The sequence below is a fragment of the Amphibalanus amphitrite genome, unplaced genomic scaffold (assembly GCF_019059575.1).
Source record: "Amphibalanus amphitrite isolate SeventyFive unplaced genomic scaffold, NRLGWU_Aamphi_draft 001530F_arrow, whole genome shotgun sequence".
In the NCBI taxonomy this organism is placed as follows: Eukaryota; Metazoa; Arthropoda; class Thecostraca; order Balanomorpha; family Balanidae; genus Amphibalanus; species Amphibalanus amphitrite.
Window position 1 is genome coordinate 76483 of NW_024883023.1, and position 72089 is coordinate 148571.

Here is a 72089-nt window from a genome sequence, read left to right on the forward strand (position 1 = left end):
AGCGACGAACAGGGCTGCTAGTTGCTCAGGTTCACGGCGCTGTATGACCTTGTGTGCGATGACAAGGGTGTGGAAATCGGACATACCGCGCGGGGACAACCACCCGAGTTTTGTTCGCAGGTCGGAGACATGGTCAAATTTACGGCGGCCGAAAATAACTCTAGCGGCGAAGTTAAGAATTTTTTGGAGTCGATCGAAATTTTTTTGGGACCCATTACCATAAACTGAAAGGCAGTACTGGATACGCGATACAACGAGTGCCGTCACGAGCGTTCGAATGATGCCATCTGGGAGACAGTGGCGCGCATGTGAAAGACCAATCAACAGTCCCGTACACCGGCGGCAGAGTTCAGAGACGTGTGCGTCCCATGACATAGTGCTGTCAAAAGTGACGCCAAGGTTCCCGACTTGTGCGCACGGTTGCAACGCTGCGTTGCGGAATGGTACTCTAAAGTCTGGTAATTTACGAAGATTTTGACGAGTGCCAAATACAATAAGCTGTGTTTTACTTGCGTTCACTTTGAGGGCGTTAGCGCAAAACCAGTCGTTGAGAGACGCGAGCGAGTCCTCCATGCGCGAGATGAGAACTTCGAGGTCCCGAGCTGGACCGCTAACCAATACTTGAGTGTCATCGGCATACTGAAACACTTTTGCGTCGCCCGCGTATAGCGATAAGTTGTTAGAGAAAATGGTGAAAAGAAGCGGCCCTAACGCAGAGCCCTGGAAGACACCCATGGCATTAGAAAGAGGCCTAGACAGCACTCTACGTCCGGATACATCTTTCAAAGACACGCTCTGAGTGTGTCCATGTAGATAGGTGGCGAACCAGGAAATTTCAATGCCGTGTAACATCAGTTTTTGCATCAGAAGATCGTGGTCAATCACGTCGAAACATTTACTGAGATCGAGAAGGCATAGCATTGACAAATCCCCCCTATCAGTGGCGGCCAGGATGTGTTCAGTGACAGACAGCAACGCGGTTTCCGTGGAGTGCCGGGGGCGGAAGCCGTGCTGGGAGGATGCCAGAAGGTGATTATGGGAGAGGTAGGCGTAGAGCTGCTGATGGACAATGCGTTCAACTACTTTCATGATTACAGGAACTAGGGAAATGGGTCGGAAGTTTGCGGGGTCTGAAGGGTTACCAGACTTGAACAGAGGGTGAACTATGGAATGTTTCCATGAATCGGGGATGTCAGATTGGATTAAGCAGGTATTAATAATATGCAGGATGACACCACCAATAGCGGGGAATCCGAATTTCAGCATGCGGACACACACGTTATCGGAGCCGCAGGCACTCGAGTTACGCATGCTGAAAATAATCCGCTCGAGCTCCCCCAGTGTTATCTCACGAAGTTGAAAACTGCATGCGCCGACACGGGTGAGACGCACATCCAAATCGGTGGGAGTGTTTTGGGCTCGGATCTCGTCAGCGACACGAGGACCGACAGATACAAAAAATGAATTTAAATCATCGGCAGATAGATCGGGCTGGACGTCTGGGCCGTCCTTCTTCGCGGCTACCACTGACCTGATGCACTGCCAAACTTTGTTGGGGCCCCGCTCCCCAATTTCTCTCCGTATCTCTATTCGCCTGTCTCGACGCACTGCCGCCCGGACTGAGCGGTTTAGGTCTCTGTATTCGCTCGAGTTGCGGCCTAGATGGCGAAGCGCAGCGCGACGTTGAGACATGAGGTTACGGGTGGCGGCGGAGACGGGAGGAGCGGTCGGGTTACGGATAGACACACGCTTGATTGGGGCATGGGCATCAAAAACAGGTACGAAGAACGACAAGAAAGCATGCCACTTGTCACTGACAGTTTCGGCAGAGAAGACATAATCCCAGTCGACATCGAGTAAGTCGTGATACAGTGCAGGGTGATCTAGGCGCTTAAAAGAGCGAGATGAGATAACGGCGGGCTTTTGACGCACTTTCGGCACATTGACAATCACGTCGATGATTTTATGGGGACTGAAGTGACAATAATTAACGCTGGTGTCACACACAAGTTCGCGTTTGTTAACAATACATACATCCAATAGAGAGCCGGAGGTAAAAGTTGGATTTGTTACTAGTTGATCTAAAGAATAATTCGATAAGAAGCTGATCAGATGTTGAGACGCGCGGAAATTCGGCCCCTTCAATAGGTCACAGTTGAGGTCCCCGCAGAGAACGAACGGAACTCTGGGGTAATCGATGAGGACCCGCTGCAGCTGGGCCTCGAGGTCCGTGAAGTCGGCGAGCAGGGCAGCCTCAGAGTGTCGGGGTGGCCGATAAAGGGAGCAGATGATTATCTGTTGGCCCTTGTCCAGCTTCAGCAGCGCCCACTGCGACTCCAGCTTGCTTTCGGAGCTCCCGCTGCCGGGGATCTTCAGTGTCATTGACGTCAAACTGTTTTTAGTGATGATGGCTACGCCGCCATAACCGCTGCCATCTGGGCGGTCCACACGACTGAGCGAGTAGCCCGGAATGACCAGGAGGCGTTTCGGGGTAGACGGACGTAGCCAGGTCTCGGAAAGCACCATTACGTCGTAGTTGCGGCGAGCGAGTTCGCAGGTCAGCTCTTGAAGTTTGGGTTTGATACTTTGAATATTTAGGGCGCCGATCAGCAATTTGGGCGGGTCGGTCGGCCGGCTGGACTGGAGAGTCCTCGATGCGGGGCGGGGTCCACATGCCGCTTCCGCAGGGCTGAGGGGGCGTGATCGATTAAGACAGCGGATGAGAAACGCGGGAAGACTGCGCCGGATAGTCTCGGCTACTTCACGAGTGGTGTCGTTGCTTAGTCGGTCACGCACCGCCATCAGATGTGCCCGGTCGTATGCACGTCTGGCAGATTCAGCAGTGTGATCGTCCCGTCGGTGGTCGCTGGCCGGTGTTTGGCACTCTACACGGCGAGACCCGTTCGGGGCCCCAGTGCCGGAAGCAGTCCCAGACAGTCATAAGTATTGACATAAGTATATATCATAAGTATAGTATTGACCCAGACAGTCATAAGCACATTGCACATCTTTCTCAAGCAATACAAAAGAGGAAAGACGATGGTGTTTGTCCTCTAGAATAACTATCGTTCGTTAATTAATAGGTGATTGATGCGGTTGAAGTTAATGTCAAGGTTTGACTGTCCAGACATTCGGCAATCAAAATTCAAACAAGGAGTACCTACCTAACTTCTCAGATGAAATTCCTACATGACTTGAACAATATTTGTATGTTCCATCAAGTTGCTATTTAGTTGAATTTGCTAACGTATAAAGGAAGAAAACGTTTTTGCGCCTTCTCTGCCCGTAACCGAAACTGTGTATCAACAAAGTGAGTGTAACGTTTTAATTATGACGTGCAACATTGTTTTATACGAGCTATATAAACTTGAAAATGGTTTGTGCTTAGATGATTGGATCATTTTAAACTATATATCACATTATGGATTTGTAGACGTGTGCTTCTAACAGACCATCGAAATCGAAAGTGTGGCGCAGATTCCCCCCCCCCCCCACAAAAAAATAATGTCCAAATTGCTATTGCTTCTGGTTACAATTAGCAAAGCAGAATCGATGACTGTGTCCGAAACACGATAGCTATGCATCGAACATGTGGACTGAGTGCTTGCGCCTTTGTTTGTGTCATGTGCACTTCTTTTCTTATGTCTGCCAAAGCGCATTCGAATTTAAACGGTGACCGTTCGGCATGAAATAAATATAATATAGCACAAAACATTTACTTTTGCTACTACCTTCCTTTTTGCGTCGTCCCGGTGGTTCTTATTTGAGGCGTAAGTATATGAACACTATACACTGAACATAATGTTATCTACGTATATCAGTGGTCGGCAGGTCCTCCGGGGTCGTGCCCCCTTTTTTGGCGCCAGGCAGGGCCATTACCCCCACCTACCAGACCCCATTGGTGATACAACCAAGGTTACTGAAATTCCATACTTTTCCGTGACTCTTTGGGTACCATATCTGCGAGAAACCGCAGGCCCCCTCCCCTGCGGTTTCTCGCAAATATCTCAAAAACGTTGGCACGGAGCGCCACCATTTTGGAACATTTTATCATACATCGTTTCTGCACATGTTGTGAATATTTCAGACCACAGTCACTCAAGGTCAGGTCACCAGATCACGTCAAGTGACCTCACCTCAGTAAAGACTGCAACGCCTGCTTTAGCTTCATTGAGTGACAGATCTCTTTCAAACTTTCAGGAATTGATAAAGGCAACAACATCTACAAAATTTGTATCTCGGAGATTTGATGTCGGTGACCAAAGTTCAGGTCAATTTCACGCCCTCTCCCATTATCAATGGGAGTGGGCGCAAAGTCAATGGTAGAAAATTGAAAGGCGCCTCTTTTGGACCAGTGTCATTCCTAACACTGCAGTGACACTCTTATTTACAAGTAAACATGACCGCTGAACCGGAAAATTGCACCCGTAACCCTACTGTATGTCCCTGAGGTCATTTCAGGTCATGAATGGTATCTAACAGCTATTCGCTAATAACTTTTGATAAAGGCATCCCAGAGCGATGGAAATGCCGTAGATGTGTTCAGCTCGACGATACGGATCGACTGATGTGCAACAAAACCTTCGATGCTTCTCGACGGGAGGATCACGATGCTGATAAAAGTGAGCTCTTGCAAGTTTTGAGTGAAAAGTTATTTAAGAAAAACTATCAGCAAGCAACGTACATTTTGGCAGTTTTTGTCTCCTGCAGGCTAAACTATCTTCGGTTGAATCTGAGGGCAGGCATCAGAAAAAAACGTTAAGAGAGCTATCGAATGCGTTTTTCCGCAGCGCTGTAGCTCTATCCTTTCCTGAGCTATAGGCCAGTTTGTCGAAAATTGTCAAAGGTTGACCTGGAAATTGGCGAAATTTTACGTTCAATGACCTCTGGCGACCTGACCTTTGATTTGACCTAAAAGGTGACCATAGTTTTTTCTTCATCATTTCTTACGCTCTTTCGATCGCCGACTACGGCGTTTCGCTAGTGACCCAGGACCCAAGTTAATAGGGGGTGTTCAACCTCCATCTCCAGCAGGGCGTGGAAATCCAGGAGCCCCAGCGGGGCGCGGGTTAACCCCCATACGTATAGGGGTAGCGGGTATTTTTCGAGAATAGATCACGTTAAAAGGGTCGGATCACGGAAAAAAACTGTACCATCGAGCCGATCATTTTTATCTGTCCTGAAAATGGCATGACCTTAACCCGAATAACCGTTGATTTGTGAGATCTTTCTTGAGATCATGGCAGGCCACAAAATCTCACCTCAAGAAGTTACAGCAGGACCCGATTAACTCGGCAGTTGTTATTGACCTATGGAAGGTCACCCAATGATCAACGACCTTTAAATTGGGTAGCAGCGGCTGCTTATCTTCACGGGCAACACGCTCAATTTTTCTGCAAAGCTCCAGCTCAGAGACCGAGATGCTCAGGTCAGGGTGCAATGGACGACTCCTCTCCCTTGCGTTAGTGACTGTGAAAACGCCAATAGACGAGCGCCGGCTAGTACATACATGACACTGACAGTTACTTTCCACGACTGTACGGCATGGTGAGCAGCTACATGAAAATTGGCATGCGCCAGCTAATCAGTTCATGCTTTGTGCGTTTGACCTCGACTAATCTTTGAATCCTTTGGCACAACAGTTGCGATGCTTGTCCCATCAAGGGAGCCATTAATTCTAAAAAAGATGAGGCTTTCTCAGAGGCCCTCATTACCCCCCGCCGAAGGGCGTCATTACCCCCAAAGGGGGCATGCCCCACCATTTGCCGACCCCTGACGTATATGATGCAACGTTTCGCGTGCATTTGAGGCACTTCTCAAAATCACTATTCGCCCCATCGAGGAAGCAGAGCCTTGAGCTTGGCGCCAAACGCCGAGGCACGAGGTATTTTGTATAACCTGTCACGTGCACAACTCTTTGTGAGACAAATAAATAAAGAGTTACTTATTGACAATTTGGCAAGCTAGAAAATGCAGAAAATGGGTCTGGTGGAAGCGGACTGCTGCAAATATTTAGGGACCACTCGACTAGCAGTAGTTATTCGTCGATAGTCTTGAAGTGCAAACGATTGTCTTTACAAAAATGTAGACAGACCCGCAGTTTGAATTATACAGTAGTTGAATACCAGCAGTTCAAGATGAAGCGAAGTGATGTTTGTTTAACACTTTGCGCGCTATGGATACAGGCGCTAATTCCACTGCCAGTAACAGAAGGTAAGTTCACAAAGGGAAAAATGCCATGGCTCGTACGCTCCAACAACTCAATTTTGTCTAGCTACTTTCATTACACAACGTTATTAGGAGCCAAAAGCAAGCATAAGTTACAAGTAGCACAAATCGTTTGCATACACTGCATTTTCAATCAATTAAAACCATTTTGTGACAATGATAGTAAAAATATACGTTAAAAGTTTTGCTTCGGCTTATCTTGTAGCGGGATGTTCCTTTGCAAATTACGTGACCTTCGTTATGCTCGTATTGTCGGGGAATATGCCCTTTGTCACGGTAGGTTTGTCATTGTAAGGGGGCTGAACAGTGAACTTGAAAAGATAATTAATTCTGTTACTTGTTTAGCATCAGGATTTAGTACCTACTAATAAAATATTAATATTTTATTGCAGGCTTGTCATGCTTTACCTGTAGCAGCAAGACCAACGAAGGCTGCAAGAACGAAGACCTGAAAAGTGGACACCGGAACAATCTTTTCTCCGAAACATGCCCCGGAACTGATGCTGTTTGCATCAAACAATCTATTGAAGGTGAGTTAGATCGTGACTAAAGACAAGGAAAGATTAAGCCTTTTATCGTGTTTTATTTTAAAAGTTAGGGAACTCTGAGGATGGGTGCTTCACTTCATAAACGATTAAACGAACCGTGCTAGTTTGGTTTATTAAATTGAACATTTTTCGGTCTGTTGAGGAAGTTTGTCACGGCCTTTGAACGGCCTTTGGGTAAGAGGTTTGGAAAGAAACATCGGACTAGGTTGTGAGTAGTCTGTAGACAATCAAGTCGTGCATCGTCGGCAGTTGAGCCCATCCTGTCTGGAACGGAGTGTCCTGCGGGTGGAACAGGCCTCTCAGTCACTCAAATAGTCAAGGCAGATGGGCCCCTGCGCCCTGCGACCTCCATTGCCTGTTTGGTTGGATGCTGGTCATCCCGGAACATAAGCCTTTTGTACGGGGAATAAGGGATGCATACGTGATGATACATAGTACCACCATAACACACCGACTAATGTCTTTCAGTCAAACACTACTACGAGGAGCACTACAACCGGGCCGAGCTCAAGAAATACTACACAGCGATGGACGAGGCTGCCGAGTGTCATGGAATCGGACATAAGCCTCACACCGCCGTAACCGGCGCCCCTGGCGACAACGAGACAAGCACTAGTTCAGACGACACCCACCAGGATGTCACTGCTGCTCCGGACTCGGCGCCCGACTCCGGAGCTCCCGCCGCTGACGCTGGTGATTCAGCTGGAGAGGACGGTGGCGAGGCGGCCCCGGCAGCAGGAGATGCTGCGGCCGACCCAGCTGGAGATGCTGCAGCTGCCCCTGCCGGACGACGGCGACGTGCTGTGGCTACCAACTGTCCGGTGAGGAGGCTGAAACTTCATAAACCTTCTCGATAAGTAAATAATCCCGACAGGCGTCAAGCTCATGACTATAATTGTCTCATGCATGACACGTCCCTTGTTTCGTATTAAAGTATTCAAGGTCTTGAAGTTCCAGCTGTACTGTGTGCGTTTTTAGGCGACTGCTAGCTTCACTTGTGGACTGTGTCCCACAGCGTAAGGCTATTTTCCGTTTTGCTTGTGTGAATTGAGAGAGGCAGGTCTAACGTCCCTTCCTCATCAGAGCTCGTTCTTTCTAGAAATACCCGAAGGCGTTTCCGGAGCCGGAGGCTCTGGTGGAGCGGTCCGACCAGCGCTGGATCTACTCGTGCGGCAACCGCTCCGAGTGGCACCACGTCAAGGTCGGTCACTGCCACCGGCACACCGATGGCATCCTGGAGGAATCCATCTGCATCTGTGCTGAGGATTTGTGCAACGGGGCCACGGCTCGGCAGGCCGTGCCGTTCCTGGTGCTGGCAGTGGCCCTGGTTCATCTGCAGCGAATGATCGGCTGAGGGAACCAAGTGCCACTTCAGTGGAGATAGGAAACGTCGTTGTGATGCTTGGGACGGCGGCAGCATTGCCTGAGGGTTGGGTAGGAGATGGAGGGTCGGGTTGGCCAAGTTGGGTTAATGGGGGAATTATAGGATGAGGATTGGTCTGTGTTGATTTCCTTGGGATTGATAAAGATGGACGTAGGCTGTGAACAAAAGCAATGCTCGTCAACTTGATGTTAGAGACAAAATGTAGGTAGAGAGACGTCAGCAATTTGATGTCTATAGGAATCGGAATGTGTTTTTAAACTGTGCATGCTTTGACATGGCAGGGAAATAAAATTGAAACACAATATATGTTCAGCATCCTGTCAAAGTTTGTGAGGCTAGGACCGAAACTGCCATTTTACATTCACTAAGGTACTGGATTCATGAGATGTCATACCCACTCTTGAGCTGGCCTGACCAGACATACAATGTACCGTTGTCAAGTATACGATAATCAGTACTTTATCATTTCTTTATTAATGTGCACACTTCATGCCATTTCTACAGTAACCATGACAATCGTATTCATTTTACCGTAACCGTGTTCCATACACATGCATTCTCAAGGCAAACTCGTTTGCAAAAAGCAGCAATTATTCCTGTCAGCTCAGCTTCCACTTCTTACGTCATTTCACAAACGGGTAGTCATTCGAAGATAAAGCAATGTACATATACATACTGCGCTTGACACGCATTAATATGCCATTACACACAATGCATCATTCGCAGTAGTAACAATATGGATTGTTTTCATAACATAAACGGCACAACTGAAATGATTAGACTGAGAGATAAATTGTATGTGGATATTCACTATTCGCCTAAAGTGTTTTTATAAGCAAAAATTTCTTTCAACGAAACCAATAGTCTTTTATGATTACAGCCGATATCATATACAGCCGATATCAAGTTGGAATTGGTCGACACACAAAAAGCAAGTAAAACAAACATTTAGAAGACCATTCTAATTATTTTCACTTCCGTTAAAAAAAAAATGAACACTGGTTTGTTTCCGTCCTGCTCGTGGGAAGTGATCTCCCCCAGTTATTTTGTTAAGCATTATATAGGGCGCCAACAACACAGATCGGCAACGAGAAACAAATATTTTTTGAACATATTACGCAATACAATGCACAGTGTACATGTACATAGCCCAAAGTATCCAATAATTACGAAGGTTGGTATAACAATCAAATTGCAATCAAAATGCCACATTTACAGACCACTTGTTCTAAACTCGCACATACTTTCCACATTTATTCCACACTATTCCACGTCAATCTTGAAATGCAATGCAAATCACTGAAGGAACTTAGCTCTACCTTAATGACAAACCATCCAGTTCAGTAATTTGCCTCTCATTCCGATAGGCATTGCATTGCTTTATAGGTAATATACGTCTACGGTTGACTATCATCTCTATAAATACAGATGTTGAGCAGAAGCATAGCAATACTCTCACAATCCTCACCAGAAGTTACGCGTGAGATGGCGACCGCAACCACACTGATGTGCAATGATTTTGGAACGATGAAACTATTTGCAATGCAAGTTACACTGATGAGTGATACGTAATGTGTTCAATGTTGATATAAAAAATGGTAAATGAGACAAAGCATATGTGGTAGCTAAGAAGTTCTGGAAAAACAGTATGCGAAGATAAGCAAAACTAAAAATGCTCGAGGGTACAGGGAAACTTATAAAACGTTACGTTCGATATTTTTTGCAGAATCAACGGTTTTACAGAACAAAAAGCAGTTAGAAATAAAAATTAATTCTGAAGTGCTTACGAGTGAAAACCTATCATTAAGGGTAGCAGGAGCATTTGTTTTTTAGCCGTCAAATCATGAAACTCAATCGACTGACACTATATTTTCTATACTCAAAAGTCGACACATTTGTAGGATACGTTTACCTCATGTTTTGATTTTACAATCGAGGCTAACTGTTAAATTGACCACATAATGCCTCCGTTAGTATCTCGAGGAATATAAACAAGTAAAATCACGATGATTGCGATGCAGAACCGGACGAGTTTTAAAATGTCTTGAAAGTTTGCTTATCAAATTAAGAAGTACTTTTAGGTACTAAAGCATGCTTCAAGATATCTAATGGAAGAAGAACAAGAATTTATATATAAAAAAATCGGAACAAAAGGGCAGGTGTACCGTATTCTTATAAATGAGATCACCTCCACTTCGATCAGCAAACAAGTGAGCAGGCTGCAGCATCAAAGAACATTAACCCGCGCACCGACGGGGGGGGGCGGATATCCGCCCCCCTGAGGTTTTTCGCGAATAGCGGGAAAACCGCGGCGCGTAGCGCCGCGAAATTTGGTATGACTATTCCCTTATCAATTTTACACATGGTGTGCAAGTTTGAACCTCCTACCTTTCAAGGTCAGGTCACCAGGTCACTTTGAATGACCCAACCTCAAGTCACTTTTTTGCAACTTTGTCACCGTGCCAGAGCTACAGTAGATGTCGGAGGCCTTTGAAAGTCGCAGGATGTTATTAGGTCATTAGTAGCTACAATTTGTATATCTCGGAATTTTGATATCGGTGACCTAAGGTCAGGTCAATTTCGCGACCTCCCCATTATAAGTCAATGGGGGAAAAATCAACTCCCTGTTTTTACCACTAAAACGGGTCGGAATGGCCCCATATACCATACATGACTTCATATACGATCAACCTTCACTACCTTGAGGTCTGTTTTGCTGTTGGGCAGCTGTGAGGTCATGTGACGTCATCAAAGGTCACCAAAGGTTTTTGGCCAATAACTCCGTACAGGAACAAGATACAGACGCGTGGATGGTCTCATTGTGTTCAGCTCGTCAAGACGCATCGAATGATATACATGATGACCTCGAGGTCACGTGACCTGAGGTCAACCTTTGACCTTGACCTTTCGAGGTCAACATATGTATCATTCGATGCGGATTGACGAGAGGATCACGATGATGCCCTTAGTTTGTTCCTATCTTGACTAATTCGAAAGTTATTCGAGAAAAACTCTCTCCATATTTAGCGCCGCCATTTTGGCTTTTTCGACCCCTGTGACGTCATCTTTGACCTGACCTGAAAATGACCTTAGTAAAAATTGTAGATCTTGACCGTGCGTATCCGATGCCGTTTACCGCTTGTCGCTATCTTGCTTCGTTCTCGAGATCTCAGGGGGGGGCGGTCATCCGCCCCCCCCCCCCCCGTCGGTACTAAGTTGGCGCAGACCCCCGTCGGTGCGCGGGTTAAAGTCACCACCATTCCACGAGACAGCATAAGCAGTAGCATGACTAGCTACAAATAGAGGTAGATGTTAGAGATGTTGCTACTAAAAAGAACTACATGTCAGTGCTTGCATGTCAACAATATTTTAAAGCGGAGGAGGAATGTGTTTCTTCTCATTACCATATTCAACATTCCATATAAGGATGTGTTTTACGCACTCATCCTATAATCGGGCATGTGAGATAACGAACTTTGCACTTCACTAAAAATAGTAACACTTCGCGAAATGAGCGCACCATTTCAAGCATGTCTTCAAAGCCCAGGATGCCGCTGCACCCAGGCTTCCCAGCTCCCCACTGTCGTATAATTCATTGCACTGCACGTCGCCAACCTATGCCGTTCGACACAGACAACGCAGCGCTCCTTGTCTATATCTCACTCAATTATGTAGGTCCACCGGCGGTGTCCTTTTCCAACATTTCACGACACATCACGAGCATATCGTTTCTCTCGACCGTCCTGTCGGCTCCTCACGTCACCCCTTCGCCTGTTCTGTTCCGCACTGTATCAGACCTGCTGCGGTCCATTGAAATAGAACACCACCCAGTACACGGTGTTCAGTACCACAAACGACAAAGGGAAGAACACGCGCGAGAACCGGTCCACCAGGATGGCCCGGTGCCGCTGCTCCTGTGACGTGTCGCGCAGAAACGCCGACGGCTGCGGCAGCGCCGCCGAAAAGATGGCCCCGTTGTGCAGGGAGGCGGCGTCGCGTGGCCCGTCGCTCATCGGCAGGCCCTCGCCATCCGTCTGCGGCAGCGCCCAACGGTCAGACCGAAATCGACGCGCGATTGTCGGGAACGACGGGCGTGGTGTACGGAACGGGCGGGGTGGGGGCGGCCGAATGACTGTCTTAGAGTTTAGCAAGAGCCCGTCCGTGATGAGTAACATTGGTAAGGGGGATAGGCAATGAATATGACCCAAATTTGTCCACGAAATTAAACATAAGTGAGCATACGTCCAAAATGACTGATTTTTTTTTTCGCTTGGAACGTCCATAACATTGTTCGACGCCCGCCACAAAAATAAGAAGTAAAAATAATACCTTATGATAATAAGAAATAAGTAAAAATAAATAAAAATAACAAAATACTAAGACACCCGTTACCCAAGGCACAACATCCGTCAACATTCGCCCACAAGTCATTCCTCATTCATTCCGCACTGTTACCCCACCCAACAACCCTTAGAATGTCCAGTTATTATGGCTATCCGCGGCGCGCTTCCACTTTGATTTCCCCAGGCGATGGGTGACCGCCGGCGGGTCAGCCGTCCCCTGGGGATATACTGTGCCGCCGCACCCACCTTGATGCCGCCGGGCGCGCGGCGCCGGCGCACTGTCAGTCTCCGTCGCACCGAACGGATGCTGCGCCGCACCAGGGACTCGTCAGCGTCCACCAGGTCACCCATGATGACGTTCACCATGGCGTACTCCATCAGCGAGAGGAACACGAACACAGTGCACGCGTTCATGAACACGTCCACCGCCTGAGGGAGACGGAGGAAAGTGCTCAGATGTGGGTAAGTACAGGCAACATATTATAATTTTCTGTAATCTGTACCTTCTTTGTCGCTTGCTTGCCGTAATGGTTATGTTTATATTTTCATTTTTGACTCTCATATTCATAATTTTTATTGTTATTCAGCAAATAGGGATAAATTAGGAAAGCTCTTTAACTAAACATGCAATTATCAACATAGAAAGAACGTTATACACCTAAAATCTTGGGAATGTTTCGATTGTATTCTTTTTTGATAGTTACGGAGCGAGCGAAGCGAGCGTAGTCTTTCCTTAACCCGCGCCGTGCTGGTGGCCTGAACTTTCCGCCGAGTGCTGGGGGGGGGGGGGCGTTTTCACGCCCCCCGTCTAACTCGGCTCCTGGGCCACGTAGCGACACGCGGTAAGCGGCAATCGAAAGAGCGTCGAAAATAAGGACGAAAACACTTCGGTCATTTTTTGGGTCAGGTCAAAGGTCAGGTCACCAGAGGTCACCAAAGGTAAAATGTTGACTATTTCAACATTTTGGAAACTGCCAACGGCTATCTCGGGAACCGATAGAGCTACAGCGCCGCGGAAAAGCGCATTCGATAGCCCTTTTACAGACCTTTCTGAGTAATGTTCTCAGATTTGACCTCAGGTCAACGGTTTAGCCTCCAGAGGGCAAAAACTCCAAAAATAGCCGTTTTTACGAAAAACGTTTTTTCGTCAATAACTTTTGACTCATAAGCGCCATGATATTACTTTTGCCAGCATCGTGTTCCTCTCGTCGAGACGCGTCGAATGAACTATTCGTTGACCTTGAAAGGTCATTTTGAAAATTTGACCTCAGGTCAAGGTCATGACCTGACCGAAAAGGGTCATGTTGCATATCAGTCGATCCGTATCGTCGAGCTGAACACATCTGACGTGTTTTCACCGCTCTAGCACGTCTCTATCAAAAGTTATAGCCAAAAAACTGCTGGCGACCGTTCATGACCTGAGATGACCTTAGGGGCACACAGAGGGGTCACAGGTGCATTTTTCCTATTCAGTGTGTCATGTTTACCTATGAACCGATGTTTGAGAGCGTTTTGAACGATATTCGTCCAAAAGAGGCGCATTTCAATTTTCTCCCATTGACTTATAATGGAGAGGTCGCAAAATTGACCTGACCTTAGGTCACAGATATCAAAAATCCGAGATATACATTTTATACATACTGTTACTCATATCAATCGCTGAAAGTTTCAAAGTGATCGTTCAGTCGGTGTAGCTATAGCGAGCCTTTGAACTTTTTCTGAGGTAAGGTCACTTGACGTGACCTGGTGACCTGACCTTGAACGGCCTAGGTCTGAAATTTTCACAACATGTGCGGAAATGATGTAGGAACACGTGTACCAAAAACGGCGGCGCTGCGCGCCGCCGTTTTTGAGATATTCGCGAAAAACCTGAGGGGGGGGCGTAAAAACGCCCCCCCAGCATGGCGCGGTAGATTAACGGAAATTTCCGAGTATGAGCGGCCGGCCGGCCGTGCGGACGCTTTTGCGAGGCTTATATCTCAGCAACCACTTGACCGATTTACATGCGGTAATTTTTGTAGGGTAGCTTCATTCCTTCTACCAAGTATTGGACTATTCCCGATGCATGTGGGTCACCCCTTATGCACGTGCCACGTGCAAAACAAGGAGGTGTCAGTTTTGTAATTGTTGCAATATCTCGGTAACTACTTGGCCGATTGCGCTGAAAGTTGGCATGTAGGTAGGCACCCACTAGGCACTGCATATCCATGTGCCAGAGTTGGGGTGCTGCTGCACGTGCGCACGTGCAGGGGTCGTTTCCAGATCTCGAGAACGGCTGGACCGATGGCGCTCAAATTTGGTACACGGTTAGGGACCAGTTCGTAGGGTGCTGTGCACAAGTCAGTTGTGACCCATTTTGCACGTGCGCACGTGCAGGGTGCCGCTCCCAGATCACGAGAACGGCTGGGCCGATTGTGCTCAAATTTGGCACATCGCTAGAAACCGGTCAGTAGGGTGCCGTACACAAGTCAGTTGGAGGTACCCCCTCGAAATTTCGCACGTGCAAGACTCACCCCCTCGCTCGCTCCGTTAGTCGCCCCAAAAGGCGCTATACTGGTATTAATGTCTCATCTAGCAAGCTGCAGCCGAGGATCCGCGTGGCGTGTGCCATCACTCAAACTTTGCTATCTAACGAGAAAAGCCGCCTGAAAACATCGCCCGAGCCCTGTTCACCGGTATGCATTTAGATCGAATGTTTAGCGCGTCACTGCCTGGCTCCTCCTCGGGTCTAGAGGGTCCCTCCCCTCTGCAGGTGTTAACCGGCTGCATGTAAATAAGCGAGTAAAGGCAGTCTGTATTTTCCGTACTCGAAGATGCGAAAGTCATCAAGTCCTTAAATGAACTGTCCCACACAAAGGACACTTAGTTAATTTGGTAGGTATTTAAATAACAAAGTAGAAGTAAACATTGACGGGCTTTAGATATGCAACTAAAAATGGCTAGCACATCATTTTACTATTCAAAGAAATGCACAAGCCAGCTTTGGATAAATTACTCATTAATTTTACATTGCGTATTATTTATTGATCCTTGCAATGCATTGCCATTCAAAAAGAAATGAATATTGTCCGTAATGGAGCGCTTCGTTTTTAAAAGCCCACTAAGAAGCTTTTGTTTATGTATAGGGCAATAAAGTGGGGCATGCCATCACAGTCAAGTTTTATTATCGGACACCAAAAATGCAACAACGCCATAAATGCACGCAGCTCGCCTTAGCAGCACCGCATCGACACTGTAAAATACCAGCAGACTTTAAGAAACCCTTTGAAATCGTAGTGTGTCTCCGGCAGCCTTGCTAACAATGGCAATTGTCACCACCTTTTGACTGCGACGGCTAAATCCACCGTCGTCCCCGCTTTGTGCCCAGGCAGCAAAGTTCAAAGGCTTACCTTGATGTAAGACACGGGCGGCAGAGACTTCTGTGAATTGGCGTGCTGCGTTGAGAGCGTGAGCAGAGAGGTCACTCCCAAGGTGACACGGGCCGGCACAGCCTCCGGCCGGATCCAGAACGAGATCCAAGACATGATGACGATCAGACACGTCGGGATGTACGTGTGGAAGAGGTAGTAGCCCAGGCGGCGGCGGAAGGTGAAGACGACCTCCACGCAGGTAAAACTTCCTGGAAGATGCAAAGATACTGTGCGTGAGCACTGATGCCTTCATTACATTTGTAGTGATTAACAACGAGTACATACTACGTAGTTTGCGTGTTGTTTGTTCACATGTTTTCTGGTTTCGTGTAACTTTTCTCGTGAAATACGACAAAGAGAAGCATTAAGACTGCACAATATACCTTAAAGAAACTCAGTCTAGACTAACCGAACTTCATTTTCAGAAAGAATAAACGCATTATCCACATCACCTGCCTCCAAACTAGCCCTGGATTGCATTAGACCGAACCACCTGACGCATCATTTCGTTAGACATGTCGAGCGTGATCCCGTCTGCATCCCTAATTGCTGCGGCAGAGTCAGGTCTAAATAAAGCCGGTCTCGGCTGTCTGCGGCCACGGCGCACTTCCTTCACCCTCTCCAGGCAGCCAGCCGCGCTGAGCCCCTATTGAGGGCCAGGCAGGCGTAAAGAGCACCGGAGCCGCACTCACTCGGCCCGGCCCGGCGCGGCGTGGGGCGGACCAGGGCGGTAGGCTGGGGGCATTCCACGTCAAATCGAACAAAAATCGGCTGTTTTGCCCCTTACCATCAGCGATTTCATTATAAATTTGTGAGCGAGTTCCTGTGTCGCCCCGGACATTACATTGATGTTTTTTGCACATTCTGACCACAGGTCTTCTAAATATAGGGCATCAAATTTTTACAAAATGTTGCATCTTTATATTTTTGAACGACCATAACTTTGGTTGTACTTGTTTGATTTGAATGAAATAAACTTTACTGTTTAGGTAATTTCTTAAGCATTTGTTTAGAATTGCATCGACTTAAATATATGACCTTGAAATTTGCTTAACTCTGTTCTTAAGCACAAAAATTGAAATAGCAAAAAACACGCCACCTTTGATTTGGCTCATTTTCATATATTTTATTGCCTACCATATTCTTAACAACCTGTGAAAAAATTAGAGTGGGCCATTCATAAGTTTTGAAGAAAATGGCACTTATGCAAACGTATGTTAGCAAGCGCAGTGGAGGGGGAAGAGTGAATTTCGCCCCACCCCTCCTGTTTTTCGCCAATATCTCATAATATTGATGCGAAATTACTTATGGCTACCTGGCCAGAATTGAATTGCACATCTCATCGTGCAAGCAATAAGAAAATCGGTTCACAACTGTTCTAGTAATAGCGGTGTAAAGTGAACATCCTGTCGCCGCGGCGACGCGGCGACTCGGCAGCCGGCGCCGACCGCTACGCGCCGCCTGAATTGTAGACTGTGCCGGGACGGAACGGAACGGTTCCGTCTTTACATCGCGCTCCTTACCGCTGATTACGTTCGATTCGCGTCAAATTTTGTGAGAAGACTAAGAAATGTACAGGCAATCTTATGGTGAAAGAATTCTGAAAATAGGTTGGTAAACAATTGAAATATGAACGTGTAAACACAAAATTGTGACTGCTGCGTTTCCCGCTTCGGCCGATCCCGCCTCAGCCGGCGACATGTTACTCTTAGCAGGACTCTAACTGCCATATTTATTATCGGATTAACTAGAAATTCATACATAGAAATCCATACATACTCAAAAATGTATGTTCTTTCGTATAGTGAAGATCAAAAGACGTGAAGATATCGTTGCGTGATAATGTTTTCGTTGAATTTATTTCATGATGCATTTCCACACGGCTCAAAATTCACCGCAAAATACCGTTTGCCTGAGACACTTTTACAATGGAACGTGAATGCTTGACTACGATGACTATGCATTTCCATTCTCGCAGAGTTTGGGATATCACTAATCAGCAATCATTCATTTCAGAAAGTGTACACAAGCAAGCATGTCTTGACTCTGTCTTTCAAGGTCACGCGCGGTTGCGTGATGTTGATGCATGAAAACGGCGTTTGCCGCGAAAGTTATGAATGGCCCACTCCAATTTTTTCACAGATGGTTAGGAACATTGTGACGGACATAATATGTAAAAATTACTCAAATCGAAGGTGGCGTGTTTTTTCCTATTTAAATTTTTCTGTTTTAATTCAAGGTCAAATGCATTTCAAGGTCACTTCAATTTTATTTTATAATTAAAAATCAAAGCCTTATCAATTGCCTACAAGACCCTGTTAATATCATTTTGATACCAGAAAAGGAACCAGAGTTATAAGCATTTAAAAAAATGATGTGTGGCATTTTTGGCTATATTCGATGACCTATATCTCGGCGATATGTTATCAAATTTCGAAAATATTATACGTAACTCAGTTTTGAACCATGCCCAGTCTGCCTACAAATTTTTAGAAAAATCGAAGGGGATGACGGATTTCGGTGTTTGATTTGACGTGGAATGCCCCGCTGGGGAAGCTCTGAGCGGGGAGGTGGGGCATGGGCTTGAGGAGCTGAGTGACGAGCGACGGAGGCTGTGGAAGCTCGGGTGATAAAGACTGGGGTGGAGGAGTTGGGACGAGAGGTGAGGAGGGAAAGGCTTTGAGAGGGGAAGAATGTAGTTCTCAGGATCAGCGGCTCGAGAGGCTGGTGTTAACGCTTTCGTGGCCGATAGAAACTCGAGATAGTGATGACGATAGGAGAATGAGACCGCTGACGGGTGGTTAAAGCTCCAGTGTCAGGCATTCGCTTAGCGCAGGAAATCAAAGGCAGCAAAAGGCGACAGGGGAAAGCCGTAGTAGCTGTTCACCGATAGTTCACGTCAGCCTGCACTGATACCTAATATAGCCTACAAAATACAAAAACAAATGACTGATTAAAGAGGACATCCATGAAGGTAGCGTTGTTGAAAAACTGTAATTCGGGCGCGACGTGCGGCGAGTGACCCGTGGTGCAGACGACCCTCGACTGACCGGTGACCTCGACTGACCGGTGGCGTAGATGTGGGTGCAGTCGCCGGTGATGTTGGAGACTAGATCCAGCTGCGGCAGTTCGATCGGATCCACCTCCAGCGGCACGTTAGGGTCCCACAGGAACACCAGGTCGTCGGTGGTGTGAGACACTGTGAATAGAGCACACAGATGGGAGCCAGGGACTACATAAAATCCATTGAAAGCTTATGTTTAGGTATAGACAAAACATTACTTAGCTTACAAAAATATGAACTTCGTATGTCATTGAAATTAAAAGTTGTTTATAGGGCAACTAACAGCGGCTGATATATTTCTTATTTAGCTATTTACAACAAGGAAACGGTGAGCTGTGAACGAAACTGCTTATAAAGTCCGATTGCGTGCCTCCCTAGACACAACATCACCCCGTGAAGTTGTTTGCTTTTCAACAAACAACCGTCCAGTCCACAGCTTTCTCGGCGTTGAAAACACCTTCAATAGTTAACAACTCAGCATCAACATGCCAAGCCCGCACGCGCACTTAACTCGGAAATTACTTACAGCTTTCAATTTTCATCGAGCACTGCTGCATGTCGTGGGGGTAGTAGTGAAAGTTCATAGCGCAGGAGAGCACCAGCGTTAGCCTGCGGACGGGAGGGGGAAGTTACAGGTCAGAAGGTGGTAACACAAAGCGGTTCTGGGGCGAACAAGTGTGTCACAGAGCCGCGTCTTGTTTGTCGGTCACATACCTGGGACTTTCTTTAGCCTTGCACACTGCCGCAATTCACAAGGCATTAACCCGCGCGGGGCTGGGGTCTCCAGCCGAACGCGCGGGGCTGGGGGGGGGGGGGGGGTAAATTTTACCCCCCCCCCTGTTATCTCCCGAACTAATGGTCCGATTTGGAAAATTCAAACGCCAATCGAAAGCTCTCATCACGAACTACTAAAAACATGTACTTAATTTAAAGTTTAAGGTCAAGGTCAAGGTCAGGTCAAGGGTACAAATTGCAAGTTTCTACAGTATCGGCCTTGCACCGTAGTTGCCGAAGAATGGAGTCATGGACTGAGACTGATCGCCCAAAACGTGTTCTTAGGCTACCAAGACAATACTCGTTGCATACAATATCATTCAGAGGTCAAGGTCAAGGTCAGGTCAGGTCAGGTCAGGTCACCAAAAACAAAATATAGAAAAGGGCATGTGCGACACATGTTTTATGGGTCATTTTACTCATAGAATTCAATAGGCACACTCAATAAGTGATATGGACCACCTCTGGATGAATTTCAGGTCGAGGTCAGGTCAAGGTCAGGTCAAGTGAGGTCAAATTTTGAAGTTGGTTGTTAAGGCCTAAAAAGGTGTCTATCTGATGCAGTTTTTCACGGCGAATCGAATGGTGCTATTTTTGTTTCCGTACGAGGTCTAGAACTTCCAAAAAAGTCATTTTTCAAAAAATTTGTGTGTCGTGACGTCATAAAATTTTGAATAACTCCCACATTTTTGAACCGATTCTTCTAAAATTTGGTATGTAGGTGCACATAGACCACTTCTCTGACATATATTCCGGTTTTTTCGATAGACTCAAAATTTTGGATTTTATAATGATTTTCCCAAAAAAGTCAGTTTTTTGAAAAAATTTAGGCCAAAATCCAAAATTTTCAAAAAACCGAGATAGCCATTTGATAGACAAAGTAAAATTACGTATAACCTTTTTTGTTACGTCTTGATTCCTTTAAAAATGAAGATGTTAGCGACGTTTGAACTTTTGCCGTTTTTGAGGCGAAAATGGCGAACATGACGTCACTAAAACGTCAATTTCTCAAAAATTTTCGGACGGATTTCGCTCAAATTTTCAGGGAACGTGTCAAATTGATGTAAGAAAAGGTACTGAAAGTTTGGCGGCGCTGCGCGCCGCCGTTTTTGAGATATCGCAAAAATTCGCGAGGGGGGGTAAAATTTACCCCCCCCAGCCCCGCGCGGGTTAATACAGGCAAATCAAATCACTAATTGTTATAACTTCCTCGATTGAAAAGCATATAAAAACAACAAAATATTTATTTTTTGTTTGCATGTTATGCTGACGGTAGGTATATTTGAATCAGGGCTGCGGAGTCGATGGATTTTCGGCGACTCCGACTCCGACTCCGACTCCGGCTTTCAAAAACCAGCTCCGACTCCGACTCCGACTCCGGGCAGAATTGTCGACTCCGACCGACTCCAACTCCCGACTCCAACTCCGCAGACCTAGCAGGGCTGCGGAGTCGACAGATTTTCGGTGACTCCGACTCCGACTCCGGCTCGGGTTTCTAAAATCGACTCCGACTCCGACTCCGACTCCGGTCACAACTGTCGACTCCGACCGGCTCCGACTCCGACTCCGACTCCGACTCCGCAGCCCTGATTTGAATAATGCCAAACTTCTTTAGTTTGAGTAACGCTTTTGAAATCGAGATAAAGATAAGTTCCTATAATTATTTTTCCTTAAAATACCTTTTGCCAATTTTCTGTGACCCAGTTTGAAGGTCCTTCGTCCTTGGGGACAATGATGAACTAGAAAAGGCGCTCGTGTGGCGAGTAGTGTGACCGCGCTCAACGCAAACGCTCGATATCTGGGACAGCTTTTTCACAGCGACAAGAAGCCTAGCGAGGCCGGTCACCAATGTGGCGGCACTATCATACCAGCATTGAGTGCATTGCGCCACATGTTGAACGGCCAACTCATAACAAGGATGCATTGGGTGTAAATTTGCGGCTTTGCGCAGTACCTATATAGTTAATCGTTGCCACGCTATGACATATTGATGTATGCAGGGCACAAGAGCCTGACTGTGCTGCATGGGCGTAGGAACGGCTGGAACATTGTGGGTGCATGGGTGCAGAAATCCAGCCATGGCCGGTGAAGCGGGGGGGGGGGGGCGACACCCGAGCGAAGGCTCGTTACGAGCTTTGAGGGTGTACCATGTCGAAAAGGTACCAACCGATAAGTGCATTTGGAAGCATTGACCCTCGCATGTGTACGGGGGTCGGATGAACCCTCCCCCCCATGGTTGTTCGCAAATAACTCGCGCAAAAAGCGGCCGATCGCGACGAAACTTTTAGTACCCTCGAGTTTATCAGTTTTACACCTACTCTAAAAATTTCATGGCCCTGACCCAAAAGACCTTTGACCTGTGACCTGATTCTCGAGACCATGTTCGGCCGGAATCGCGATTTGGCGTATGTCAGCTCACATTATCCGCGCGTTTCCAGTCTTTTTGTGATTGTAGACGTCCAAACATGTGAAATGCTGTTCTTCCCATGCATCACGGTGGGTGTGAATATAACCTGAAGGTCAGGTCAGGTCATTGACCTTTGATGACCTCGGTTCACTTTTTCGAGTTTTACATGTTTCTAGGGTAGTTTATAGGGCTGATTTCGAATTTAGCGTCCATTTGAACGTTTACGAAGTAGTTTTAGTGCTTTCGTGACATGCTACGACGCCGTCAGTGGTAGTTGACACCTACTATAGTAGGTGTGGATAGCCATATATGGATAGCCGGTAGGACGCCTAATGGTTGACCTGACCTGACCTGACCCGATCTGGCCTAAATGCATGAAGAAATCATCTGTGATCAAAACTAACATCAGATATTTGTGATCAGCACCCCAAAAAAAACGATAACAGCTTCACTTTACGCAGTTCTAGCAGGTCTCGATTTTCCCGACTTTTGGAATATTGACCTGACCTGGAAGGTCAACCAATGAAGTAGGACCTTAAAATTGGGTATCATCGGCTTCCTCTCGTCACGGGCAACACCCTCGTTTTTCCGCGAAGCTCTAGCTCGATCAGGGGCCGAACGGCAGGGGGTCCGACCGACCCCCTCCCCCTACACATTAGAAGCTGGAAAACGCTGCACACATTCGAGGGCTAATATTGTCAATATTGACTACCGCAAAAAGTAAAAGCGGCCAACTTAGCCATTTTCGAAGATATCGGGCTAACATTTTTGATAGTGGGTCATCGGTTCGGTATGTGTTCAATCACATGCTCTATTTCCCTTTTTCAGCACAAATGTAAGTTTTGAAGACCATCACTGATCACAGTAGCAAATGCTTCGAAAGATGAATAGTAGGCAACATATCCATGAATTTGCCGTGCTGCATGGGAAGTAGTGTTGATGAAAAAGGGGTTTTTGGTTCAGATTATTGTGGGTGCAGAATACATTGTCTGCACCCACTGGATAAATATTGTGGGTGCAGCTGCACCCTTGCACCCATGGTTCCTACGCTTATGCTGTGCTGCAATGTCGAAAATACCGTTTGACAGCTCACAGCAGGGCGAGGCAGTAAACATTGTCAACAGCGCACCCGATATCCAAGCAACTATCGAAGATGTTGTTTTCCTTGGTACTTACTTGACCATATAGAGGATGCTATTATCGTTGTAAAGCCACACATAATGATTTGGTATAGTCATCTCTTGAAAGGTGACCTGCTTGGCATTTTTGAAGTAGGAGTCTGGATGCCAGATTTCCTTGAGCCAGTGAACTGGTAAAAGCCTGTAGTATCCGGTTTGGTTTTGCATCTTCTGGTTGAACCTGAGCCGTTCATCTCGCCAGCTCTGCGCAAAGAAGATGTCGGCAGCGTACGTCTGGCAAAAAGAGAACAAGTCACGGTCAGGCTAAATTATAGTCAGGTAAGAAGTCACGAGAAGTTAAAAGGCGAGGTTTCGTCAGCCCCTCTCTCGCAGTAAAATATTTTGAATACGTGCTTTTCTGACTTTTGACCTTTATCAAACTCCATTAGTGGATATTTCGAACCAACTTTGAAACTTCAAAACAGTGTTGAAAGCTGACGGCATGCTTCAAAGACGTTAACCCGCGCCGGGCCGGTGCTCTGAGATTCCGCGCCGGGCCGGGGGTGTCTGAACACCCCCCCCCCCCGTCTAACTCGGCTCCTGGGCCACGTAGCGACACGCGGTAAGCGACAATCGAGAGAACGTTCAAAATAAGGACAAAAACACTTCAGTTAATTTTTGGGTCAGGTCAAAGGTCACGTCACCAGAGGTCACTAAAGGTAACTAATGTTGACTATTTCAACATTTTGGAAACTCCCGACGGCTATCTCGGGAACCGATAGAGATTTAGCGCCGCGGAAAAGCGCATTCGATAGCCCTTTTACAGAACTTTCTGAGTAATGTTCTCAGATTTGACCTCAGGTCAACGGTTTAGCCTCCAGAGGGCAAAAACTATAAAATAGCCGTTTTTACCAAAAACGTTTTTCGGCAATAACTTTTGACTCAAAGGAGCCATGACATTACTTTTGCCAGCATCGTGTTCCTCTCGTCGAGACGCGTCGAATGAACTATAATTTGACATTGAAAGGTCAATTTGAAAATTTGACCTCAGGTCAAGGTCATGACCTGACCGGAAAAGGTCATGTTGCATATCAGTCGATCCGCAACGTCGAGCCGAACACATCTAAGGCGTTTTCAGCGCTCTAGCACGTCTCTGTCAGAAGTTATTAGCGAAAAACTGTTAGATTCTGTTGGTGACCTGAGATGACCTCGGGAACATAACGAGGGGTCACAATTGCCATTTTCCGGTTCAGTGTGTCAATTGTACCTACATCTCGATGTTTGAGAGTGTCTAGAATAGCGTTCGTGCAAAACAGACGCTTTTCAATTTTCTCCCATTGACTTATAATGGAGAGACCGCAAAATTGACGTGACCTTAGGTCACCGATTTCAAAATTCCGAGAACTACATTTTATAGATAATGTTGTTCTAAACAATCGCTGAAAGTTTCAAGGCAATCGATCAATCGGTGTTGCTATGACGAGCATTCTTATTTTTCTGAGGTGAGGTCACTTGGCGTGACCTGGTGACCTGACCTAAGGCGACCTGGGTCTGAAATTTTCACAACATGTGCGGGAAAGATGCACGAACAATTGTGCCAAAAACGGCAGCGCTCCGCGCCGCCGTTTTTGAGATATCTGCGAAAAACCGCAGGGGGGTGTTCAAATACCCCCCCCCCCGGCCCGCCGTGGGTTAAACACCAGCGGAACGCATTCTTCGACGTACATAAAAAAACACGGCTCCAGCTTTCCTTACAGTCACACGTGTCGTCATTTAACTTTTATCTCTAATCTCTCGCTCCTGGTCAACTTTGCTTGATATAGGAATCAAGAGCGATCTCCCCACTTTGCCGACTTTATCGGATTCTATCTGCGGCGCGTGACCTCGGTACAATCCAATCAGGCACAAGCGGGGAATATAAAATATTCCCGCCTGTTTGGAAAATGGCGCCCAGCCACGGTTGAAGTTGGCTCGTAACTCCATATTCGAACCACAAGACCTAAGCCAGAAGCTGGGGTGGTATGCATATTTTGCAAGTCAAGTCAATGCACAAAATTAAACTAAGCCCTCTAATTCTCGTACGGAAAAAGTATTCAAAGAAAATCTACTACACATGCCTTCCCACTCAATAAAGCACAACATTTTCGTTGTTTGCACCGTCGCCGTGCTCCATTGTTCACTTTCCTTTACGACAAGGTTAAAAACTAGCTTTTATTCAATTCAATCCTTATTTGTTGCGTTCGGCTTTAAATTCGTTGAGCTTATTTCGCAATTGCGTTGCAAGATTGGATGTCTTCAGCTCAGCCCGCAAAACGTAAATGTCATCTACCGAGATTATACATATTGATTAGTTATTATCCGACAATGATGATCAGACCGTCGTTTAATGGTAAACTTGTCCGGTATTTTCCGTGATCAAACCACGGTCAGCACGTAAACTATCGAGTTCTGACTCCCCCGCCCCCTCTTCAAGTATTCGGTTCGGTCGCAGCTTCTGCCGGCAAATTTTAAGTTGGACGGCTTTGATGGGAAGTAACAATCCATACTAAAATCGGAACTGATTGGCGAAAGACTTGCTAAAAAAATTGAAGCACGACCATTTCAACTCGCCGTTCACTGGGGTCCATCCGCAAATGGTAAAGGGTAGTGGAAGTTATCTTATCGATGTTGACTGTGTTTGAGGTCAGCAATCAGGCGTGAGGATTGGTTGAGGCCCCTTCCCTTCAGTGCGGGCTTGTGACAATATGCATATTGCCGTCAGTTAACTTACCATGGATCCTTCGTCGATGGAGTCCAAACTCATCACGGTTACATGGAAGTAGACCTGTGTAGCCTTCCCTGAAAACGGTTAAGTGCCAATGGTTACAAATGTGATAACAGTTTGTCAGCTTGCAAGTTGAATGCATTTCTTCATTTCCCGCACACTGTCCCGATTTATACTTGCCCAATCGTCCCATTGCAACATTCAGGGACTCACATGGGGGGATTATAAATACGAACACAGATAGCCAAAGCATACTCTACACTGCACATGTCTGATAAGCTGTATTTACATACACAGCGTCTCAGAGACGATGCCCCTGAGCCTCCCCGTGGATCGTCGCTGGCGGCGACTACATCTCGTCAGAACGAATGGTCCGGTCTCCATTTGGCAGCCAGCCAACTGGCATCCGTCTGCCGAGCACATATGTCTCGCGCCCCGCACCACGATGACATAGGCTGCCTCCGTGTGGAGGGCAACACTACCCAGGAAGTGCGGCGTGAACAACTAGCGACTGAATTAGTTAGTTAGCCGTTGGCTGTAACGATTGGTGTACCGAATCGTGGCTGAGTCACCGTTGTCAACGCGAAGTCGATTTTAGTGACGCTCAACGAACATGCATATTTTGCTCTTGGAACAATGAACATGGCTCATCTTTAGCAGTTTATCAGAAACAAAACAAAATGAACACAGCTGTTGATCACGCCAAATGCAATGCATGGCAGGACGTGCAAGCATGAATGCGAAAACAGTTATGCATGGAATGTGAGTGCTTAGCAGCTACCGCCATCGCAAATGCATCAGGATTCTTTTATTTCTTTTTTTATGACAATAACCAGATTTCTTCCTGGTTTCTCAATAATTCACTGGCCAAACATCACTATCTTGCTCGTGACTTCCAGAGCCCCCCGTGTCCCTACAGCTGCCGCGCCCCCACAGTAGGATAACCTTTTGCAGGCTGCAACAGTACGAGCGTCCGTGGACATGCCCGGACTCGCTCCCCACACGAGCTGGCACGAAGCACGCCATGCAGTCCCGTGAACCCCATGCCCAGTGACCTTCAGACGGGCGCTGCGGTCGGGTGGGCAGTGCAGACGAAGGGTGCAGGCGTGCGGCGCGACCGGACCAGGCGGCTCAAAGGTCGGGATCGCGGTCACGAGACGCAGCCTCCACCGGAAGAGCGCGGGAACTACCGGTGACACTTCTGAAAAACAGATAAACGACCGAGCCGCCCCGGCGCCAGTCGGCAGGCGCACCACGTGAAGCGCAGCTGCATGCGATGACGTGTTCGAACCTAGTGCCGTGTGCACCGGACGGGGGGATTTCCCCGCGGTACCCCGCCGGCGCCGTGGTGGCGCTCGTGAACCGTCGATAACAGACCCGTCGGGCTAGTAGTTGAGCCGCAGTGCGGGCGGGAGGTGCACGTGGCCTGATGAGGCGCGGGTCAGCTGGAATGGTAACCCTGTGTTCGGTAAAAGAAGACTTATACTGTGCTGCGACGAGCGGAGCGAAGCTGCTGCGGTCTCACAGACAGGTTTGTTGCAGTTGTGGCTGCTGAATCGTCCCGGAGTACTGCATCGTTGCTTGAAGGGGACTGTAAAGCTGAAATAGCAAACCAGCTGCTGTGGGTACAACAGAAAAAGCGACTCTCGGCTCTAAGCTGGTGGTGTTACTGTCAAGATGGATCGAATCATCGGCATGCTGTGGCTCGTGCTGCTCCCCACAGTCACAGCAAGCCTCATGGTAACTGAGGATTCTGTGAGCAGCGGTAAATGGTTCAATGTCACCATAAGAGATGACATTACACCCGGCAACAAAACTATGGACGGCAATACCAGTGTCAACGAAATGATGGTCTTCGCGTCACGCTTCAACTACTCTCTAAACCTTCAAGCCATCAAGGTGATGATCCGCGGTAACATTGGGAAGCCGTCGCCGTCTGCCGAGGACCCACTGGTGGTCAGTGTACGAAACTGGGCAGGCGGACATACCATCTCGGTGCCGTACCTCACGTACGACAGACATGGTCAGATGCTGGCCACCCAGGATCACGCCACGCGCTACCTCTGCCCCGCCGAGCCCGGCCAGCCAGAGCATGCCATTGTGAGCGTCGGCACCGGGCACCTCCCCGCCAGCCAGTCGTTCCACTTCCAGGTAACGTTCCAGCGCATCGGCCACTGGAGCCTGACACTGGACGCGCCGGAGAAACTGCTGATTGAGCCACCGGACCCGGGCCTGTTCGCCTTCCGCTGGCCGGCGAAGGGCCCGCCCCAGCTGCTGCTGAAAGTCGACACCGTGCAGATGCCCCAGGTGTGCACCACAGTGGCGCTGCAGCCGCGCGTCTGTCCGCTGGCCCAGACGGAGGCCGAGCTGGTGACCGCGTCCACGTTCTTCACTATGTCCTCCGCAGGCGAGCTGGTCGTCGACCGGAAGCAATTCCCCGACGGATTCTATCTGCTGCTGCTGCCGCACGTCAACGACGTGCTCTGCGACCCGCATGCGCCACCGCTGACCAACATCACGCGCAAGAAGACGGTGATGGTGACACTGACGGAGCACCAGCTGCCGGTGAGCCTGCTGGCGGCACCGATCGTGCTGGCCGTGCTTCTGCTAGTTGCCGGCGCAGCCAGTGCGTGCCTGCTGAGGCGTGACCTGACGGCGCCGCGCCTCGACCTGGAGCCGGACGCGGAAACGGAGCGACCACGAGGCGGCTCGCTGACGCTCTCCGAGGACCTGCTGCTGGACGGTCAGATGGAGGAGGAGCCGACCCTGCAGGTGCAGGAGGCGCTGCCGGCCCGCTCGCCAGTCAGTCTGCTGATGGCGGCCGGCCTGCTACTGCTGGCGCTCGGCGGCGAGGCCGCGCTGACTGCGTTCCGCCTGCTACGTCGCTCCGGAGACCTGGACGTGTGTTACAGAAACGAGCTGTGCAGTCTCACCAGCGCTGGAGTGCCGGGACTGAACCACGTCGTGGCCCGGCTGCCGTACATAGGCGCCGGGCTGGGGCTGCTGATATGCCTGCGCGTCCAGAGAACCATCTACCGCAGAGTCACCATCGACGGCACTATCAAGATCGGGGCGCCACACGAGTGGAGTCTGCTGGAGGCGGCCGCGCTGGCCCTGGTCGCGCAGGGACTGCTCAGCGCTCTCCAGAGCACCTGTCCCGGGCCGACCAACGCGCCTCTGGACGCGGCGTTCATCTATTTTGCCCTGACCGCGATGGCGTGCAAGCTGTTCCAGACACGTCGCGGCGTCTGGGCGGCGGGCCACTACGCGCCGCTGCTGCTCACAGGAGCCCTGGTGCTCGCCGAGCTGGTGGAACAGCGTGCCGGTCACGAATGGTACGTCTGGGTAGTGCTGGGTTTGCTGCACATGCTGGCCACGGTGGTGATTGGTGTCCAGCTGTACGTGCTCGGCGAGATTTCCTCCGATCCGGGGGCTCTGCGCCGCGTCTGGGACAAGTCTCACCTACCGCGCGAGTCGCCCAACTTCCAGATCAACCGCGCCGCCTTCGCGCTCGTCATGCTGGTCAACCTTTCACTGGTCATCGGAGCGGGGGTCTCAAAGATGGCCGAGTTGAGCCACTACGCCATGCTCTTCTTCGCCATCCACGCGGTGCTGTTCGCGCTCTACTACCTGCTGCTGAAGCTGGTGAAGAGCGAGGAGAGCGCCGGACGCGTGTCGCTCCTGCTGCTGGCCATGGGACTGCTGCTGCTGGTGAGCGGAGTGGCCACGCTGGTCGGCTGGAGCACGATGAGCACGGGCAGCACGCCGGCCGTCTCCCGGCTGATGAGCCGGCCCTGTCTGCCTCACAGCCTGTTCGACACACACGACCTGTGGCACCTGCTGACGGCGCCGGCGCTGCTCTGTCTCGCCCTAGCCCTGATCCTGCTGGATGATAACCTACTGCTCACGCCGCGGCTGGAGATCACCCGCTTCTAGACGGCTCTCGGAGGGAAGCGGATTGTTCGTAACTTTGGGTGGGTTTCCCTGTTCAGGCCAGTGGCCCCGACGTCCGTCAGGCCGCTTATATGTGTGCTGTACCAGCCTGATGTGAGGTAAGAGCTACCTGAATCGTCTGTATAGATAAGCTTACGATTTCTGCTTGTATGGAAAATGTTCTATAAACATTTCTTTAGAAGATCAAATGGTCGGGAATGACTTCAAAAATCATACAACCTGACAATATTTGCTGTTTCACCGGTGGAAGTGAAAAACGTCATCACATAATGATAGCGTCGCGTACCTACGATTGTCAACTTGCCCAATTTATTTTGCGGGTAATCGTGGACTTTTCTTAATGACAAGTCCTCTGTTATTTAGGTATGTTTACCATTTGAAAAGGCCTTGAATATTCAGTTCATATGTATCATTATTTGTGCAATCAGTTAATCTGATTTTAGCAGAGCTATCGCCGACAATCGTGGTCTCATGGCCCCTGAAAACATCGGGGGCATGATGACATCATTATCATGACGTGATGTGATATGTTCAAGGAGATAGTGTGAAGTACCGATAACATGTGGAAACAAGTGTGTGCGTTAGATGTTGCTAACTCGGTAAAGCTAAAACGCCACGCTCGTAAATGAAAAATGTCATTTTGTTGGACAAAATGTGTCCTACGTGACCACGTGACATGTTCCATGTATCTGCCAGTTTGCGTGCCTAAATGATATGGAATATCAGGTGGTCGTAGTCAGACCTTTATGTTGATGTGCTATGCATCGTGCTTTCGTGCTCTAATACATCAACAAATGAAGCTGCTTTCAAGATGCGGAGTAATAAGCCAACTGATTCAGAGCTCATGAGCTCTAAACATTATGCGGGTAGTTGGTCCATGCTGGCCTTGTAAATTGGGTGCGTGGCAGCGGGAAACTGATACGACAGATTAATGCGCACTGCCCGCACCCCACTGGGGTCTGCGTATAGCGCGCCCAACTGGGGGGGGGGGGGCTATTCATAGCCCCCTCAACTCCGAAAAAACTCGACCGATTGCCAAAATTCAAACGGCGTCTAATAGCCCCGGAAAAACTGGCGAGCGAAACTTAATATTATGGACCTTGAGGTCACCGATGACGTCACAGGTCAAGTCAAAGTAAAAATTATCGATCTTTGGCTTGTTCACATTTTGGGCTTCGGTCGCCGGCTTACAAGTAAGATCAGGCTCATTTTTTATTTGTTAACTTGTGAATAGGTGGTTTAGATACCCTGAGAGTAACAAACTTGTACTTTGATTTTCAGGTCAGGATCAGCCTTCAGGTCATCACAGGTCACATAAATCTTATATCATGCATCGGTCAGTGAAGTGACACATGTTTTATGTTCCACTTATAGGCCATAGATTTCGAATTTGGTGTCGCCTGTGTCATTTGAGGCCATTTTCATCTGAATATAATTGAGGTCAGGTCACTTTCAGGTCAAAAAAGGTGAAATTTCAAAATTGATTCTTTTTTCAAGAACAATATGTCTATCGGATGCAGTTTGAGTTCAGGAACACGATGGTGCTATTCATATTGGTGTACGATGTCAAATTCGTACAGAAAACAAATTTGAAAAAATTTAAAATTGTGAAATGTTTGCTATAATGCGCATAACTTGGCCATTTTTGAAGATATCTGGCTAAAACTTGCTAGAGTAAGTCATAAGCATGTGTTCTATCATATATATTTCGTTTAAGTAAAAAAAAATGAAAAAATATAAAAATACAAATTTAAAATTTTAATCGATATAATTTTCAAAATTTCCAAATTTTGAAAATTCGAGATAGCATTTTGATAGCGCAGTCCATTTTGAGTCCTCTTATGCAAAAACATTGAATCTAGCTAAAAAAAACTGAGCTCTTGAGAGCGATTCCCGTGGTTCAATGTTTTGCGTCGAAATCGGCCGAACATGACGTCCCTCTGACGTCATTTTCGGCCGACCTATTATAGAATCGGAGTTCAAATTTTGACACAAGGTGTCAAATTGAGGCAGTCGAAGGTACTGAAAGTTTGGCGGCGATTCGTCAAGCGGTTTAGAACTTATTGCAGAAAAACGGGAGGGGGGCTATGAATACCCCCCTCCCCAGTGGGGCGCGGGTTAAGGTGAGAATCAGTGTAAAAATACAAATTTGGTCAATGAAACGACAAACACGACAAAAAAGCTAACACTCACCAACACACAACTAGGCAAACACTCAGCGTTAGCCCAATGGGCCATAGGAAGGGTCAAGCTCAGACTCCAATGAAAGAACCTGAAAAGAAAAGGCCAGCAAAGAAAGGCCTACAGGAAAACTCTAGCAGAGCGGCTAGCAAACTGAGTTGCAAAGGCAGAAGGAAATGCCAGCAATGGTGCAACGAAATACGAATAACGAAGAATCCTGAACTCAGTCAGCGCAGACCACAAACTCGGCAACCAAACTCGCTGCCTCCACAAGACGAGCTAACTAAAAAACAAGACCAAATGCACTGGCGGTCGCAGCCGCTAGCAAAAGGGGGGGCCAAAGTCACACTCGCGTGACATAACATTTATCCGTCACCGGGAGGGGGGGGGGGGGTGATCGGCTAATTTTTTACGTCCACGAGGTGCCACGCAGTTGGCATTACTTATGCTTCATCCATCTGATTCTTGCGTGAAATCTTTAAGCTCAATTTAAGGCAAAATCACCAGTTCCATTTCCCGTCCCACGGTGTTTCCACCGGTCGGCCCACTGCACCATGACGACGGATCGGTGTAGCATAGGTATACTGGAAGGTCAGGCACGCGGATTCATGACCTTACCACTATAAAACAATTCGGAAAAGTACAGATACCTCTTGCTTTGAACAAGCATGTGAAACCCAGAGAGCATTTTCAGACTATGACATTTACCTACCCATATAGGTAACATACCTAGTTGTGTGGCGGCGGGAGAGAGTAGGTACACCGACCTCTGGAGACCCCCCACAGGTTCCGAGCTTTCAAAATTGGCATCTGAGGGCCGCGCGCGACTCCTGCGGGGCTTCGCAACGGCTCTATTGGGGCTCACTCAACCTGCCTAGTCTTACTGCTAAAAAGACTGGCCCTGAGCCCTAAGGACTTCATCAGTCTCTGCCAGCCCCAGGACCCACACCGGCTCATGGGGTCCCGACGTCGAAATATGAGGGAATCTGAGCCGGACCATCAGGACGTAAAGTAATTTCGATCAGGACCAACGTAAGGCTGTGCCGGAGACTGCGTGAGCCCTCTGATCTTCAGAAACCCACCCATGTATCTTTTCACGTAGAGGCCAGTTTAGGGCCCTCAGAGACCAGTACAGGGCCTGCAAACTACAAAGGCCAGTAGTTTGAGACAATCAGTGACCGAGTTGGGCTCTCAGAGGCTAATGTGAGTCATTACAGGCCAACATGGGCCCTCAGAGGTCAGCGTGGGGCCCTAAAAGACCGGCATGAGCCGTCGTTGGACCCCAGAGGCCAGCAGAGGGCCCTCAAAGGCCAAGATGGGCCCTCCTCAGAGGCCAATGCAGACCCTTAGAGGCCGGCGTCGGGTCTTCAGCAGCCAGTGCGGGGCCCTGATTGGCACCTAAAGGTTCGTCTTGGGACACCACAGACAGAAATAAGGCCACCAGAGACCGGTGTGAGACCCTCAGACGCCGGTTGGGACCCCTGAGGCCGGTTAGGGGCCCTCATAGGCCAGATGTGGGGTCTCAGAGGTTGATGTAGGCTCTTAGCGGCCAACGTGGGCGCTTGACCGCCACTGAAGTTCCCTCAGAGGTCAGTGTAGGACGCTCAAAGACCGGTGTGGGAGCTATATTAATAGCTGGGCCGTGTTTTTTTTTTAGCCTCGTGACGATCGAATAATTGCCAGGGCCCCATACACCTATGTGGGGGCCCATTGGTTGTTTGAGGGGGGGGGGGGCAAATGATATGATGGCCCCCTTTATTGACCTTTGGGGGGGCATGGCCCTGATGCCCCCCCCCCCCCGCGACCGCCACTGTGTACACATTACACACATATGCCACTGAGATTACATACTAGCTCATGCAAACTCTATGCAGGCCCCGGAGTTCCCACGCTAATCCTTAAGAAACCAAGCCGGCATGCGGCGTCACCACCGGGCTTCTGAGGTACACAGCACCAACCCATGAGGTCTTACGCCAATCTCCTTTAGCAGGGCCCACCCACCACTGCCGAAGAGGGTCTCATGCCAGACTTTGCTGGGCCTACGAGAGCCTCAAGTAAACCCACGCTGATATTTCATATAAGATCCGGCCATACTCGTGAACCGGTGCCAGAGACGCTGACCGCCAAATTGACAGAATGCGAAACTGAGCCCACTCATGAGTGAAATTTACGTCCTTTGATGGCGCAAGAAAGAAAATGAAACATACGAAAAGCTTTTCTAGGACTTTTGTTCGATCTGAAAGGTGGGGCCAAAAGATAGTATGGCCCCACCTTTCAGCACCAAAGGGGGGGCCATGGCCCCCGTGGCCCCCCCCCCCCTGGGACCGCCAGTGACCAAATGGAACTTTCCGCCAATACAACTGGAACTTTCCACCCTTTCCACCACATGGCACCAGAAACGTCTTATTACACACAAAATCGCCGCGCCACGCTACCAAAGAAAGGTGGCAGCCCAAACTCCGTAGAAAAACTGGGCACGAAAGAAATACCTAGGGTAAGGTGCCTAATTAGCGACCCCCTTAATTTGAACCGTCATTGCTCACGCTCTGTGGGTGCCACTGTATTACTGGCTTGATTTTCGGAGAGATCGTTCATTTTTCTATTAAAATATAGTCATTTTCTGCCCAAATATTCACTAACTTATTTGTAGAGAGCATTTTGGCAAACCATTGCAAAAAACGCTAATAGGGAACTCTTCCCGATTAGCGACCGGGGAGGGTCGCTAATAAGTCTATGGGTTTCCCCATATTAAAAATGGCAAAAAAATGCGACGCCTGAAAAGATGAAATATGATCTCAAAAAGGTAACCTATACGCAAAGCACCCAATCACTCGAACATGCACGTTTATCCAACACATTTACGTAAGTAAAAACTGATCACGTGATGCACCGAAGGCGAAAAGAAGGTGGAAAGCCAAATTTTGCGGGCTATCTTGTATGATATTCGAGGTCCGCGCTGAATTCGGCAACCCTGCAGTCGGTGACGACATTTGGCATCCCCTGCCACACATTGCAAGCTTCAGCAACACCTCATTTTCATTTCTCTCTTTTCCCCTTTCTTTCCCTTCTTGAGCTATTTGCGACCATGTCAGGCGCAAATAGGAAATATGAGTTGCGACACATTTTTAACCGCCATGCTGTGCACAGTTGAGCGATTCACTATGGGAAAACGGCAATCAATTGAAAAAGGAATGTCGATTCAGAATAAAAAAGGTGCATCATCCTAATGTGCATCGCTTTTCATCAGAGAGGGCCCAAACACACACATTTTGGATAAGAAACTCGTCATTTTTATTTAAACTCACCTGAAACGTCCCACCAGAAACATCGACTACCGGAAAATAATTCAATTTGATAACCAAAGTATGGCTGACCTTTTGACGATGTTTTTACCCAGTTTTCTCCTGCCAGTTTTTCTGTAGGGAGGTAGGTCGCAAATCGGAAAGGGTCGCTAATTAGGCACCTTACCCTACTTATGTTCACTAGGCGGCAATAGAGGTATCGAACGACCACCAACCCTCGCCAGACAAGCATAGCATATGGCAGCACGGTCAACTCGCTGGCCGCCCCAATGTCGCGCCTCAATCCGCCACCCCCCCCCCCCTTTGAAGGCTTGATCAGATATTCGAGCCTCCAGAGGCAACAAGGCAAGTCAGCAAAAACCGTATCAGACACCGTAATACTGCAAGGCAAGACACGTCAAATCACGATCACCAAAAGGTCAAATTTTAAAGTTAACATTTTTCAACAACAAACTGTGTCTATCTGATGAAGTTTGAGGCCCGGAACATGAAGCTGCTATTCATATCTTTGTGTACCATGTCATATACATACTGAAAAGTCGATTTGAAAACTTCACAATAGTGAAATATGTGCTAAGTAATGCGTATAACTTGACTATTTTTGAAGATTTCTGGCTACAACTTGCTAGAGTATATCGTGGGCATGTGTTCTTTCACATATCTATAATCCGTTTTTTTTTTAACCCTCGCCCGTAAACGGCGATCTGCCACCTTCGCCCATGCAGGGGGGGGGGTTGGTGCGACCCCCCCCCCTTGGCGTTTGAAAACGGAGCGTCGTAGAGCTTAGCGGAAAAGACCAACGGATTGCTCTCGCCGAGATCTCGCGATTGGTGGTATATTTTTTGGTCCTAGGTCAACATTTGACCTACTTTTGACCGGTCAAAGGTCAAATTTTCGGAAAAATAGACTTTTTTCAAATTTCCGCGGCGATTGCGGCAAAACGGTAGGAGATATCGACTTGAAACCTTCACTATCGTGTTCCTTGATCAATTCTCTATCGTTTGGTATGTATTTCGTTTCCCTAGCTCTAAAAATGGCGCGTTGGGAGCGCCGGAAGTCGGCAAGGTCACAGTCGGCGGCAGAAATTCGAAAAATCAAAATTTTAATTTTTGAAATCTGATTGTATTTTTGGATTTGGGAGGTCCATTTGCTCCCTATAGAAGCTAATATTGCTGCATATTCCCATTGAGGTGACAAGAATTAGCAAAATAGTGGTTCGGGCGCTTTTCAAAAATAGTACCGGACGCTGTTCCTCTTGTGACGTCATAGCTCCGTGACCTGACCTGACCCGGTCAAGTTTCTTATACCATATGATAGCCAATACTTGCCCCAACATGCATGGGAAGTTTCATCACGATCCATCAACCGATGTCCGTACCACCGGCAGGAAACCTCTGGCGTTGGCACTCAGTTTGTGAAAATCCGGCCGGAGGCTGTTCCCTTTGTGACGTCATAACTCCGTGACCTGACATGACCCGGTCAATTTTTTTTTATCAAAAGATGCGCAAGGTTTGCCCCATAAGGTATCCAAAATTTGGCGCCTTGCACTATTTCCGAAAAACCTCAGGGGGGGGGGGGGTTGCACTGCACCAACCCCCCCTACATGGGCGAGGGTTAAGATGATACATAGACCTCTTATGGATGATAAAAATATAAATTTTGAAATTTAATGAATATGTCTTCAAAATGATCAATATTTTCCAACTCCGAGATAGCAGTTTGATAGCACAGTGTATTCTGTGTCGTCTCATACAAAGACAATCTAGCTCAAAAACTGAGCACTTGAGAGCAACTGCCGTAGTTCAATGTTTTGCGTCGAAATTGGGCGAACATAAAGTCACTATGACGTCATTTCCGGTCGACCTATGGTAGCTACGAAGTTAATAGTTTCACACAACGTGTCAAATTGATACAGCCAACGGTGCGGGAAGTTTCGCGTCGATACGTCAAGCGGTTTAGAAGTTATTGCAGAAAAACGAGAGTGGGGCTATGAATAGCCCCCCCCCCCCCCAGTGGGGCGCAGGCTAATACCAAGATTTGTTCTTCAAGTACATACCTTTATATTTCGGAGGCCTCATTTTGTCGTAGAGATACTTGTTGCCTGGGAAGATATCGCTGAACTCCAGTGGACCCAGGGAATCCATTCCTTTTGGTCGACTGAAACAGCATTGTGAAAATGTCAGAAACAGTCCATGTTGCCGTCCAATAACCGTTGATCATATGACGCAATGATCAACGGCTATTTTTGCAATTCTGATAGCATATCTGTACGCATAGCATAATCGTCAGAGGTGCTGTGAACAGCAAATAGAGTGCACTGTAAGACATTCAAAGACATTGGTCAGTACCTATTGTGAACTTTGAGGACGCAGTGTTTACCAACATTCGAGTGCATCATAGACAAACACAAGACCGTATATCATTGATAATTCGCACTGCAAGCTAGCGGGTGTCAATATCTAGGTATAGGTGGCAGGTGCATTGGCGAAGCCTATCACAAGTCAAAACACGATCCCGAGCTATCAACTGAATGGGCAATGGAAAGAACTTGTCTAACAAGCACCGATTGGAAGCGGGTTATATCGTTCTGTTCGGTCGGTGGTTGATTTTAGTTCGGCTCAAAAGGTCGGCTCCGTTCTGAGTACCTACCCCTTTGTCTGCGTTCACCGCCGCGTCATCTGGCTCGGATCTGAGATCAGACCCATTGGAAATTAAAGCAGTGTCGGGCAGCAAAAGGTTGATGTCAATGGCAGATATTTATGGGTGCTGTGGGGAGTAGTCAGCCTGGGTGCGGCCCGCGGCTGCTAAATCAGTGGGGTGACTATGCCGTCACAGGCTCCATGCAGTTAGAATCTTCTAAAAGCGTTTTATTTGTAAGGAGTGTGGATAATTTGATATATGTAAATAACTAACTCAACACTCTGAGTGGATAGCTCACTCCAGCTTATGGCTGCCAATATTACTTTAGCGAAAGGTTAAGGCCTAAGTTGCTCTGGTTGCAATTTTTTGCTGATCATCATAACGGTTTGTGTTCATGTTCTACATTTCAGATGTTCAAATGAGAGTATTGTATGCTCCTTGAAATAGGAAATGATCCAGAAATGGCATCAAACGAAAAAGCAATTGTGAATATTTTTGTAGCTAGCGTCTGATATTATCTGTCAAGGTCACTCAAGGCAGGGTATTAATTGGCCCGGAGGAAAAATGCATTAACGTGAATAACAGAAATATTTAAACTAGCATAGAAGAAAAGCGGATGAGCTCGCATGGAAGATTATCCCTCGCATGTGTGCGGCGTTTGCCAGCTTCTAATGTGTAGGGGGGGGGTCGGTTGGACCCCCCCCCTTGCCGTTTGGCCCCTGATCGAGCTAGAGCTTCGCGGAAAAACGAGCGTGTTGCCCGTGACGAGAGGAAGCCGATGATACCCAATTTTAAGGTCCTAGGTCATTGGTTGACCTTCCAGGTCAGGTCAATGACCCAAAGTCGGGAAAATCGGGACCTGTTAGAAAGTCGTAAAGTGTGGCTGCTAAGGGGTTTTTCTGGGTGCTGATCACGAATATCGTGTTAGTTTTGATCACAGATGATGTCTTGAAGCATTTAGACCAGGTCGGGTCAGGTCAGGTCAGGTCAACCAGTAGGCGTCGTGACGGGTATTCGTAGTACGTGTCAACCGCCTCTGACAGCTTCGTAACATGTTACGAAGTCACCAAAACTACTTCGTAAATGTTCAAATGGTTGCTAAATTCGAATTCAGCTCCAAAAACTAGCCTAGAAACATGTAAAACTCGAAAAAGTGACCCGAGGTCACCCGAGGTCACCAAAGGTCAATGACCTGACCTGACCTTCAGGTGACCTTGACACACACGGGAGTAACATCAAATCACATGTTTGAACGTTTGAAACCACGAAAAGCTTGCAACCACGCGGCTAGTGCGAGCCGACATACGCGAAATCGCGATTCCGGCCAAACATGGTCTCGGAAAAGAGGTCACAGGTCAAAGGTCATTTGGGTCAGGGTCATGAAATTTTCAGGGTAGGTGTAAAATTGATCAATGCGAGGGTACTGAAAGTTTCGTCGCGATCGGCCGCTTTTTACGCGAGTTATTCGCGAAAAACCATGGGGGGGGTCCATCCGACCCCCCCCCCCCCTACACATGCGAGGGTTAAGACTACATAGTTAGCAGCAATCAATGTAACATGGCGTATAATTATGCGCGTTTGCTCGGTTTGGCTGAGTGACGCTGCTGGACATTCTATATACCGTTCCTTAATTTCGCCCTCGTTCTCTCCCAGGTTTCTGGCTATTCCAATAAACGTTTGACTGTCTCGACAGCTCATCTCAGTCACGATAAGCTCTAAGAGATCATTTATGACCCGGGACGTGGGCTTAACGGTGTCTCCTGTATCCGGCCTGTTGCTCACTTCAGTCTGATTACCTGGCCGGCAGCGGGACACAGCAGCTACTCGTGGACGCTAGATTGCACGAAATTGCAGACGTACTGTTCTTAATGTTGCTGTTCGTTGTTCTCACGTCCAGAAATGGCAGTGCTATTGCGAGATAACACGAGGAACGACGGGAGATGGCGTTTCAGCTAGAAATGAAAATTGAATTACCTACAAGTAAAACAGAAAGACGAGGATGTAACTAGGAACATATTGTAATAAAGTTTTATTTTAATGTTTTTTTTATAGAAAAAAGCATCAAACCGGTGTGCTAATGATTGGCACTATGATTTCGATAACATTTAGCGATAAATGCCATTTTTACTGTATGATCAATTCAATTACAATGTTTCTGACCGAACGGTAATTTAACCCTCGCATGTGTGCGGCGTTTGCCAGCTTCTAATGTGTAGGGGGGGGGTCGGTTGGACCCCCCCCCTTGCCGTTTGGCCCCTGATCGAGCTAGAGCTTCGCGGAAAAAACGAGCGTGTTGCCCGTGACGAGAGGAAGCCGATGATACCCAATTTTAAGGTCCTAGGTCATTGGTTGACCTTCCAGGTCAGGTCAATGACCCAAAGTCGGGAAAATCGGGACCTGTTAGAAAGTCGTAAAGTGTGGCTGCTAAGGGGTTTTTCTGGGTGCTGATCACGAATATCGTGTTAGTTTTGATCACAGATGATGTCTTGAAGCATTTAGACCAGGTCGGGTCAGGTCAGGTCAGGTCAACCAGTAGGCGTCGTGACGGGTATTCGTAGTACGTGTCAACCGCCTCTGACAGCTTCGTAACATGTTACGAAGTCACCAAAACTACTTCGTAAATGTTCAAATGGTTGCTAAATTCAAATTCAGCTCCAAAAACTAGCCTAGAAACATGTAAAACTCGAAAAAGTGACCCGAGGTCACCCGAGGTCACCAAAGGTCAATGACCTGACCTGACCTTCAGGTGACCTTGACACACACGGGAGTAACATCAAATCACATGTTTGAACGTTTGAAACCACGAAAAGCTTGCAACCACGCGGCTAGTGCGAGCCGACATACGCGAAATCGCGATTCCGGCCAAACATGGTCTCGGAAAAGAGGTCACAGGTCAAAGGTCATTTGGGTCAGGGTCATGAAATTTTCAGGGTAGGTGTAAAATTGATCAATGCGAGGGTACTGAAAGTTTCGTCGCGATCGGCCGCTTTTTACGCGAGTTATTCGCGAAAAACCATGGGGGGGGTCCATCCGACCCCCCCCCCCCCCCTACACATGCGAGGGTTAAGACTACATAGTTAGCAGCAATCAATGTAACATGGCGTATAATTATGCGCGTTTGCTCGGTTTGGCTGAGTGACGCTGCTGGACATTCTATATACCGTTCCTTAATTTCGCCCTCGTTCTCTCCCAGGTTTCTGGCTATTCCAATAAACGTTTGACTGTCTCGACAGCTCATCTCAGTCACGATAAGCTCTAAGAGATCATTTATGACCCGGGACGTGGGCTTAACGGTGTCTCCTGTATCCGGCCTGTTGCTCACTTCAGTCTGATTACCTGGCCGGCAGCGGGACACAGCAGCTACTCGTGGACGCTAGATTGCACGAAATTGCAGACGTACTGTTCTTAATGTTGCTGTTCGTTGTTCTCACGTCCAGAAATGGCAGTGCTATTGCGAGATAACACGAGGAACGACGGGAGATGGCGTTTCAGCTAGAAATGAAAATTGAATTACCTACAAGTAAAACAGAAAGACGAGGATGTAACTAGGAACACATTGTAATAAAGTTTTATTTTAATGTTTTTTTTTATAGAAAAAAGCATCAAACCGGTGTGCTAATGATTGGCACTATGATTTCGATAACATTTAGCGATAAATGCCATTTTTACTGTATGATCAATTCAATTACAATGTTTCTGACCGAACGGTAATTTAACCCTCGCATGTGTGCGGCGTTTGCCAGCTTCTAATGTGTAGGGGGGGGGGTCGGTTGGACCCCCCCCCTTGCCGTTTGGCCCCTGATCGAGCTAGAGCTTCGCGGAAAAAACGAGCGTGTTGCCCGTGACGAGAGGAAGCCGATGATACCCAATTTTAAGGTCCTAGGTCATTGGTTGACCTTCCAGGTCAGGTCAATGACCCAAAGTCGGGAAAATCGGGACCTGTTAGAAAGTCGTAAAGTGTGGCTGCTAAGGGGTTTTTCGGGGTGCTGATCACGAATATCGTGCTAGTTTTGATCACAGATGATGTCTTGAAGCATTTAGACCAGGTCTGGTCAGGTCAGGTCAGGTCAACCAGTAGGCGTCGTGACGGGTATTCGTAGTACGTGTCAACCGCCTCTGACAGCTTCGTAACATGTTACGAAGTCACCAAAACTACTTCGTAAATGTTCAAATGGTTGCTAAATTCAAATTCAGCTCCAAAAACTAGCCTAGAAACATGTAAAACTCGAAAAAGTGACCCGAGGTCACCCGAGGTCACCAAAGGTCAATGACCTGACCTGACCTTCAGGTGACCTTGACACACACGGGAGTAACATCAAATCACATGTTTGAACGTTTGAAACCACGAAAAGCTTGCAAACACGCGGCTAGTGCGAGCCGACATACGCGAAATCGCGATTCCGGCCAAACATGGTCTCGGAAAAGAGGTCACAGGTCAAAGGTCATTTGGGTCAGGGTCATGAAATTTTCAGGGTAGGTGTCAAATTGATCAATGCGAGGGTACTGAAAGTTTCGTCGCGATCGGCCGCTTTTTACGCGAGTTATTCGCGAAAAACCATGGGGGGGGTCCATCCGACCCCCCCCCCTACACATGCGAGGGTTAAACAAAGTAAAATGTTAAATTTAAACAAAGTAAAATGTTACCAACGTCGGACGTCCCAAAAGACGATGTACCGATTATGTCAATTGACATCTATGTAGAAGTCAAGGTTGCGAGCTGTGACGTCATCTGTGTACCCGCCCTATGATATCATCGGCGGCCAATGGCACAGCCCGTCGAAGGAACAGGCGAGGGGGCGTGCTGAATGATGGCCGGAAAGTGGATGAACGATGGCCCCGCGAGCGTCGGTCGAGACACTATAACTGAGGCCATCGCTCAGGGACCGTCCTTGTACTAGGTCGTTCAAAAAGTAAGGTAAAATGTACCATAGTTCATTTATATGAGGAATTCAAGCAAAATAAAATATGCCATCTGAATCTTTTAACAATTTTCTACACAAACTTCGAAACTGTTTTTGGGAGTTTGGCTCATTGTCCGAACACGGTCGATGTGAAAACATTGATGCAGCAGAGTTCCGTTCTAAAAATACCCGGTTTGATGAGATGAGATGAGATGAGAGATGATTTATTTGAGCATCCATATTTACACTTGTCGAAACATTACGATTGGCGTAGAAGCGCTATGGCGCTTAAAACGAGACGCCGCTCGAAACACGTAGAAAGCAGACAATAACACTTCTAATCAAAAGTTTGTCACGCGAGCCAAAATTCACCTCAAAATGAGTGAGTTGACCCTGATGACGCTATTGCCATTAGCAATGCTTGCTGGTGAACAGTTGGTACGATTTCAACAAGAACACAGCAGCGTAAGAGACAAAGTTCTAGAGCAGGGACGGGACAGGGTAGACTTTTGCCCGCAGGCCTCTCTGGACTTGGCACAATCTGTAAAGTCGGGGAGCTGATTATGGAGACCCGGAGCATCTGCGTGACTGCTTTCATTAACAGGGTGAAGTGTTAGGTCGGAACAGTTCTAGGCATCATCAGATATGCTTGATATTTACAAGGTCATCACGAGGTGAGCTCACTGAACAACAGAAGGACGCCCAGCAAGACATCAGTGTGGGATCGGCTTTGCTTTAGCAGTACATACAGGAAAGCTGAAGTACAGCCGTGGTCTGGCGCCGTCCCACTTGAACCTGTTTGGATAACCGGAATCTTAACTGATCAGGCAATCGATAAAATAATCAAGACATGGCTTTGGAATAGCAATAAGGAGTTTTCCAAGCAGGATTTCAACGCCGGGTGGAGTGCTGGGATAAGCGCGTGCGCCTGAACGGTGATTAGATGTAGGTGCCAGTTCCGAAGGCCTGGGAGGCTGTCCCGAAGAGACCTGCTAACAAATGCTTATAGCCAATTTGTAGACGATATTTCAATGAAGATATGTTGCTAGTTTTGTGTCGTTGCATTAAATGTGGACTGAAATACGTGTGATTTTACCTTACTTATTGAACGACGGATTAAGCATACTGCCTGCACAGTACCTACCTGTGTGGCCTTCTAATGGTGCCAACAGGGCAAAGGGAAGTGTGAGGCGTTGTCGATACAGGTGGTGACGCGGGGTGAAATTGGGCATACTCAACTTGTGATAGTCTCACGGTGACATGTGTCGACAGCAGCAATAACGGTTTGAACTTTAGTCGAGAATACGAGGTCACGAGGATGAGAGGGAATTACCGCAGTTCACATGATGTGTTCCGGGGAGACACCATTTTCTCGTCAACACCGAGGTCCCTGAGAGCTAATTTACCCTCCACTCATCACCTGGGCTTTGATGTCATCCTGTTTACTCGTATATGAGTCCTGGGGAGTTACCATCCTATCACAGTTACCTGAGTCCCGGCGAGGCGTCATCTTCTGCACCTTGTTCGGCAGTGGCCGCCGGGGAGAGGGCCAACAGGACCTCGGGCACGACGGCCACCGGCATCATCGCCAGCATCAGCAGAGGAGCCGTCGCCCGCGCGGCCACCATGTCCTGCCGCAGGGAGGAGATGGTAATGGTCATACCATGTCTTGTTGCAAGAAAGGAAATGATTTATGGTCATACGATGTCTTGTTGTAAGAAAGGAGAGGGGTTAATGGTCATACGATGCTATCGGCTGGGGGGAGTGTTATACCTACACAGGAGACACGGGATCCGGATATAGCAAACATACGACAAGGGATGTGCTGACTGCTGAGCAGTGACTATGATCAAAGTGTAATGCAAATGTGTGGTAAAAAGGCAGGTACATATCTTCGATTAACTGAATCCCCAACAAAAATGCATTTTGTAACGTATATGCAGTAAGCACATTTGACTTATTTGTCAAGCAAACTCACCTGGCGTATTTATCGCACTTATCGCCGTGTAACCATGCCGTTTTTCGTCAACTACATTATCAGCTCAACCAAGGTAAACACGAGTCTGAAGAAGAAAAAAAAAACGATGACCCTGCTCCAATCAATCGTCTGGCTCTGGGTGCGTTGGTCGCTCCATGCACGGCCGGTCTCCGCTGCCGTCTCGGTGCGGTCGGCGGCTGCGCCCAGCCGGGCCGATTTCCCTTCGGATCTAGCCGCACCCGGGGAGAGCCACCTGGGACCGGCTGGGCCTCACAGAGGAGGAGGCGAATAGAAAACACGCCCAGCTGGGCCGCATCCCCAGCTGGGCCCGGCGTGCAGTGCCACGGTCTGCCCGATGACACGATAATTCAACGGAAATGTTTGCCGCACATCGGCCATGCATACCAAGGTGTTTGATTTACAGCAAGATATCGATTCATAGCTTGGTGAAGGACATTTCTTTGCATATTACTAAAGATAACTACTTCATCTAAAAAGCTACATGAGCTGAAGTCAACTGATACAGCTGATCACTGAGCAGCTTCTACGCCATCATAGCGCCAACCCTGCCCAGCCGAGCGACCTTTCTTGGGGCCGAAGCGGCGGCGGAGCCCCGATAAGCCCACCGCGACGCACCTGGGTGTCTCAGGGGTGGTCTTATCGGTGCCTGCCGATGCGTGCTGAGACTGGGGCTTATAGCGAGCGGCTGTCAGAGCCACGGTGACTGTTGGCTCTCCTGAGAGTGCCGCGCTCAGCGACCGGATGGCGACGAGCGCTGAACAGTGCAGTTAGGAAATTGTCCCATTTCTGCGACATTTGTTTGGGGATCGACACTGGCCGGATATTATGCGCATCCTATTGAAAGTTTGGCCATTGGTTTCTTTCGCATGTTTGCTTGCGTCAATACAGATGCCAAGATCGCATGTTTCATTTGAAGAGGAAGACGCTAAACAGCTGTCCAATCTATGGCTGATATAATCAGCAACCCATGTACACACAGAAAAATATTGACACCGTTAGCGGTGTAATTGCACAGTACATATCTGAGCACTTGAGGAAAGTTAACCCGCGCCCCGTAGGGGGGGGGGCCGAAACGGCCCCCCCTGTCCTTTTCGGTCGATATCTCCTAAACGGCTGGAGATATCGCCACTAAACTTTCAGGACCCCTCTGGGCATCAATTTTACACATTGTGACCAAAATTTTTTCCAGAGGCTGTGATAGGTTGGCCACAAATGACGTCAGAGTGACGTCATGTTCTATCATTTTCGACCGAAAAAAGACCTTCGCGAGAAGACCTGTCAGGCCTACAGCTTTGAAGATACAGAAAAATAATCAAGACATAAAAGGTGTAGAATTGACAGGGCTACAAAACTGCTATCTCGGATTTTTGAAATTTTTGAGTTTTGATCCCCAAAAATCAAAAAAGCATTTTTTTGGATATATTAGACAAAAAATCCAAAAAGTTTTTTGAGTTTCGAAAAAAACCGGAATATATGTGATAGTACCTACCGTCTTCTATCTACATACCAAATTTCAGATCGATACCTCGTTTTTTGGCCAAGTTATAGCGAAAAAACTGTTCAAAAATGATGACGTCAAATTTTCAAACTCAATTTTTGGCAATTCTAGAACCCGTAGAGCAAAACAAAGACCACCATTAGACTCCCCGTGACGAGCTGCATCGAATGAATACCCATTTTATGCAAAAATATCAACTTTGAAATTTGACCTAATTTGACCTGACCTTGACCTGACCTTCACCAAAACGTGACCTAGGCTGGCCCCAAAGGCTGCCTAACCCACATAATCGCATTTGTCATGTAAAATGGACCATAAAACATGTATCACACGACACATTCATATTGTGACCCCCGGTGACCTGACCTCGCTGTGACCTGACCTGGTATCAGTGACCTCAGATAGCAAAGTATGTGTTTGACGAACAATATACCATCGATGGTTTTCAATAAATTACCAATTTACTCGATTTCACAGCACATTTCTTGAATTGCCTGTGAACGGTGAAAATCTGACCTTTGACCTGACCTGTGACGTCATCGGTTTGACCTAGGTCAATGAAATTTGGTCACAAGGTAGTTCCCGGGTAGGGCTATCAAACGCCGTTTGAATTTTGAAAATCGGCCGGTAAATTTCCGAGATCTTAGGGGGGGCCGAAACGGCCCCCCCCCCCTACGGGTGGTAGGGTCCGCCGGTAGCCCTACGGGGCGCGGGTTAATTTAGTCCCTTCCCCGCTTAAATTACTCGCGCTTCTAAATGAACACCAGGAAGAAGGTAATAGAACACTGTTAGGAGGGTTGGGTGTTTTACTACATGTAGCAAAACACCCAACCCTCCTAACAGTGTTCTATTACCTTCTTCCTGGTGTTCATTTAGAAGCGCGAGTAATTTAAGCGGGGAAGGGACTAAATTAACTTTCCGCAAGTGCTCAGATATGTACTGTGCAATTACACCGCTAACGGTGTTAATATTTTTCTGTGTGTAGTAGCAAGTCAAATGGAAAATACCACCTGGGCTTATAGTAGGTAAAGTCCAATTTTATTTTTCAAGATATAGGTAAAAGACATTACGCGTATGGCACGTCAGGTGCCCTAACCGAGTAGGCCGTCGGAAGATCTTACGTCGAAAGATATCGTCAGCCTCGTTTTTTATATCGCCGAGTTGTTTAGAACATTTGGTGAAAATAGCTTTGCAAATAGCTTTGAAATATAGCTTTGAAAATAGCTTCTGTTTTGTGGGTATGAAAAATGTTGTCGAAATGAAATAACACATTTCTCACGCGTTTAATCATTTTTTATACACTTTTGTACCACAGATTTTCGCCGTACTCAGGGTCGGCTAGGAAAACACCCACTCGAGAGATTGGCATTGACAAAATGGAGCCTTAGTAGGAGTTGCAGTCGTCGGAGACAGACTGCTGAAAGCCTACGACAGCTCACACAAAAATAGCGACCTTGTGAAGGCCTCGAGAAAAACGTCGCCTCTGAACGCAATGGTGAAGGGTCGCTAGCAGACTGGCGTGTAATCGATACTGCGCTTCTGATCTAATATTTGCTGAAGACCCAGCAAGGTGCACAATTTCAACATAGAAGACGCGAAGTGAACACTGAACATTTAAAACAGTAACTGCTTCTACGCGGCATGCTTCGATTATATATTCGATGTAACTAATAATTATTTATGCAGAGTGTTTATCCAAAACGAAGAAAGGCTTGACAAAGATCTAACTGATACTCAGATTGAGAGATTCTCATTCACCTGACACTGAACAGTGAACACAAAGTGCGTTGTGTTCAATCCCGTCAGCCAATTCTATCGTGTTATTACAAAATGAGCGTGCGCGGCCTTTGCAGTAGGTATAGATGCCGTACTTCAGATAGATGCCATATTTCGTTCGGTTGGAAACTGTGCCCATGTTTGTGAAAAGAAGCATCAAGCTGCTCTCTATAAGGTCATAATTGCACATGATGTCAAGGTCGCAATCCCTAGGTCAGCCGGCGACTGGAGCGTTTAGGTGAAAAGCTAGAACTTCTTTTGGGTGAAGCTTGTGCGTTTCCACGAATTCTGGGCCCTGTTTCACCGGTGATAGCAGCACGCTACTATCAAATTGTGCGAGCTGACTTAATGTGATGACGTCACACTAATGACGTTTCGTTTAATCCGTGAGCTTTTTCATAGCTACATACGTTTGGAACAGAGTTGCTGTCTCGTTGAATGCGTTTGATACATTCGCACAGCCGTAAAGATGTTAGCAGCAATATTTGATGACGTCACACAGATTGACGCCGGCATGGTTTGTTGATGTTTCCATGGAAACCCAATTTGACACGTGTGATAGCAGCGTGCTGCTATCACCGGTAAACCAGGGCCCTGGACTGAAATTCACTCATTGACTGTCAAAGCTTCGATTTGCCGCATTCCATTTCCACATAAAGCAAAAGGAAATTGAGCAGGCCCGAGTACCCTCGACCTTCATTAGATTCATTGCTCGATATGCCATATATTGAAATGGGTTCCATCACTCATGCCTGAATGTCTATTAGCATCCGCTAAACCAATCAAACATATCCACACAAATGAATTTCAGAGCACCATAACGATCTACGGTAAAGTCCGCTGTTGAAACGGGGGTTCGTCCGAAATGATTCCTCTGAAGAGTGGGCTGGACCTGCTGTTCAGACACGTGGGCAGACCTGCGTCAGAGGATAGCGAAGCGATGTGCGCTGTCGGCTGCCGCTTATGTTCCAATTTGCTGGTGGATGGTGATGATTTGGAGAAATGGGACATGAACAAGGAAATAGTCATTAGTCAGGGTATGTGCGTTGTGCATATGCATTGATAAAGCGACAAATCTCAGCAGCATAAAAGCTTAGTTCCATGAGTACCTATTAAATAAATATGGACATTGATTTCCGAAACAGTCCCATATTGTTTGAGCACCCACATCCACACTGCATTTGGATTCACAGATCCGGAAAGAATCTGTCCCCATCTATCTGTGAAATTTTGGACACAGAAATGCAGCACTTGTTGACTGAGTATTTACGCATGTGTCATTTTAACCCATCATCTGCACCACACCAGTCAGCACCACGATGACGCCATGACGGATGTTCGTGCCGCGATATTGGCGGCGTCGGCACCGCGCCGGTCACCGGCGCGGTGACGCTATATTGGTCGGCCACGTCCACCAGCCCGGGCCCACTGCAGCAACAACACTCAGGCGTTGCGCGCGCGTCCCTCCGCCGGATGATAATCGAGGAGCCGGTGTATGGGAGATTCAAGACAGCCGCGCGGCCCAGGATGGTCTCGTAAAAAAGTGGCGATGAGAATATTCATTCGTCCAAAAACTGCTGAGGTGGCTGTGAAGTAGCGGGTCGTGATTACAGAACAAGGCTGCGGTCTGCTTCATCGTTTAATTCTATTGAAGATGTTGGATAAGAGACGATTTCTAAAAAAATCAAATATTTCTCGTTCATGGCAACAAGTAGAAATACCTAACGTCCTAGCTAGATACGATTGCGAAACATATTTCACCGGGATTGAAACACACCAATGTTTTAATTCGTTTATCTTGCTTGGCATTGTTGCATTCATATGCAAAGCAATTGGCAACGAATGTGAGAATCAACAACACCAATCCTGCCAGCTATGAACATCAAATGACCCGTCCCTTCGTCAACCGACTCGATATTTTCATTCTTTTACATCCCTTGGCAACATGTTCCCGATTTTCACAATCTCCCTCGCGTCTGCGCTGTCTTCTGTCATATCCACACAATCGGTTATAACTCTCGCAAGCGTCGCCAGCTTTGTCTGTGGCAACTGCTCGGAATCCCGTACCATCAGTGTTTGGTGCTGGTCGCCGGCGGGGCGGCAGCGCCCAGAGGCGGAGCCGCTCACTAACCGGGTTTGGCCGGCCAGACGACTGATACGGCGGCCACAATCTGCCGGCTGACCTGACAGGAAGCCCCGGCGGTCCGGTCGGCCCGACCACCGCGGCAATCGATCGCCGAGAACACTCGGGGATCGGCGGCACGGACAGCGGTCAGCGCGGGCGACAGGGAGAGACAGGTGACAGTGGGAGAGATAGGAGAGGAAGGTGACAGTGGGAGACAGGTGGCAGTGGGAGACAGGTGACAGTGGGAGAGACGGGAGGGACAGGTGACAGTGGAGGGAAAGGGGAGACAGGAGAGACAGGTGGCAATGGGAGAGATAGGAGAGACAGGTGACAGTGGGAGAGATAGGGAGGCAGGTGACAGTGGGAGACAGGTGGTGTGACATTGGGAGAGATAGGAGAGACAGGTGACAGTGGGAGAGACAGAGAGACAGGTGACAGTGGGAGAGATATGAGAGACAGAGAGACAGGTGGCAGTGGGAGAGATAGGAGAGACAGCGGTCAGCGCGGGCGACAGGGAGAGACAGGTGACAGTGGGAGAGATAGGAGAGACAGCGGTCAGCGCGGGCGACAGGGAGAGACAGGTGACAGTGGGAGAGATAGGAGAGACAGGTGACAGTGGAGAGATGGGAGACAGGTGACAGTGGTGACAGGTGGCAGCATGGGAGAAATGGGAGACAGGTGACAGAAGGAGAGATAGGGGAGACAGTTAACAGTGGGAGAGATAGGAGAGACAGTTTACAGTGGGAGAGATAGGCGAGACAGAAGACAGTGGAAGAATGATAGAGGGAAAGTTGCCAGTGGAGGGATGGGAGACAGGCGACAGTGGAGACAGGGAGACAGGTGTCAGTGGGAGAGATAGGAGAGACAGGTGACAGTGGGAAGGTGGGAGAGACAGATAGCAGTGGGAGAGACGGGGGACAGAAGACAATGGGAGGATACTAGGGGAAAGTTGACAGTGGGCGACAGGGAGACAGGCGACAGTGGGAGAAATAGGGGAGAGAGAGAGAGAGAGAGAGAGAGAGAGAGAGAGAGAGAGAGAGAGAGAGAGAGAGAGAGAGAGAGAGAGACAGGGAGAGAGGAGAGAGAAGGAGAGAGGGAGAGAGGGAGAGGGAGAGGGAGAGAGAGAGAGAGAGAGAGAGAGAGGGAGAGAGAGAGAGAGAGAGGGAGAGAGAGAAGATGACAGTGGGGGAAGATGTCAGTGAGCACCAAGCAAGTAATGGAACGCAGGGTATCGTGGGTAGATGACAGTGGGTGACAAGTGATAACAGTCAGCATGAAGATGGCTTATACCGGGTGGCCCAGAAAAAACGTTCCCAACTTTAAATCAATATTTCTCAGAAAGCGATAACGATACAACATAACAACTTCCAATAGTCAATGCGGCATACATTTTCAGTAAATGATATGATTTTGATGTTATTCGGTCAATTACTTTTTAAATGGTTCGTGTTTCTAGCATACCATGTAAAAATTACTTTTTTGCTAAGATGCTTACTAAAAAATGTGAGTGAACGAGCCACTTCCATCTCGGCACCACGGCCTGCAGCCATGACTGCTACTGGCAACATAGTCTCATTGATGGTTCAGGCCTCAGGGTGACACATTCCCTCTAGCTTTTTTCCTTATTCGGTCGATTTACTGTTTGATCTTCTTGAAGGGAGGGCGATCAGCAGTAGCCCATGCACCGTGCCACTCCTGCTCGAAACAGGACATGTTAAAACAAATGGCATCGATTAACACTATTTTGGCTCAGTATTTGAATATTTGGCACATAAGTGGGACAAAATATTTAAAATAACAACACACGTGCTGGTTTCATTCACGTGTTCTATTTTCCATTCTTTTTTCTAACATGGTACGTCTAAGCCAATCATTACTGCCGTTCAACATCGGCAAAAAAAAGCAAAAACGTCTTACTTAATTCAACATAAGATTGCTGGCTTGAAAATAATGTTACAGTGTTATAATTTGGCATACCAATGCGCAAAGAAGTGACGCAGCCTTGATGAAAATTTTGGCTCGTTATTTGCACTCGAATTTGAGATATAGGCCTCCAAAGTTCGGAACGTTTTTTTTTTGGGCCACCCGGTATGCAGATATCAGTGGCGTGAGATGACAGGGAAACCGATGACAGGGGGAGGATGGCAGTGAGGTGAAACGGCGGAAAGATGCCATTTGTTGTAGAGCATTGTGTCATGCAGGAATTATCTAGAATGTGTCAGGATTTATTTTAATATAATGAAAGGTCTTCGTATTTTAATACTTTTGAAGAACGCCGGTATTGATTGATTAGAGCTTCAGAACAAAATTTGAGGTTCATCAAGTCCCTTTCTGTCTTGACGATTCCGGCTGATGCCGATCTCTATTTCGTCGTCTTTGTGTCCTTTGTCTTCGGTCCACCTCATTCAGTGGTCGATGTCGGCAGAGTTTTATTCAATGGACCATCTGCCCCGACAGTTTTGCTATCATGGCATCGGATGTGGCAACAAATGGTGGCTATTTCCACGGAGACCTAACTTCGCTGTCAACTGCTCGACTGCTCGCAGCAAAAAGGCAAAAAACGGCGCTGTAGAGGAAATGTGCAGATAGACGCATTTTGCATAGGCATTGATGTTTGGTATAATTGATACAATCTCATTTGCTATAAAGCTGCTAGCTAAAGGAGTCTAATTTGTATGTTTACAGCCCAGGACAACTTTCCTTGACAAAGTTTTAAAGACTTGGATGATGTCCAAAATATAGCTAATGTGCTAATGCTGGAAGTGACACCGAACGAAAACAGAGAAGTGGCAAACAAAAAGTTTAAAAGCAATCGCCTCGCTAATGAAAATGCGCAGCTGGTCGCCTGAAGTGCAAGATTTCAGCGCCCTTCGAGGAAGAATCTAACACCCTGCTCTGTCACCAAACTTTCTAAATGGATTACAGAGATCTGGTCAGGCCCGGCAAGCCGCTTTGTCGCACGCCTGAAGTGACAAACGCAGAGGATTTAGGTCTCCAGGAGCCAATTACAGCACTGACAGTCAGAGGACAGCTTTTGGTGGCCCCAAACGGATTGAGAAGAACAGAGACACTCGGTAGTCCAGAGATTGTCGACCAACCGTACATGGGCTTGGGTGTCATGTCAAACTATTTTCCATCAATGCGGCATATTTTATTGAGCGTAATTGAGCGCGAGTAGCTAGACATGCAGCTGCTCCTTACATGACATTTTTTCTTGGGTTGTGATCATAGGCGCGGGAGCCGGGGGGGGGGGGGAGGGGCAGTGAGGGCAGCTTCCCACTCAACTCTGGGGCCGTGGGGGCGGTGCCCCCACAACTTTAACCCGCGCATGACTGGGGTATTTTCCATAACGCGAGTGACTGAGAGGGGGGGGGGGGGCTCTCCAGAGCCCCCCGCTCTTATCTCCAAAACTACTGAGCCGATTGTCAAAATTCAAACGGTGTCTGATAGCCCTCGAAAAACTGTCATGCGAAACCTATTTCTATTTACCTCGAGGTCACCGATGACGTCACAGGTCAGGTCAAAGTAAAAATTATCGGCATTTCTGATTGTTCACAATTTAGACTCTGGCCGCCGGCTGACAAGTCCGATCAGGCTCATTTTTGGTTTACCCACTCCTTGATATATGCCTTAGATACCCTGAGGGTACCGAACTTTTTCTCCGAATTTTTTTCAGGTCAAGGCCCGGTCATCCTAGGTCACGAAAATTGTACATCACGTATCGGTCACGTGACGCATGTTTTATGGTCCATTTTATTCGTAGATTTCGAAAGTAATGTCGTCTGTGTCATTTGAGGTCATTTCAGCTGAATTTACCGGAGGTCAGGTCACTTTCAGGTAAAAAAAATGCCAAATTTTGAAAATGAAATTTCAACAAAAAGGTACCAATCAGATGCAATTTGGGCTTAGGAACACGATGGTGCCATTTATATTGCTGTACGATGTCAAAAACGCACTGAAAAAATGGTTTTGAAAAATATATAATTGTGAAATTTTATTTTGACAATAATGCAAATAACTTGGCTATTTTTGAAGATATTGGGCTAAAACTTGGTAGATTAGTTCGTCAGTTGTGTGTTCCATCACATACAGGGTGTCTCAAAAAAGTGTCACGGTTTTGAACATCTCCCGTTTCGTAACCATAACGCCTACATTATTCAAATTTTCCAGATTTAGTGGCAATGTTTTGACATTTTATATGGTAAAATTACGAGTTCCTAGGCAGAATGGTTTTTACACTAGAACAAAAAAAAAAAAAAAAAACTCAATTTTCGTGCTGTAGAATATGGTACGTCACGGCCTGCCGTCGATCCTGAAGAGTCTGGGCCCTTTTCGCCTAATGAATCCAGAAACAAGCTCATCAATACATTTTTGAAACCTTTATAGGTAAGAACACCGTGTACAACTGCCATCTGGAGCACAGCAGCAAGCTGAAACACAGCCACAAACATGGGCAACGATCAACACTGATTGATTTTCAGACGACGCGAGTTTCCATTTCGACAGTCGACGGCATCTTTGATGGCAAAATCCTCTTCTCGCTTTTATTCCGAAACACATAAAGAGAAGAACCCCCGAAGTCTTCAAAAATGTTTTGAGACTTGGCAGTCTATCACACCCTGCAAATTTCGTCTCACCTGCGAAAGGCTTTCTGGCTCTAAAGGCGTTGAGAAGTTACAATATTTAGCCCGGCAGTTGCTGAGGTATGCCACCCGCCGTTTGCTTGGGGGGGGGGGGGGGGTAAACACCCCGAGCCGATAACTCGAGAACCAATAGGCGGAGCGAAACGCACGAGGCGGCAAACGAAAGAATGTGACCAGACGACGCTTCAGATGCGTACTTGAAACTTGAATTTGCGGGTCACTGATCGGGTCAAGGTCAGGTCAAACACCTGAATTCGGGCTTCCAGTAGCATGGACTTAAAACCTCGCAATGGGTGCCTCTCGTCATAAACTCTGTCAAAACGATGCACAATCCTTCATAGAAGGCCCACACGAGTGTCAGATACATGTAGGGGTCAGTCCCATAGGTCTGGGTCAAGGTCAGGTCAATCAGGTAAGCACATACCCCCGAATGCCAAAACTGGTATTCGCAGTCTGACAATGTTTTATGGGTAATTTTGGGCGTAGAACACGAGTGACATTCGTTTTATCATATAAGCACTTGTTTGATTCAAAAAGTTCACTTTCAGAAATACATGTAGTTATCATGGTCGTGAGGTAGTCACGACAAATTGCCAAGAATCAGTTCAAGATTTTGGAAAATGTGGAACGATGATCAAAAATCGAAGATATTTAGCTATTTGATTGTTCATGGTAATGGCAGTCTCATAACGTTTACGGCATGTCTGCATGGCTATTCTGTGATTTTATATGAATTTTGAACATATGCCGTTTTTGGTCGAAAACTCAGAAGTCATGACGTCACTAAAACCTCGATATCTCATAAATTTTCCAACCGATTTTTTGAAACTTTGTCACAATAAACTTCAATCAGTTCCCTACAGCTACAAAAGTGTTTATGCCATAGCATAAAAACGCTCTATAGAGCGCGTAGTTTAGCCCCCCACCCCCAGCAACTCGCGGGTTAGGATCGGCAAGGTTCACTGAAAACGTCAGAGGTCGATGATCTGGCCTGAACTGACCTGACCTGAAATTAGTGTTGGTTGCACAAGTTTCAGCTTGAATCAAAGGATAAGGAGTTTTTTTCAGTTCTCTAGGTCAGCGACTCAGCGCATCCAAGGCAATCACGAATAAACCGTGGGGGTGGCACCCCCAGCTACTTGGCCGGGGAGGGTTATGATAAATCACGATGAAGCACTTGTCAGAATCATCAGCAGCTCACCGCATTTGCAATATCAACAAAACACTTCTAGGAATCGTAGGCGCTCTGCCCTGACATTTTCTTCCGTACCCACGCTCACTTTATGATGTCTCCAATTACATATATAACGATTCTGAGCATGATTTCGGGCGATGACGGTGACTTTATTGGACCTTCTGGCTGTTTATGGCTAACAATGTCGCGCAGCTACGAGCCCGGTGCCGTCCTGAAACCACTAAATTATGATATCTGCGACGACTTTTTGAATCACTTTGCCAGCGTCGAATGCAAAGAGTGAAATAGTAAATTGAAGCTGTGGAAATATGGTTATATTTGTTATTTTGTGTTGCCCTGAAAAAAAACTAAAAAGCTGATTAAAACTAACTGAAATGAATTGCTACACCAACAAACAGAAAATGACTTGTATGAGAAGGGTAAGAGTATAATGACTATTACTAATGATTTCACGTTAAACTGTACATTTCCACAATCACTAAGAATAAATTTTACATTTGTGCTTTTATGGCCAGCCAGCACCTAACTAGTTGAGCGGAAAACATCGGAAGCTCTGCAAGGAAAATACAGGGTGGCGCCGATAAATGAAGACAATATGTGCTCCACACAAAACATGATTTTTTGGCAAAAGTCAGTACATTGGATGAAAGCTTGGAACTGGGGTGGCTGATGGCGACCTGTCGAGCACACTTCACTCGATGAATCCCCCTCCGCGTCGATGACGGCCTCGATGCGCGGCTTGAACCGGGCGCAGGCCTTGGTCAGCATGGTCTTGTCCATCTTGACCATCATCTGCTTGGTGGCTGACTTCAGAGAGTCAATATAGTTGTGTGGGTGTTTGTTAGTGTCCCTCTCGACCACGCCCCAGACGTTTTAGTCGAGCGGGTTCAGGTCCGGGGAGTTTGGCGACCAGAACTCGGGCGTGATGTGACTGTGCAGGTTGGCGCTCATCCACTCCTGCGTCACCCTGGCCTTGTGGGCGGTTACAGAGTCTTGTTGGAACACATAAGGCCTTCCTTAGCCACTCAGTCGATCCAGGGCTTCGCGACGTCACCGTCATCGACGGTGACGTCGACGTCGGGTCATCGTCGACGACGTTCTCGACTTTGGCAATGAAATCGTCGTCTCTGACGGCATCAGATCGTCGGGGATGTTTCTTCCGCTTTGCCACAGACGGGACGTCGCCCACAGACTCATCGAAGTTCCGCTCGACTTTATAATCATGGCTTCTGTCGACCTTGAGGAAGTTGGCGACCTCGGATGCCTAGCTGCCGGCGTGAAGCGCCACAATGACCGTGTGCCTTTTCATTTCTTCCGTTATCATCTTCAACTGCAACGTTCCCTTTTGCTATGGACAACAATTTACATAAAGCATGGAACATGAATGCAAAAAATTATTGCTCTGCACAAAACAGTTTCCTCGTAACACAGGTTTGACATTTGTGGTTATTTACCGGCGCCACCCTGTAATGAAAGGTAGGATACTGTAGCAGTACTGAGATACGAAACGAGTATCTAAAAGTATCTCGAATCGGATCATATGCACTCGTAATTCAGTGCTGTATCTTTGTACTTCATGATACTTTATGATTCACGGGCCACAGAAAAGACATAAGTATTATATTATTCTTCATATTATATCAATGCAATTATCGGCTATCGCCATCCACGAGCCCCTTTTTCCTATCCGCTGCCTCTTACTTTCATGTTACAAACTTGTGGCAAAGCGTTTGTCCTTACTTGCTAGGCATCGCAAGAGTTGCGCTTATAGGCATCCCGGGAATTTTTGAACTATGGTATCCCAGCACCATGACTGACCTTTGGTGGCGCCACGCTCTGCTCCCGTTCTCTTATCCGCTCCAATCGCACTCCTCGGTCCTCTGCACGGGTCACCGCCCCGACACGGCACAGCACTGCGGGTCGACTGCGGCTCGACGCCCCTCCGTCGGTCGGCGGCGCAGCTCGCGGCCGTCCGACGGGACGACGGGACGACGGGACCGCTGCCCAACGGCAGAGGTGAAGCCCAGACTGGGTCCTAGCTACCAGCTACCGGCCAGAGGACGATCTCAAGCACGGAAGCACTGTCTCGTGTGGTGCTGTGTGTTTTTGATGTGGTGTAAGTAAGTCATGGCCATGACCTATGTTTGGCATTGATATAAAGGCACAAATGAAACTGGTGTTTGTTGTTAACCGGAGTGTTCCTCCATGTATTCATTTTCTGATCCAAAATAAAGTTTTGTCTTCGCTAAATTATCAGCGTTGTACGATGATGTATGTATTCCCAAAATGTCGATATATAATTGGCAGCAGCGCATCCACGAGACGTGATGAACTCCCATACTCCCATGGATATAAGCATATGCCAAATCATGATGATTGTTTACATTCACCCATGAGGACACTTTTAACACAAATTTTCAAACTTGCACTCAGCTTAAGGCCTAAGCCCACCTTTTATTCGTATCAGCAAGCTGCTTTACATAGAATACGCCATAAAATAAAACGGAAAATGTGACAAAAATATACCAATGGCCTAAACTTCCAGCGAATGAATCATGAGATGGTGCTACGCCTTGTTCTCTTTCGCAATGTTCATGGTATGTCTGAACAATGGTTCCATGAGGTCTACATCCTGTTGGGTCTCGCTAAGAATGATCCTGCGCTGAAAGGATATTCCTTGCCCCACGAGAGACGTAACCTGAGCTTAGCCTTGTTAGCTTGCAGTATGCAATGGTGGCATTTGAGATGGCTCGCCTGAAGATCGAGAGAGGTCTGAGCTGAGTTATTATGTGTGTTAGAATGTGAAGGCAGTATGAATGCTCTGATCTCTTTTGCAAAATTGTCCGACAATTCAGTGTTGTCGGACAATTTGCAAATAAATATGCAAACATGCAATTGCAACATATTGCATATAAATATACAATATGCAAATAAACTCAGAAAGACCTCTCAAATCGAATGACATGCAGCATGGCCCACTTCAGCCAGCTTGTCGACCTTAGTGACTTTGATCTGACTTTGACTTGTGGTGAACACCGTAATTCGACCTCACCCAAATAGCTTGACGCATGTTAAAATCTTGTTCAAGGTGTTGAGGGCGAGCAATGGCATGTTTGATCATTTGTTAGTAAAATAATATGGAATAGAGAACCTTATGCTCATTCTTTGAAGGTTTTTTGGTTGATCATGAATTATTGAACTAACTCATTATCAGCCAAAAAAAAAAATCAAAGAATGAGCATAAGGTATAAATTCCATGCTATTATACCTGACGCATCTGAACATGAAAAACACGATGATTCCAAAGCCACAGCTCTGTGACAATTCATGGCAAAGTTATTCACCGAAAATCGAATTCCCGTACGTTGGGGCACTTGACGAATCATTGTTTGACCTGAGACCCTGAACACGGGTACCAGTCGCTGCTCTCGTGCCAATGCACACGCTCATTTTTCCCGCGAGGCTCTCATAACGTAATTGCTAATTAGGGTCAAATGACGATTGGTTGGGGGTCCAAAGATCACCCTCAGCCGGGCTTATGTAGAAAACGAATCTGAATATGACAACATATGACGTTTGATTTGTTTGTCTTTGATTAGATGTAGCGCTTCAAGTTATGCTATGTGATTAAAAAAATGGTTCTTTTCCTGACACAATCAATGCACAAGCAAAACATATTTGAAGTTTTGTATTAGAACAGGAATTATTGCATACAAATATCATCCCCTAGCACCACACGGGGAGAGAAACGACCACCGAAATCCTTTTCTTTTATGCACACGTGGATGCTCGGCTGCTCGGCGATGGATAAATCGTGTTGACACGATCTGTCAATCAGCCCAAGATTGGCCCTGTTTGCGCTCACATATTCCAGAAACGTAACCTTCACCTCTGCCCCTTCCCACCGAAGCTATTACCAGGAATAATTTCCTGCATGTTCCGTTATTTTTCTTTGCTCCTATTGTATACCATCTTCCAGCATGTTGAAGCCGGTGCCTGGTGTGTTGCTGCGGGCCACTGACCCGGCTAGCCGTCGCTTTCTTCGCCCTTGGTCGCAGTGAGCGCTTATTGCCTGCTGGGAACGGCTGGTGGACGGCAGTAAACGGGATATCCCGGAGCCCGCGACCTCACTGGGACCAGATTGACGGCGGCGCCACAGCGCGAATCAGCTGGGGCGGCCTCAAATGGAACGTCATCGGCGTTAGATGCCGCCCCAACCCGGGTTTGTTTGGTAGCCACGTAAGATATTTCGAATGAATTGCGTTTTTCATGAAGCGTTATATTCTTGCTTTCGTACTGAGTAGTTCATGGCACATAGGTTACGGCTTTTACTCTGCAGAGAAAACTGCATTTCAATCTATGTAATGGGTTTCCGTATTTTTAAGTGCTGGAAAGAAAGATACTGAAGAATATTTTCATAAAAAGAAAACGGTTGCTTACTCAATACTCATGCTTTATATAGCACGACTGGTTGAAACTGTCTTCAAGCTAAGAAGTAAGAACTTGAAGACGGCGTTATTGTCTTCAAGCTAAGAACAAAGAAGTAATTCACTGACCGTGCAGCTTTTAGGGCCTACCTAAGTTAACATTTATATTTTGAAAATAAGCCGATGCATCTTTTCCATTAGTCGCTCCTGTCTAAGAGCATCAACCACAATGCCATGTCAGCAGCCCCCTCCCCCTGTCCCCCTTTTTCCGCTGTGGGCGCTGCCAGGTGGCAGCGGCGCGGGGCCGCCTCCATCAGCGGGCCGCATTATGGACAAACAATTGTTACGAATGGTCCACCGGCGGCACACGCGGACCGTGTAGAGAGCCAGAGCACAATGGTGGGAGGCACCGCCCTCTTCCTCCTCTCCTCTGCTCCTCCTCTTCGTCTCTTTCCTTCCTCCTGCCGTCCTCCGTACGCCACTATGGCCCCGCCCTCCCGTGCTAGTCCTGCCCGTCTCGCCTGGCTATCATATTCGTATCTAGCCGACTAAATGGATAGTGGGTCGGACGGAACAAAGACAGCGTGAGTGGGGGCAAGGCAGAATCAGAAGCGAGCGCCAACAATGGGAAGATGTCGTTCTCTGCCTCGTGTCTGATCTCGACAAAGTGTGCACACACACGAGTGGTAGCCGGATGAAATCGATGAAACAAGAACATCTTGACGATGGCGTGTTAATGGGTTTGGCAAGTTTGTGGTTTGTGATTTGCAGTGAATTTAACCCGGCAGTTGCTGGGGTATTTCGCCACCCACCATTTGCTGGGGGGGGGGGGGGGGGCGTTAAACGCCCCAGCCGATAACTCGAGAACCAATAGGTGCAGCGAAACGCACGAGGCGGCAAACGAAAGAGCGCGACGAGACGCTTCAGATGAGTACTTTAAACTTGAATTTTGAGGTCACAGGTCGGATCAAGGTCAGGTCAAACACCTGAAATCGGGCTTTCAGTAGCATGGACCTCAGGAGTTTGCAATGGGCGCCTCTCGTCACAAACTCTGTCAAAACGGTGCACAATCCATCATATAAAGCCTACAAGAGTGTCAGCTCCATGTAGGGGTCAGTCAAGCATAGGTCAGGGTCAAGGTCAGGTCAACCGGGTAGGCACATATCCCCAAAAATCAAAACTGATATTCGCAGCCTGTGACACATGTTTTATGGGTAATTTGGGGCGTAGAAGACGATGGTGACATTCATTATATCATATGTGTACGTGTTTGGCTCAAAAAGTTCAATTTAAGAAATGCATGTATCATGGTCGTGAAGCAGTCACGAGAAATTGCCCAGATTTAGTTCAAGATTTTGGAAAATGCGGAATGCTAATCAATAATCGAAGATAGCCATTTGATTGTTCATGGTATTGGCAGTCTAACGGCGTTTACGGCATGTCTGTATGTCTATTCTGTGATTTTATATCATTTTTTGAACATATGTCGTTTTTGGTCGAAAACTCAGAAATCATGACGTCACTAAAACCTCGATATCTCAAAAATGTTCCAACCGATTTTTTTGAAACTTTGTCACAATAAACTTCAATCAATTTCCTATAAGTACCCAAAATTTGGCGCGCCTGCGGTGCACCGTTTTATGCTATGCCGCGGCGAAAAAAGTGGGGGCGTTTAACGCCCCCCCCCCCAGCAACTCGCGGGTTAACCCGCGCGGGGCTGGGGGGGTAAATTTTACCCCCCTCGCGAATTTTTGCGATATCTCAAAAACGGCGGCGCGCAGCGCCGCCAAACTTTCAGTACCTTTTCTTACATCAATTTGACACCTTCCCTGAAAATTTGAGCGAAATCCGTCGGAAAATTTTTGAGAAATTGACGTTTTAGTGATGTCATGTTCGCCATTTTCGCCTCAAAAACGGCAAAAGTTCAAACGCCGCTAACATCTTCATTTTTAAAGGAATCAAGACGTAACAAAAAAAGGTTATACGTAATTTTACTTTGTCTATCAAATGGCTATCTCGGTTTTTTTAAAATTTTGGATTTTGGCCTAAATTTTTTCAAAAAACTGATTTTTTTGGGAAAATCATTATAAAATCCAAAATTTTGAGTCTATCGAAAAAACCGGAATATATGTCAGAGAGGTGGTCTATGTGCACCTACATACCAAATTTTAGAAGAATCAGTTCAAAAATGTGGGAGTTATTCAAAATTTTATGACGTCACGACACACAAAATTTTTGAAAAATGACTTTTTTGGAAGTTCTAGACCTCGTACGGAAACAAAAATAGCACCATTCGATTCGCCGTGAAAAACTGCATCAGATAGACAACTTTTTAGGCCTTAACAACCAACTTCAAAATTTGACCTCACTTGACCTGACCTTGACCTGACCTCGACCTGAAATTCATCCAGAGGTGGTCCATATCACTTATTGAGTGTGCCTATTGAATTCTATGAGTAAAATGACCCATAAAACATGTGTCGCACATGCCCTTTTCTATATTTTGTTTTTTGGTGACCTGACCTGACCTGACCTGACCTTGACCTTGACCTCTGAATGATATTGTATGCAACTAATATTGTCTTGGTAGCCTAAGAACACGTTTTGGGCGATCAGTCTCAGTCCATGACTCCATTCTTCGGCAACTACGGTGCAAGGCCGATACTGTAGAAACTTGCAATTTGTACCCTTGACCTGACCTTGACCTTGACCTCAAACTTTAAATTAAGTACATGTTTTTAGTAGTTCGTGATGAGAGCTTTCGATTGGCGTTTGAATTTTCCAAATCGGACCATTAGTTCGGGAGATAACAGGGGGGTAAAATTTACCCCCCCCCCCCCAGCCCCGCGCGTTCGGCTGGAGACCCCAGCCCCGCGCGGGTTAAGAAGTGGCCGGAACTGGGGAGAGGAAGTTAAGGAAGTGTTCGTCTTTCTCACAGCGCTCCTAGGCGAGAGGACGGTCCGACAGAACGCTGGAAAATATGACTGAGAGTGTATGACTTTGACAGTGGTCAGGTTATGTGAGAGGCCTGCCTGTGACAGTGCACTTGTTCTGACAGTAAGCATTGCTGTGAGAGCCAGACTTGTAAACGACTCTGAGTTGATTCGTGAATCGACTCAGAATCAAACCGTTTTTCGATGAGTCATGAGTTGATTCGAGTCACTTCATCGAGGAACTTGATAAGTCATGAGTTGATTCGAATCAATTGAATTTAACATCATGAGTCATTTGATGAATCGATTCAAATTTTCAGACTCAAACAAAGAATCGACTCAAAAAAATTTGAGTCGTTTACAAGTCACCATCAACACCCTAATAATCAATGCTAGATCACCCCCTCAGCTTGAGCCATCACTTAACTCCATATTTCAGACTTACAAGAGCCTCAGAGGCTCAGGCACAGGCGCCTAATGAGCCAAAAGCATTTGGCAGTTGGTAGGTACTTAGTCTTACCAAACCAAGTGCCTGCTACACTACCTAGGTACCTACATTTTACATGTCAGAAGTCAGAATTGACACCTGCGGCTGCCTCCCCTTCTCCCAGTCCCAATTTGGTCCCAATAATCAATCAACAGCATAAGAGTTTGGGCGTCTATTGAGTCAAATACGCCCAAACTACCTATAGCCTATAAACTACCTATAGGCTATGCTATAATATAAATAAACTCACCTGTTAACCACAAAATTGCGATGCTCAACTGCCCAAGGCCATATATAGGCAACTGCCAATAAACCACAAAATGCAGATTTTCCCATGAAATATAGAAGTTTAAAAAGAAACTTGTTTTATGACATCATAGAATCTTCAGAATAATGTAAAGGAGCGGCTTTGAAATATTTTATCAGCGGTCTCCATTGGCCTAAAATATGTACTATGAGTGACGTCATGAATTCGAGAATAGAATGTTGAAGTCATAGTAGTTTTAAGAAAACTACATTAATGGCGCAGTTGATAACTATCACGTCTGAATCTCGTGACAAATTGGCCGGATGACGTTGCCCGAATTAATGACAATTTATTTTTACCAAAAGAGCCACTTGGTCAGTGCTCCGGTGCTCCTGATATCGATTAATATTCAATGACGTCATTTTTAATCTAAAATTGCTCAAGATCATATCTGATTCTGAGGCCTGAGCCACTCATGCAAGGTCATGGACTCCTCGTGTGGCCCATGGAGCCCTGTTGATGCTGAATGTTTCACAGGTGGGATTAATCCTATTTTTGAGGTTGTACTGTTTGAATAATTTTATCTGATAAGTAAGAAGTAGTAACATTTGTCTCATTATCATGTAGAAAAGGTTTGATTAAAAGAAAACATGAATGCCTCTTGGAACTTGTGCTTTTGAATTTTCAAATAAGACTTTCTAGGTAATAATAAGAGATAGGTTACTATGCTACTCCTTAGTCCTTACTTATATTATAATTGTCTCTCAGAGTTACTTACAAATTTATCTGACATTGCACTGTTGAGTGTTGAAGATAGGTAGGTGTAAGGTAGGTACCTATGTACCTAGTCCTACTAGGTAGCTGCTTGAATCTTTGGTCAAGGCTACTATGCTGCTTAATACAATTGTGGTATGCGGCATATTCATCTTATCATAGCTTTGAGTCAAATAATCAACAAATGCCTATAGTGAGTCATGGGTTGAATGAAATAAGTTCAATAAAAATGTCGTGTGAGTCATGAGTTGATTTGAATCGATTCATCAAAATGTGTGAGTCATGAGTTGATTCGAATCATTCCGTTGGCTAGTTGCTCGAGTCATGAGTTGATTCGAATCATTTTATCGAGGAACTTGATGAGTCATGAGTTGATTCGAATCAATTAAATTTAACATCATGAGTTGTTTGATGAATCGATTCAAATTTCCAGACTCAAACAAAGAATCGACTCAAAAAAAATTTGAGTCGTTTACAAGTCTGGTGAGAGCAGTACAACAGAAGGCGCCCACGCCGCTGCACTTACCAGAGGAGTGCGCCGTCCACCGGACCAGTCAGTGTGGCGATCAATGTCGCTCCACCGGTGTTGCTCTCACGGCCACCGTCTCCCGCGGACGGGTAGCCACACGGAACAGAGAGCCACTCCATCGCCCTGCTCCGGGCCCGTGTCCGCCCCGGCGCCCCGGTCACACGGCATGCTATTATTGCGTGTCGACCAACTGCCCAGAGACGGTGCGTGGGCCACCTCATCAGCGCCTTTGTCCGAACGCAGCGACCAGGCCAGGCATGCACGCCGCTTCTGTGAGTGTGTTGGTGTATGCGTGTGGTTGTGGAGAGTTGGCTATATGCAGCGTTTCTGTATGGGGTCGTAAGCTGGATGGCAATTAATTAGCTGTGGTAGCGATGGCCATTGAGCAGCGGACACGCTTTCGTGCGTCAGGTGTGCCGTGAAATTAGTGGGCATTTCTGAGGTATCCGGCAAACAGATCCTCTATTTGCCTTTGAGCCACATGTGTTTGTTGCTAGCCCTTTAATTATGCGATGCAATAGAACACACAGGATTCACTGCAATGTATACAGATCTGGGAGCCACAGAACAATGACTACTGAGCAACCACAGATTCCTCATCAGCCCACGCGGCGTCGGGAGCGAATATTGCTTGTCCTGTGCCGACTGGTATTCCCTTGTTGTAGCCAACCGGCAGTCGCTGTTACTGTGTTACACTGGCTGTTACAAAGCTGACGATCGGGCATCAGATTCACTAAGCGGAGCAGTCTGACTTTTGCCAGTCGTCAGCTGGTTTTCTGGGCTTCCTTTTCAGAGTCAAGCAGGCTGGAAAGGCACTCAACCAGCTTATTGGACAAAAGTTCCGGGTCCATCCCAACTAGCTGAGCCGGCAGATACAGTAGAATAGATCGTTTCCACATGAATGCATTCAGCCTGCGTGGTACGTAATTAATTCAGACCGAGAGTAAAACCGAAAGATAAGTTCTTTTTCATATTCAAAGTGAGCACTCTACACCACGCAACGTTATAAAACTGGGAAAATATAAAACTAAACCTTTCTTTTCTGATGTTCTCGCTCACATCCATTGCACTTACGGCACGGGGGTGTGAGCGATTGATGCGAACGAAATCGTATTCGAATAGGCTCCAGCATGCAATTTTCTAACTACCGAAAGTGTCTATTTTGGTCCTTATATAACTCTTTAATGATAAATCACTGAAAGTTCTGGGTTTCTGTTTCCTTTTCTTCAGCACGTTTAGCCCTTGCTGTTAATCCTGCCGCTTTCTACATTTTGAACGGTATTGCCTCTAAAATATGGTCCAAGGTAATGAAAAGCTGACCTGCATCTGTCAGGGACATGCGCAAATTCAATAGAACCGCGATGCATCTTACCAATACTCTCAAAGGCATTTTTAGACCTGTAATATAGTTTCATTTGAAGTATATTGCTCAGAAACAACATACCTCGTGTGATGATGCATATTACGTGTGGATATAGTTCTTTGACATTCTCAGCCTGGCTGATCATCTATGCTTATAAAAAGAAAATGTTTTTGACCCAGTGGTAGCCAGCCCAATTCCACGCGTTATTTGTTGTCCCGTGTATGTACTATTAGCCACGTTCCCTCGTTCGCGCGTACGGCGCTGACATGCGTGCGGTCTGCGGCAGCCCACCGCGGCGGCTGTGGGAGGAAGCCGGCTGCCGGCCGCCGCCAGCCGCCCGGCCCGTAATCTGTTTATTATTGATCACAGACGATCTCTCATGCTGCTGCCAGCTCGCCGGCCGCGCGCCGCCGGACGACACGGCAAGCGGCCGCTAATGATGCTACAATGCATCGCCGTCCGCGCACGGCCCCTTTGCAGAGCTCCCGACCACGTAAGGAGCACATATTTGTCACGTCAAGCTCGTGTGCTTTTTTGTGCATGCCTAGTCCCTAGAGAAACAGGGATAGAATCTAAGATTATAAATTTGAGCACGTTTCTTGCTTTTTTGTTTTGTGCGCGTTTCGTCCTCGGATGTGTGCTTCTGCATAGCATAATTTTATTCAGCTACGATGCGAGACGCCTTACCTACCGCAGAGGCTCCAGGCGTTGCGGTACAGCATGCATTCAGGCGTTACTAGTGCTGCCATCTATGATCAGTAATGCTTAGCAGCTCGCCGTTGGAAACTCAGCTTATGGTCTGGAATTGTCATAATTGACTGCTCTTTAGCATGAAACAAAATGTCAAATGGGGTTAAGCCATCATAGATAGATCATATACACTACAATATCCCTCGCGGGCCCGGGGGGGGGCGTTTTTCGCCCCCCTGGCGAATATTTGCGATAACTCCCGAACGCTTAGGGATAGGAAGGCGAAACTTTCCGTACCTTTTCTCCCATCAATTTGACATCTTCTGAAGTAAAAAATTGGACCTATCCCCCTTGATGACGTCACAAGGTCCATTTTTCTAGACCCCTGCACGGCAAACTTCGGCGTCACAGACGCAAACTTCAAATAGCTGCTAAAAATAGAGTTTTAGAGATAAAGACAAATTACGAGCACGGCTGTGTAGCGTTTGACCTAGAGAAAAATAGAAAAATAGTTTTGGTGACCTGAGGTCAGAGGTCAGGTCAACAACCCCGAAATGTGGTTTTAGTTTTTCGCAAATAACTTCGACAAAAATGGTCCTAGAGCTACGGGAGTGGTACCATCGCATTCGCCTTGTCAAGCCGCGTCGAATGATAATATTTTGTTCGGAAAAGGTCAAGTTTAATGTTGACCTCATGTGACCTCGAATGACCTCTGGTTGACCTTGACACATGAAAGGTCGGTTATGATGGATTTTTACCCGCTGATCACGAATCTGGCATCTATTTTCCTCTAAGCCTTCATTTAGAGCTTCCGGATGGCAAAATTGTCTTATTTATTATTACTAACTTGAATCAGTGAAATAGCCTCTAGCAGGGATACTCTTCTGTGACCTTGACCTTTGAGCAGCCTTGTATCGTAAGATGAACCACAAATAGGGAACTGATAAGCCTCAAAACATTTCAAAACATATTGGAAGTTAGCACGCAAGATGTGCGAAAAAGTGCCAAGTTTGAGGTTAATTTTGAGCGTGACCTTGACCTTGCCCTTTGATTTGAAGCACATTTTCAGAATCCTCAGATTCTCTTCTTTCGTTTGACACCCAATTTTGCCGGTTTGATGCAGCCTGCCGTCCTCTAGAAGGCTTATTTTGAGATCACTACACATGTGCCGGTTTTGGCCTTTGACCTTGACCTCTGACCTTGAAAATTGACCTGAGGTCAAAAATTTTAGGTGCATTAGAATCGTCTCGTAAGGACCTTTCGTTTGGTATCGCTGTTGTTCCGTAGCTCCCTTATTTACGGAGTTAGACAGGGGGGCGAAAAACGCCCCCCCCCCGGGCTGCGGTGGTTGGGATTACCCCCCGGGCCCGGCCGGGATATTCAAGTTCGTTATACATTACAAGATTCAAGTATACATACCGATTACCGAGCATACCTACCCTAAAATATGACACTAAAGGCACATTATTCAAACTGGATCAAACCACATCTTTAACCCTATTCCTGGCGGGGGGGCCTCAGGAGCCCCCCCCCCTGAGGTTTTTTGGTTATATCTCCCAAACGCGTTGAGCTAGGAAGCTCAAATTTTCTGACTTTTCCTAAAAGGCTTCTACGCAACATGTCTGAAAATTTTGAGTTGATCTGACCTCAGGTCAGGTCACCAGAGGCGGTTTGGTGACGCTACCTCAGAAAAGTTTGCAATCACGCCAGAGCTAGAGTTTTTGACCGATCAATTTCTTCTCTTCAGGGTTTAGTTAGGGTACCAGTATGTGCAATTTGTATATCTCGGAATTTTGATATCGGTGACCTAAGGTCAGGTCAATTTCGCGACCTCCCCATTATAAGTCAATGGGGGAAAATCAACTCCCTGTTTTTACCACTAAAACGGGTCGGAATGGCCCCATATACCATACATGACTTCATATACGATCAACCTTCACTACCTTGAGGTCTGTTTTGCTGTTGGGCAGCTGTGAGGTCATGTGACGTCATCAAAGGTCACCAAAGGTTTTTGGCCAATAACTCCGTACAGGAACAAGATACAGACGCGTGGATGGTCTCATTGTGTTCAGCTCGTCAAGACGCATCGAATGATATACATGATGACCTCGAGGTCACGTGACCTGAGGTCAATCTTTGACCTTGACCTTTCGAGGTCAACATATATATCATTCGATGCGGATTGACGAGAGGATCACGATGATGCCCTTAGTTTGTTCCTATCTTGACTAATTCGAAAGTTATTCGAGAAAAACTCTCTCCATATCTAGCGCCGCCATTTTGACTTTTTCGACCCCTGTGACGTCATCTTTGACCTGACCTGAAAATGACCTTAGTAAAAATTGTAGATCTTGGCCGTGCGTATCCGATGCCGTTTACCGCTTGTCGCTATTGCTTCGTTCTCGAGATCTCAGGGGGGGGGGGCCGAATCGGCCCCCCCCCCCGCCAGTTTCTTGTCCCGGCGGAGCCCGCCAGGAATAGGGTTAAATAAGGTCGCAGCTCTAAGCTCCCTCTCCGACCGCCACGGCTAGGCCTATCCGGAGCCGTGTCCGGCGGCGGCGGAGCAGCTAGAGCCGCTGTCAGACCACTGCCTATCCGCCGAGCCGGCCATAACAGGAAATCAGAATGTCATTAGCAGCAAGCCGATGAGATTCGGACAGTGATGGCGCCACAGCGACCGCACAACCTTCTCGGGCCTGCCGTGAGTCCGGCACGTGAGCCGCGAGACGTGAGCTAGTCAGCATCCAGCCAGCAATAGCTGTGCTACACGAGCCACAGCACGTGACCGGAGAGCGTGCTAATCGGCTGTTGACTGCAGCATGCTGCAGCTGCTAGCGGATGCCGATATTGGCTGTCGAGAGGAGGGAGGAAAGGAGAGGGGAAGGAGCGTGGCGGTATTAGCCTTGTGACTTCTCAAGGGTGAAACAAGAACGGTGCTTTATTGACAAAGTATAGTACGTTGAAGTTAACCCGCGCCCCACTGGGGGGGGGGCTATTTATAGCCCCCCCTCCCGTTTTTCTGCAATAACTTCCAAACCGCTTGACGGATCGACGCCAAACTTTCAGGACCTTCGGCTGCATCAATTTGACACCTTGTGTCAAAATTTGAACTTCGTAGGTACCATAGGTCGGCCGGAAATGACGTCAGAGTGACGTCATGTTCGTCCGATTTCGACGCAAAACATTGAACCACGGCAATCGCTCCCAAGAGCTCAGTTTTAAGCTAGATCCAATTTCTTTGCATGAAAGGACTCAGAATTGACCGCGCTATCAAATGCTATCTCGGATTTTCAAAATTTTGACAATTTCGAAAATGTCATATAATAATATTCAAAATTTATATTTTATATTTTTTTTCAAAAAGTTTTTGACTTTTCGAAAAAACCGGAATATATGTGACAGAACGCATGATGTTGACTAACTCTAGCAAGTTTTAGCTAAATATCTTCAAAAATGGCCAAGTTATACGCATTATTGCAAAAAATTCACAATTATTAATTTTTCAAATCAATTTTTCAGTACGTATTTGACATCGTACACCAATATAAATGGCACCATCGTGTTCCTGAGCTCAAACTGCATCCATTAGACACCTTTTTTGTTGAAAAATGTAAACTTCAAAATTTGACCTTTTTTGACCTGAAAGTGACCTGACCTAAGCGAAATTCGACTCCAAATGACCTCAAATGACACAGACGACATCAAATTCGAAATCTATGGCCCAAATGGACCATAAAACATGTGTCACGTGACCGACGCATGATATAATATTTTCGTGACCTGTGATGACCTGACCCTGACCTGAAAATCAAAGTACAAGTTTGGTACCCTCAAAGTATCTAGAGCATCTCTTCACGAGTGTGGAAACCAAAAATGAGCCTGATCTGACTTGTAAGACGGCGGCCAGAGCCCAAAATGTGAACAAGCCAAAATGCTAATAATTTTTACTTTGACCTGACCTGTGACGTCATCGGTGACCTCGAGGTCAATGAAATTAGGTTTCGCTCGACAGTTTTTCCGGGGCTATCAGACGCCGTTTGAATTTTGACGATCGGTCCAGTAGTTTCGGAGTTAGGAGGGGGGCTATGAATAGCCCCCCCCCCCCCCCCAGTAGGGCGTGTTATACACAGACCCCAGTGGGGCGCGGGTTAAATGACGCAGTTTTCTATAAGCAGTAGGAAGTATTGCATTCTTGATACTTTAAAGGCAACTGTCAGGTTGACACTTCACCGTTGATATTGGATTATGGAAGTCAAGTAGGGGAGAGTGGGGAAAGATGCCCAGGGTTTTACTATGTCATATATTATTCGAAAATGACGATGGGAAAGCAAAAACTTGGAGTTTCAACGGAAGCCGACATCATTTTTCTCCAAAAATATCACACT

General features: G+C 47.1%; 2 protein-coding genes across 2 annotated transcripts; one reads left to right on the top strand and one right to left on the bottom strand.

Annotated features, from left to right (window-relative positions):
• The first annotated feature begins 5924 nt into the window (after nucleotides 1–5924).
• On the top strand, nucleotides 5925–8480 carry LOC122373655. Its single transcript, XM_043351943.1, has 4 exons — nucleotides 5925–6213; nucleotides 6621–6758; nucleotides 7245–7597; nucleotides 7876–8480. The coding sequence occupies exons 1-4, from the start codon at nucleotides 6138–6140 to the stop codon at nucleotides 8128–8130; spliced, it is 822 nt and encodes a 273-aa protein (XP_043207878.1). The 5' UTR covers nucleotides 5925–6137; the 3' UTR covers nucleotides 8131–8480.
• A 2885-nt stretch (nucleotides 8481–11365) lies between these two features.
• On the bottom strand, nucleotides 11366–58522 carry LOC122373656 (glycine receptor subunit alpha-4-like). Its single transcript, XM_043351944.1, has 10 exons — nucleotides 58073–58522; nucleotides 44507–44649; nucleotides 37534–37634; nucleotides 26047–26114; nucleotides 23335–23570; nucleotides 19504–19586; nucleotides 18981–19112; nucleotides 15893–16122; nucleotides 12750–12932; nucleotides 11366–12194 (listed from the first exon to the last, which is right to left on the bottom strand). The coding sequence occupies exons 2-10, from the start codon at nucleotides 44644–44646 to the stop codon at nucleotides 11952–11954; spliced, it is 1416 nt and encodes a 471-aa protein (XP_043207879.1). The 5' UTR covers nucleotides 44647–44649; nucleotides 58073–58522; the 3' UTR covers nucleotides 11366–11951.
• Between the last annotated feature and the right edge of the window lie 13567 nt (nucleotides 58523–72089).

Excerpts from the sequence above, each read along its gene's own strand:
- LOC122373656 (XM_043351944.1), bottom strand. The coding sequence starts at position 44,646 with ATGGTGGCCGCGCGGGCGACGGCTCCTCTGCTGATGCTGGCGATGATG. Across the intron at positions 26,115-37,533 it reads GAGGCCTCCGAAATATAAAG|GGAAGGCTACACAGGTCTAC; the intron begins GTATGTACTTGA and ends AACCGTTTTCAG. Across the intron at positions 12,195-12,749 it reads GCGCGCCCGGCGGCATCAAG|ACGGATGGCGAGGGCCTGCC; the intron begins GTGGGTGCGGCG and ends GCGCTGCCGCAG.
- LOC122373655 (XM_043351943.1), top strand. The coding sequence starts at position 6,138 with ATGAAGCGAAGTGATGTTTGTTTAACACTTTGCGCGCTATGGATACAG. Across the intron at positions 6,214-6,620 it reads TCCACTGCCAGTAACAGAAG|GCTTGTCATGCTTTACCTGT; the intron begins GTAAGTTCACAA and ends ATTTTATTGCAG. Across the intron at positions 6,759-7,244 it reads CATCAAACAATCTATTGAAG|TCAAACACTACTACGAGGAG; the intron begins GTGAGTTAGATC and ends AATGTCTTTCAG.